Raw genomic sequence first — 65,551 nt, forward strand, 5'->3', positions numbered from 1 at the left:
AGTCACTTCACTTCTCTATGCCTCAGTTACCTCATCTGGAAAATGGGGATTAAGACTAAGACTGTGAGCCCCACGTGGGGCAACCTGATCACCTTGTAACCTTCCCTGCGTGTAGAACAGTGCCTTGCACATAGTAAGCGCCTAATAAATGCCGTCATTATTATTATTCCAGGGTTATCAGGTTGTCCCACATAGGGCTCACAGTCTTAATCCCCATTTTACAGATGAGGTCACTGAGGCACAGGGAAGTGAAGTGACTTGCCCAAAGTCACACGGCAGACAAGTGGTGGAGGCGGCATTAGAACACACGACCTCTGACTCCCAAGCAGGGCTCTTTCCACCAAGCCACGCCACTTACCTATAGATATCCGATCGATTGATTCTTTTATGTCTACGACTATTCTAGTTTCCCTAATCCATAATTTATTCTGTTTGTCTGCCTCTGTAGACTGTTAATTCCTTTTTTTAAAATGGTGTTTGTTAAGTGCTTATTATGTGCCAGACACTGCGCTAAGCACTGGAGGAGCTACAAGCTAATCAGGTCACAAGGCTTAATCCCCATTTTATTCATTCATTCAGTCGTATGTGTTGAATTTATTGAATCGTATTTATTTTACAGATGAGGTAACAGGCACAGAGAAGGTAAATTTGCGGGCAAGGATGTTTTCTACCAACACTGTCGTATTGAACTCTCCCAAGTGCTTAGTACAGTGCACTGCCCACAGCACATTTAAGTGCTCAATAAATATCATCGATTGATTGAGTGATTGATCCACACGGCAGAGGGACTGGAACAGTAAGGTCCTGAATCACTTGTGTTGATTAATAATAATAATAATAATAATAATAATAATGGCATTTATTAAGTGCTTACTATGTGCAAAGCATTATTCTAAGCGCTGGGAAGGTTACAGGGTGATCGGGTTGTCCCACGTGGGGCTCACAGTCTTAATCCCCATTTTCCAGATGAGGGAACTGAGGCACAGAGAAGTGAGGAGACCTGCCCAAAGTCACACAGCTGCCAAGTGGCTGAGCAGGGATTTGAACCCATGACCTCTGACTCCAAAGCCTATGCTCTTTCCACTGACCCACGCTGCTTCTTTGAGCGCCTTCTGGGTGCAGAGCACTGTACTGAGTGCTTGGGAGAGTACAATGGAACAATATAACAGACACATTGCCTGCTCACAATAACAATAATAGTAATCATGATGGTATTTGTTAAGCGTTTACTATGTGCAAAGCACTGTTCTAAGCGCTGGGGAGGTTACAAGGTGATCAGGTTGTCCCACGGGGCTCACAGTTTTAATCCCCACTTTACAGACGAGGTAACTGAGGCACAGAGAAGCTAAGTGACTTGCCCAAAGCCACACAGCTGACAGTTGGCAGAGATGGGATTTGAACCCATGACCTCTGACTCCAAAGCTTTCCACTGAGCCACGCTGGAGGTTAGAGTTTAGAGGGGGAGACAGACATTAATATAAACAAATAAATAACAGATATGTTCATAAAAGTGCTGTGGGGCAGGGAGTGTGGATGAATAAAGGGCATGGCCTAGTGCATTGACCTGGGAATCAGAAGGATCTGGGTTCTAATCCTGACTCTGCCACTTGTCTGCTCTGTGACCTTGGGCAAGATTAGATTGCGAACTTGTGTCTAGACTGTAAACGTCTCTAGACTGTAAGCTCCTTGTGGGCAGGGAATGTGTCTTTATTGTTCTGTCATCCTCTTCCAAGCGCTTAGTACAGTACTCTGCACACAGTAAGGGCTCAATTAATATGATTTAGTGAATGAAAGCCGCTTCACTTCTCTGTGCCTCAGTTCCTTCATTTGTAAAATGGGGATTGAGATTGTGAGCCCCACATGGGACCGGGACTGTGTCCAACCCTATTTCCTATGTCCAACTCCAATGCTTAAGAACAGTGCCTGGCACATAGTAGGTACTTTATAAATATCACAATTATTATTGCTATTATTATTAGAAGAGGAAAGGAGGGCTTAGTCAGGGAAGGCCTCTTGGAGGAGATGTGCCTTCAGTAAGGCTTTGAAGGTAGTAGTTAAATTGGACACTGGAGGGGATGAGTGTGTGTGTGTGTGTGTGTGTGTGTGTGTGTGTGTGTGTTGTGTATATATATATATATATGTTCATTTTGGGAGAAGAGGGCACAAAAGAAAAGGGAGGAAGCTGGGAGCAGAGGGGACTTGTTCCAAGCTCTTTTATTTAGAGAAACGATTTATTAGACCGAATTGGGGTTGGGGGATAATAGTAATAATGGTATTTGTTAAGCACCGACTATGTGCCAAGCACTGTTCTAAGCACTGGGATAGATACAGCCTGAGAAGCAGCATGGCTCAGTGGAAAGAGCACGGGCTTTGGAGTCAGAGGTCATGAGTTCAAACCCCAGCTCCGCCACTTGTCAGCTGAGTGACTTCGGGCAAGTCACTTCACTTCTCTATGCCTCAGTTACCTCATCTGTTAAATGAGGATTAAGGCTGTGAGCCCCCCCGTGGGACAACCTGATCACCTTGTAACCTCCCCAGCGCTTAGAACAGTGCTTTGCACATAGTAAGCGCTTAATTAATGGTATCAGTATTATTATTATGCAGGGTTATCAGGTTGTCCCACTTAGGGCTCACAGTCTCAATCCCCATGGGGATGGGGAGACGAGAGATGAATCGGGGAAGGCCTCCCGGAGGAGGTGAGATGTCAGGCGAGGCGAAGGGGGGGGGGGGGGGAGCACTGAAGGGGGCGGCCCTGCCGTGAGGGAGAGGAGCGGGTGGGGGCCGGCGGGGCGGGGCCTGGCCGGCCCGGGAGCCCGGGCTGGAGGGCTCCAGGTCCTCCATGGCTCCGGCTTGCTGGTCAGCGCCCCCCGCCCCACCTCCTCCGGACCCCTCACCTCTCTCTCCCCGACCTGACTCCGCTGGCCCCCTCCCGCTGCCCCCCGCCCCCACTCCTCCTACTGCCCCCCCCTCCCCTCTGCTGTCCCCCGGCCCATCCCCTGCCCCTGGCCACCCCCACTCCTTCCACTGACCCCCGTCCCCTCCCCTCCCGCTGAGCACTATTCCCTCCCTCTGCCCCCCGCCCCCTCCCCCCCGCTGACCCCCCCACTCCACCCGCTGACCCCCGTGCCCTCCATTCCCTCTGCCCCCCCTCCTCCCGCTGACCACTATCCCCTCCCCTCCCGCTGACCACCCCACTCTACCCGCTGATCCCCGTCCCCCCTCCCTCTGACCCCCTGCCCCCTCCCCTCCCACTGACCACCTCACTCCACCCGCTGCCCCCCGTCCCCTCCCCTCCCTCTGATCACCACCCCCTCCCTTCCCTCTGACCCCCCCACTCCTCCCGCTGACCACTCCCACTCCTCCCGCTGACCACCCACTCTACCCGCTGACCCCCACCCCCTCCCCTCCCTCTGACCCCCACCCCCTCCCCTCCCTCTGGCCCCCCCACTCCGCCTTCTGCCCCCCGCCCCCTCCCCTCCCGCTGCCCCCCATCCCCTCCCCTCCCTCTGCCCCCCGCCCCCGCCCCTCCCGCTGACGACCCCCACTCCTCCCGCTGCCCACGGCCCCCTCCCCTCCCTCTGCCCCCCGACCCCTCCCCTCCCTCTGACCCCCCCACTCCTCCCGCTGACCACTGTCCCCTCCCCTCCCTCTGCCCCCCGCCCCCCCTCCCGCTGACGACCCCCACTCCTCCCGCTGCCCCCCCTCCCCCCCCCCGTGCCCCCCGCCCCGTCCCGGTGCCCGGCGCTCCCGGGGGGGGGTGGGGGCGGGCCCCGCGCGGCGGCCGGGGCTCCCCCGGTGGGTGTCCGCCAGCCAATGGCGGGCGGCGTTGCGCGGGGCTGGGATTAGCCACGGGGCGAATGACTTTCAATCTTACTGGGATTAGCGAACAAAGAGGCTGCTCCCCGGACACCCCCGGTCACCCCCGGGACACCCCCGGGACACCCCACCCCCACGCGCGCGGGGGGGGGAGGGAAGGGAGGGGGGCGCTTTCCCCACCCCCGGCCCCCAACCCCCCCTGGGCCGGGACCCTCCTCCTCCTCCTCCTCTTTCTCCTCCTCCTCCCCCTCCTCTCCCGGATTAGGGGGACGTTCGCCCCCTCCCCTCCTCTCCCCTTCCCTGCAGACCCAGAGAGGGGGGAGGGACCAGTCCTTCTCCCTCCCCCTCCTCCCTCCCTCTCCCCCAGCCCCTTCCAGCCAGATTCAACCCAGATCCCCGGGCCTGGCGGCGGCTGGAGAATTTAGGGACCCCCGAAGGTAAGAAAAACTTTTACTGGGGGGGGGGGTCTTCTCTCCTCTCTGCAACCCCCTCCCCCCACTCCGATCCCCCCGGGGCGGGGGAAAGAAATAAGGCGGGGGACATGTGAGTGGGATTATAATTTCGAGGGAGGGGGTCACCCGGCCCGAGGGGGGAGGGATGAGGGGGGCGGGAAGCTGTCAGCGCCGGGGTTGGGGGACGCTGGGCGGGGGGCGGAATCTGCTGCAGCTGCAGTGAGGTCACGGCTGGCACCGGTGCCCAGAGGAGAGCCAGCCGACGAGGAAGAGCCCCCCAACCCCACCCCCGATCCTCCTAGCCCGGCGGCTGTGGGGGTCTTCGGGGAGTTCCCCCCGCCCCACTTTCCCCCGGCCCCATCCCAGACTTGGGGGGGGGGGTCCGGTCCACTCGGCGGTAGGGAAGGGTCTCCCTTCTGAGGCCCAGTCTGAGCCGTGGGAGGGGCCGGGGGGCGATTTGGGGTCCCCTGAGTAGCCGGGCCCTCGTGCTTGGGGGGCTAAGGTTGGGGGGAGGGATGGGTGGGTGAGAAGCGCCCCCCTCCCGGGCGCTATTGGGGGCAAGACGGATATTGGGGTCACGGTGAGGAGGGGGGTTGGGTGCGGGGTGGAGATGGGGTGGGGGAGATGGCTTGAAGCGGGGCAGATCCTGAGTCTGGGGCCCAGGCCACACCAGCTGACCTCTGACCCGTCCAAGGGCATCTTGGCTCCCCCCCCACCCCAGCTGGATCCCAGCTCCTGGGCCTTAGGGGGCAGGGGGCCAAAGGAGCCAGAACTGGGCGAGGGGAGGGGGGCTCAGGGCGCAAGGGGGGAAGGATAACCCTGAAGGGGCGGGGGGAGAGGGTCTCCCCATCCCCTGGGTTAGGGGGCCATTTTTCTGGGGGTCAGAGTGCTGTGGGAGGGGCTAAAATGGGAGTCCATGAATGGGGGGTAGGCAGTGGCCGGCCTCCTCTGACCTCCAAGACCGGAATGACCGGATGAGGTCAGGGTCAGGGGGCGGGGAGGGCCACCGCAGGCAGAGCTTGCCAGCCCACTGGCTACCGTGCAACCCAGGGCAGGGGTTTTCTAGAGGGGCCGTGGGGCAAGGGGAGAACCAGCGGGGAGCTGGTGTCTGGCTGGACCCCAACATCCGGCGTCAGGCTGGGTTGGGGAGGGAAACTGCTGCTGCTGCAACTGCAGCAAGAGGGATTTAGGGCAGAGTGATAGAGTGGCAGGCAGGCACCCTCCTTGACCGCAGGATGTGCGGCGGGTGGGACCTGTGCCGCGGACACCCTGGCGGGTGACTGTCAGGCTGGGGTGGCCGGGGTCCAGGCTGACCGGCGGTAGGGGGCTGGACCTGGACCAGCTGACCTCAGGTTGCCTCTTTGGAGCTGCGTTTCCCGGGGGCCCTGGAAAGAATCGGCGGCGGGGGAGGGGGAGAAGGGGGTGTCTGTCCACAATCCCTGCCACTCCCGGCTCAGGCTCTTGCTGATTGATTTGGCCACAAAAATGCTATTCCACCCCCTGATGCAGGATCCGGCCCCTCCTCCTGCCCCGTGGCTTCCCGTGGCCCAGTTCCTCCTCCTCCTCCTGCCCAGGTCCCATGGTTCCCCATGGCCCAGTCCTCTCTTCTCCTGTCCTTCTCCCATGGGTCCCCGTGACCCGGTCCTTCCTCCCTCCCTCCCTGCTTCCATGACCATGCCCATACGGCCCAGTCCTCCCTTCTCCCACCCCGTCACTCCCGTGGCTCCCCATGACCCGCCGTGGCCTGGCGGTGTTCGGGGCCGTCGTTGCACCCGAGGGCCCTCCGACCCAGGAGGAGGCGGCCGGCTCGGGGTCCTTCTTGGTGAGATTCCCCTTCCCCCTCTGCCCCTTCCCAGGTGCCTGTCTCCAGGCTACAGTGGAGAGCGGACGTGGTCATCTTTGGAGGATCAGGATGGCCGGGGATTGGGAAGGCAGCCCTTCTCACCGACCCCCTCTGCCCGCCTCTGGTGCCAAAGCAGAGGGTCAGAGACTGGCTGGGCAGAGGGTAGGACTAGTCCCCGCCCAGGGTGGGTCCGGCTGGCTCGGAAGGGTCAGCAGGTGGACAAACCCGGAGGTGGGGAGCCGGTGGCCATTCAAGTTGCGGTGGGGCCCTTGGCCCCGGAAGGATGGGGAAAGTCTCCCTGGCTCCCCACCTTGCTGTGTGTGCAGAGAACTGTACTAAGCACTTGGGAGAGTGCAACATAACAATAAATAGTCACATTTCCTGCCCACAAGATCTTACATTCTAGAAGGTCTCTTAGTGTGGGCCTGGTTCCAGAGGCCTGGAGTGGCGGTGGTGGAGACCCTCCTCACCTGAGCCCTCCACGGGGAGGTGTGGGAGTGTCTCGCCAGACACGGTGAGGGTCACCCAGGAGCAGCAACATTTCCCCCAGGGACTGGGAGACTGGTCAATGAGTGGACGTGAGTATGTGCGGGCCTGCCCCCGCGCACACTTGGCAACCCCCACAAATGCTCAACTGCCCCATGGAGCCGCTCCCATGCAGACATGACCAGGAATTGATCCTCCATGTAGGGTGAGGGGGCCCGTGGCCCAGGCTTTTGACCACCGCAGGGTCAGGCCCTGAAAGCCGGGAGACTCTGGGCTCCAACTCCAGCCCGAGGGATCCGGGTGGCACCGAGGCCTGTTGGCACCCATGTCTGGGGATGAAGAGGCCCTGCTGGAGGTTTTCGCTGGAGATGCCCAGAGAGCAGAAGGTGTTGGGGACACAGGGGCTCCCCTGGGGGTTCTCGCCGTTAGGGTGGAAGTGCCCAGAGAGCAGAGGGTGTTGGGGCTTGCTTCTGGTGCCTTCTCCCAAGGTGCCCACTTGGTGGTCCTGGGTAAACTCTGCCCGGTTGACACCCTTGGCAACAGGAGAAGGGATGGCAGGGGTGGGGAGCTCAGGTTTGGGGAACAGTAGAGTTAGAGTTGGCCACTGGCGAGGCGGCTGCAGGTTTGTCCCTGGCCCCTGCAGTGGGCATGGGGGATCTGTCTGATCCACCCCTGCCTTGTGACGTGAGTCAGTCTTGGGGGGGGGTGGGGGGCGGTGAAGGTGGGGTGTCCGGGGTTAGCTCCATGCTGGGCCTGTCAATGCCTCAATACTTTCCTGACTGTTTGTTTGGGGGAACAGATGATGTGTTTGGGGAGGGGAGGGAGGGACATCTGAACACCCCAAATGTGTAGGTTTTTCTCCTCAGCAATGTCTCCCCAAACAAACCCGTCTAGGTATGACATCGAACTCTTCCTGCAGGGCAAGGGGATGGGAGAACCAGGTTGGTCACGACCCCCATCCCTCACGGGGCTTGCAGTTTAAGAGGGAGGGAGGGAGGGAGGGAGAGCAGGGATATTACCCCGCTTTTACAGAGGAGGAAACAGAGGCCTAGAGAAGTTGAGTGACTTGGCGGAGGTCACACAGCAGGCCAGTGGCGGAGTTGGCTCCTGGCCCTGGTCATTGGCCACGCTGCCTTCGGAGAGGTCCGGGTCCCCAGCACCCATCTGGATTCCGGGGGCAGGGGGAGAAGGACTCCCCCATGATGTATGATGTGGCCCCGTAGGAGAGTCCCTTGAGGGAGCCCCCTGGGGCTGGAGGAAAAGCGAACCACCCTGGGCAGCGGGTCTCGATCATTCATTCATTCAATCAATCATATTTATTGAGTGCTGAAGTGTATGCAGAGCACCTTACTAAGCTCAACAATAAATGGGGTCCCAGAGCTTGCGTGGCTGGAAGGAGTTGGTGGGCGGGAGAGAACCGAAGCTGATGAGGTTTTTGGTTGGGGCGGGGGTCCCAGTGTTTTCCTTCCTTCTAGACTGTGAGCCCGCTGTTGGGTAGGGACCGTCTCTATATGTTGCCAACTTGTACTTCCCAAGCGCTTAGTACAGTGCTCTGCGCACAGTAAGCGCTCAATAAATACGATTGAATGAATAATTGAATGGCGGCGGGCAGGAGGAAGCGGCTGCTCTCTTCAAGTTTGTGCTCAGGAGGTCCTGGGGCGGGCAGGATGCTGAGGAATGGTCCTGGGAGAGGCTGGGCCCCCAAAGCCCCCCACTTTGCCGCCTGATTGCTGGGCTGCCCTGAGGGGACTCCTTACCCTTTCCGAGCCACCCCCAACTGTCCAGGGATGACAGTGGGGAGCATGGAGGCTTGGAGGGCCAGGCTCTGGCTGACCACAAGACACCACAATTCTTGAGTGGCCTCTGGTTGGGCCTGGGAGACCTGGCCCAGAGGGCAGCCTCCTTGGCATTTTGAGCAGAAGCCCAAGCCCCCCAAACCCCAGGCATGAGCCCAACAGGGGCCGTCGAGACTGGGGCTGTCGGACGTAGGGTGGACAGGGTGGTGATGGCAGTAACCGGTCACCCTGCGAATCCCCCTCTCTAGACTATAAGCTCGTGGTGGGCAAGGACTGTGTTATTGTGTCGTACTTGCCCAAGCGCTCAGTACAGTGCTCTGCACACAGGAAGCGCTCAACAAATACAATCGATTGATTGGGCCTCAAGTCCCTGTGACTATTGCCAGAGTGGCCACTTCCCACCCAGTCTCTCGTTGGGATTTTGACTAATGGAGACTTCCACTGTGTGAAGGAAATGGCTACTGGTTTCTGAATCCTGTTAATGGAATACAATAAAAAGTCTAGTTAGGTAAATCTAAATAATGACATTACAATACAGCAGCTGTTAACCGGCTCCCCCGCCCGCCCTCCTTTAATACAATCAGTGTGCAGAGGCGGTAATTGGCTAGGCCAGGCAATTTCTCAATAACCACGCTGTTTTAAAAAGGAAAACGAGACCCGGAAGCTCTGCTTGTCCCCACCGTATGAGGTGGGATATGGTTTCCTGCTTTTCTGAAGGTGGGGGGGGGCCTCAGGGGGACGGGGAGGTCTGAGGGGGTCCGCCACCTCCCCGGGCCAGGCTCTGGCCAAGGATGCCAGGAAAGGAGACATTTTTTAGGGGGATAGCTGTCGAAGGGTCAGTGTAGGGGGGACTGGCCCGTGGTTGAACTCACTGGCTCTGGATTGGGGGTTCTAGACTGTAAGCTTGTTGTGGGCAGAGAATGTGTCTGCTTATTGTTATATTCTACTCTCCCAAGCACTTACTACAGCGCTCTGCACTGTAAGATTAATAATAATAATAATAATAATAATGATGGCATTTATTAAGCACTTACTATGTGCAAAGCACTGTTCTAAGCCCTGGGGAGGTTACAGGGTGATCAGGTTGTCCCAGGAGGGGACTCACAGTTTTAATCCCCATTTTACAGATGAGGTAACTGAGGCCAAGAGAAGTTAAGTGACTTGCCCAAAGTCACCCAGCTGACAACTGGCAGAGCTGGGATTTGAACCCATGACCTCTGACTCCAAAGCCCGGGCTTTTTCCACTGAGCCACGCTGCTTCTAATAATAATAATCATGGTATTTGTTAAGCGCTTACTATGTGCCAAGCACTGTTCTAAGTGCTGGGGGGTGAGATCATCATCATCATCAATCGTATTTATTGAGCGCTTACTATGTGCAGAGCACTGTACTAAGCGCTTGGGAAGTACAAATTGGCAACACACAGAGACAGTCCCTACCCAACAGTGGGCTCACAGTCTAAAAGGGGGAGACAGAGAACAAAACCAAACATACTAACAAAATAAAATAAATAGAATAGATATGTACAAATAAATAAAATAAATAAATAGAGTAAAAAAAATATGTACAAACATATATACATATATACAGGTGCTGTGGGGAAGGGAGGGAGGTAAGATGGGGGGATGGAGAGGGGGACGAGGGGGAGAGGAAGGAAGGGGCTCAGTCTGGGAAGGCCTCCTGGAGGAGGTGAGCTCTCAGTAGGGCCTTGAAGGGAGGAAGAGAGCTAGCTTGGCGGATGGGCAGAGGGAGGGCATTCCAGGCCCGGGGGATGACGTGGGCCGGGGGTCGATGGCGGGACAGGCGAGAGTGAGGTACGGTGAGGAGATCAGCGGTGGAGGAGCGGAGGGTGCGGTGGAGGGAGCGGAGGGTGAGATTGTCCCACATGGGGCTCACAGTTTTAATACCCATTTTATAGATGAGGTAACTGAGGCACAGAAAAGATTGAATGCGTACAAATAAATATGATCAAACGAATGATTCTGTAGACCCTTAAGCCCCCCATCCCCAACTTGGATCTGGGAACAAGGTGTAAGCAAGGAACGGAGATGGGAAAGGCGAGAGTGGGGCTCAGGGAGAAGATGAGCGGGAAAGAGCGGGAGCTGGGGTGAAGTGGGAGGAGAGTGTGGTCAGGGCCCAGGGAGGCGGAGGGCAGGGAAGCCCGCTGAGGTGGGGAGAGGAAGGGCCCCCGTGGCACCGTGACGAGGGCACAAACCGGTTACGTTGGCTGGGGGTGTGGGCGGAGGACGCCTGCGTATGTGTCCCCACGGGCACACGCGCCCCTGCACACAGACACACGCGAACAAACACAGACACACAGTCCGGTCCTCTGTTGTGGGACCAGAGGGGAGCTGGAATTTCATCTCTGGTTTCTGGTGACTCCCCCTCCCCCCTTCTCCAACCCCCCCCCCCCACGCTCCTACATTTCCCTCCCTCCCCACTGCGTGTGAAATTCCACCCCGACTGGGCCTGGATCACGCTGGGCCATCAGCCTTACTGTCCGAGGAGACACGGTTGGGGGTGGGGGACAGTGGCTCTCTGTGGGCGCCCCGGTCTGGGTCTGGCCCGTGGGCGTCCGCCACAGTCCCCCACTGGTGGGGCTGTGGGAGGGGTCTCTGGCGTGGGGGCGGACGGGCCTTGGGCAGACGGGAAGGGACTGCGTCAGACCCCCAGAGACAGTCTGGATTCGGAGCAAGAGTTGGGGGAGAAGGTTTCTCAGTGATGCGCCCCACCCTGCCCAGGCAGTGGAGGAAAAGGGGTTACAGACCCCAACCCAGCCTTCATCATCATCATCATCAATCGTATTTATTGAGCGCTTACTATGTGCAGAGCACTGTACTAAGTGCTTGGGAAGTACAAATTGGCAACATATAGAGACAGTCCCTACCCAACAGTGGGCTCACAGTCTAAAAGGGGGAGACAGAGAACAAAACCAAACATACTAACAAAATAAAATAAATAGAATAGCTATGTACAAGTAAAATGAATAAATAGAGTAATAAATATGTAAAAAATATATATACATATATACAGGTGCTGTGGGGAAGGGAAGGAGGTAAAATGGGGGGGATGGAGAGGGGGACGAGGGGGAGAGGAAGGAAGGGGCTCAGTCTGGGAAGGCCTCCTGGAGGAGGTGAGCTCTCAGCAGGGAGCCTCACCTCCCCCTACCCACTTCCCCACCAGTGTCCCTCAGGAGAAAGGGAGCCAGAGTGCTGGGTGTCCTGTTGTGTCCCTCTCGGGGCTGCTCCAGTGACTCTGTGTGTGTGGTGGAGGGGGGGGGGAGCGTGCGTGTGTGAGTGCACACGCGTGTTCACTTGGCCTTCTCCATTGCAGGCTCTGGTGTGGGTAAGGGGCTGAATCCATGATGACGATGTTGATGATGTTTTAGACTGCGAGCCCACTGTTGGGTAGGGACTGTCTCTATATGTTGCCAATTTGTACTTCCCAAGCGCTTAGTACAGTGCTCTGCACATAGTAAGTGCTCAATAAATATGATTGATGATGATGATGATGATGATGATGGCATCTGTTAAGCGCTTACTATGTGCAAAGCACTGTTCTAAGCGGTGGGGAGGATACAAGGTGATTAAGTTGTCCCACGTGGGGCTCACAGTCAATCCCCATTTTACAGATGAGGTAACTGAGGCTCAGAGAAGTTAAGTGACTTGCCCAGAGTCACGCAGCAGGCATGTGGCGGAGCCGGGATTCGAACCCCTGACCTCTGACTCCAAAGCCCGGGCTCTTTCCACTGAGCCATGCTGCTTCTCTGAATCCGTGAAGCAGAAGGAGTGGACAGGAGGGAGGGGCCGGGGGCATTATCGCGTTATTGCGCTGGGACCACTAGGAAACCTGGAAGGGGCACAGGCTGCGGGCATGGGGGCGGCAGGGCCGGCCTGAAGGTGGGCACTCTGATCATGGCCAGTTCTGAATGTGGGGAAGGAGGGGAGAGGCAAAAGGGTGTCCAGTGTTCTTAAGTGTGGCCTGTGGCCACCCTCACTGGACCTAGGTGAGCCCCCCTCTCCCCCCAAGCTGAGTGACGCCCTCCATCTCCCCTCCCACAGCCCCCACAATACTAGAGAGGCAGCGGAAGATGGCCGACCGGATTCAAGCCTGACCTCTGCTCTGTGACCTTGGGCAACTCACTTAACCTCTCTGCGTCTCAATTTCCTCATCCTTGAAACAGAGTTAATAATACCCGCCTCCCCTACCTCGTAGCGTTGTTGTGAGGGAAGAAATTATGTAAGTAACGTGAGCTCCTTCCCACCAGTCACTCAATCAATGGGATTGATGATTGAGAATTTACCTGGGGTGAAACACTGTACTAGACGCTTGGGGAAAAAACTGGTGAGTTGGTAGACATGTTCCCTGCCCACAAGGAGCTCACAGTCTAGAGAGAGAAGGCAGACATTAAAATAAATTACTAGTGGGGGAACTGTACTTATGTGGGGCAGGGTGGGTGGAATGAATATCAAGTTGTTTAGGTCTGCAGATTCAATTGCTTAGCTGATGCAGAAGGGAGGGAGAAATGAGGGTCCACTCAAGGGAAGTCTCCTCTCCCACTCCCACCCAAGCCACTCACTTTGCTTCTTTTTTTATTTAATGGCATTTATTAAGTGCTTACTATGTGCAAAGCACTGTTCTAAGCACTGGGGTAGATATAATAATTAATTATAATTATAATGGCAGTTATTAAGCACTATGTGCAAAGCACTGTTCTAAGCGCTGGGGTAGATATAATAATAATAATGGCATTTATTAAGCGCTTACTATGTGCAAAGCACTGTTCTAAGCGCTGGGAGGTTAGAAGGTGATCAGGTTGTCCCACGGGGGGCTCACAGTCTTAATCCCCATTTTAATAATAATAATAATAATAATAATAATAATAATGGTGGCATTTGTTGAGCGCTTACTATGTGCAAAGCACTGTTCTAAGCGTTGGGGAGGTTACAAGGTGATCAGGTTGTCCCACGGGGGGCTCACAGTCTTAATCCCCATTTTAATAATAATAACAATAATGGTGGTATTTGTTAAGCGCTTACTATGTGCAAAGCACTTTTCTAAGTGCTGGGGAGGTTACAAGGTGATCAGGTTGTCCCATTGGGGGGGGCTCACAGTTTCAATCCCCATTTTACAGATGAGAGACCTGAGGCACAGAGAAGTTAAGTGACTTGCCCAAAGTCACACAGCTGACAGTTGGTGGAGCCGAGATTTGAACCCATGATGTCTGACTCCAAAGCCCGGGCTCTTTCCACTGAGCCACGCTGCTTCTCCTTGAGAACACCAACCTTCTCACTGCACCTCCATCTCATCTATCTCGCTGCCGACCCCTCGCCCACGTCCTGCCTCTGGCCTGGAACGCCTTCCCTCTTCATATCCGGCAGACAATCGCTCTTCCCACCTTCACGGTCTTATTCATGGTATTTGTTAAGCGCTTACTATGTGCAAGGCACTGTACTAAGCACTAGGGTAGATACAAAACAGTCAGTTGGACACAGTCCATGTCCCATATGCGGCTCAGTCTTAATCCCCATTTTCCAGATGAGGGAACTGAGGCCCAGAGAAGTGAAGTGACTTCACCAAGGTCACACAGCGGACGAGCGGCAGAGCTGGGATTAGAACACCTGTCCTTCTGACTCCCAGGCCTGTGATGATGATGATGATGATGATGGCATTTATTAAGTGCTTACTATGTGCAAAGCACTGTTCTAAGCGCTGGGGAGGTTACAGGGTGATCAGGTTGTCCCACAGGGGACTCACAGTCTTCATCCCCATTTTACAGATGAGGGAACTGAGGCACAGAGAAGTTAAGTGACTTGCCCAAAGTCACACAGCTGACAATTGACGGAGCCGGGATTTGAACTCATGACCTCTGACTCCAAAGCCCGGCCTCGTTCCAATAGGCCACACTGCTTCTCTAAGAGACCTACCTTGACTACGTCTTCATAGAGAAGCAGCGTGGCTCAGCGGAAAGAGCCCGGGCTCTTCGGTTCATCGGTTCAAATCCCGGCTCTGCCACTTGTCAGCTGTGTGACTTTGGGCAAGTCACTTCTTCTCTGGGCCTCAGTTCCCTCCTCTGTAAAACGGGGATTAAGACTGTGAGCCCCACGTGGGACAACCTGGTCACCTTGTAAATTCCCTAGCGCTTAGAACAGTGCTTTGCACATAGTAAGCGCTTAATAAATGCCATCATTATTATTATTCTCTGGGTCTCAGTTCCCTCATCTGTAAAATGGGGCTGCAGACAGGGAGCCCCCCGTGGGACAACCTGATCACCTTGTAACCTCCCCAGCGCTTAGAATGGTGCTTTGCACACAGTAAGCGCTTAATAAATGCTATCATTATCAAGCACTTAATACAGTGCTCTGCACGCAGTAAGCGCTCAATAAATACGATTGAATGAATGAATGAATTTTCCCCATACTCCCTCTCCCTTCTGCATTGCCCTAGCACTTGGATTTGCTCCCTTTATTCACCCCATCCTCAGCCCCAAAGCACTTATGTTCATATCCATAATTTATTTTTGTTAATATCCGTCTCCCCCTCTAGATTGTAAACTCCTTGTGGGAAGGGACTATGTCTTGCAGCTCTTTTATCGAGTACTCTCCCAAGTCCCTAGTACAGGGCTCCAAATAAAGTAAGCAGTGAGAAACAGCAGGGTTTAATAGAAAGAGCACGGGCTTGGGAGTCAAAGGACCTGGGTTCTAATCCCGGCTCCACCGCCTGTCAGCTGTGTGACCTTGGACAAGTCACAACTTCTCTATGCCTCAGTTCCTTCATCTGCAAAATGGGGATTCAATGTCTGTTCTCCCTCTTACTTAGACTGTGAGTTCCATGTGGAACCTGACGATCTCGTATCTACCCCCGTGCTTCGTTCAGTCCTTGTTCCATAATAAACCCTATTATTTAAAGCACACAATAAGTATGATTGATTGATTAATTATCTGTCTTCCCTATCAGCCTCTAAGCTCCCTGAGGGCAGGGATCATGCCAACTCTGTTCATCATCATCAATTGTATTTATTGAGCGCCTACTGTGTGCAGAGCACTGTACTAAGCGCTTTAGTACAATACAGTACAATTTAGTACAGTTGTTTAGTACAATACAATCTGTTGTATTGTGTTCTTCCTCTCCTTGAGTACAATCACTGCTCAGCACACTGTAAACGCTCCACAAATACCATTGGTTGGGAGCACTTAATAAAAATGCTCTGCAATAACTAGGGAATTATTCATTCATTCGATTGTGTTTATTGAGCGCTTACTGTATGCACAGCACTTTACTAAGCGCTTTAGTACAATACAGTACAATTTAGTACAATTGTTTAGTACAATATAATCTGTTGTGTTCTTCCTCTAGTTGGGTACAATCAGAGCTCAGCACACTGTAAACGCTCCATAAATACCATTGGTTGGGAGCACTTAATAAAAATGCTCTGCAATAATTAGGGAATTATTCATTCATTCGATTGTGTTTATTGAGCGCTTACTGTGTGCAGAGCACTGTACTAAGTGCTTTAGTACAATACAGTACAATTTAGTACAATTGTTTAGTACAATACAATCTGCTGTATTGTGTTCTTCCTCTCGTTGAGTACAATCAGTGCTCAGCACACTGTAAACGCTCCATAAATACCATTGGTTGGGAGCACTTAATAAAAATGCCCTGCAATAACTAGGGAATTATTCATTCATTCGATTGTATTTATTGAGTGCTTACTGTGTGCAGAGCACTGTACTAAGCGCTTGGAAAGTACAATTCACCAATACAGTCCTACCCACAGTGGGCTTCCAGTTTAGAAGGGGGGGAGACAGACATCCAAGCAAGTAAACAGGCATTAAGATAAATAGAATTATAGATAGGTACATATATACACAAGTACCGTGGGGTGGGGTGGAATTAGTCCAGGTTGTCCCCCCACCCCTGCTGCCCACGCACCTTGGCTGAGGCGCTGGGGCATGGGAGGGTCCAGGGGAGTGGGAAGGGAGAGCCCGCTGTTGGGTATGTGTTGCCGACTTGTACTTCCCAAGCGCTTAGTACAGTGCTCTGCACACAGTAAGCGCTCAATAAATATGATTATTGATGAGAGGGAGGAGCAGGAGGAGCTAAAGGGCACAGGGAAGGGGAGCTACACAGGGAAACTCCTGGCCCCCGGAAAGACTGTGACTGGGGGCTGGGAACTCCAGGGAGCCGGGCAGCTCCGGGCGCAGTGGTCCAGCGGGGGACTTGGGCAGGATTGGGGGTGTTGGCAGGATCCGTTCTGGCCTCTCCCTCCCTTCGTGGCCAGAGAGGCAGCGTGGCCTAGTGGATAGACCCTGGGCCTGGGAATCAGAAGGACCTGGGTTCTCATCCCGGCCCTGCCACTTGTCTGCTGTGTGACCTTGGGCAAGTCACTTAACTTCTCTGGGCCTCAGTTACCCCATCTGTAAAACGGGGATTGAGACCTCGAGTCCCACATGGGGCAGGGACTTTGTCCAACCCGATTTACTTGTACGTACCCCAGCGTTCAGTACAGTGTCTGGCACATAGTGAGAGATTAACGAATACCACAATTATTATTATTATTATTAAATACTGTAAAAATAGAGAGCATTGGGACACCTGTCCAGCGGGAGGGTCAGTATCCGCCGGGCCCTTGCCCCATCCCCAGTGATGTCAGGAGAAGCGGCGTGGCTCAGTGGAAAAGAGCCCGGGCTTTGGTGTCAGAGGTCATGGGTTCAAAGCCCGGCTCCGCCACTTCATCATCATCATCATCAATCGTATTTATTGAGCGCTTACTATGTGCAGAGCACTGTACTAAGCGCTTGGGAAGTACAAATTGGCAACATATAGAGACAGTCCCTACCCAACAGTGGGCTCACAGTCTAGAAGGGGGAGACAGAGAACAAAACCAAACATATTAACAAAATAAAATAAATAGGATAGATATGTACAAGTAAAATAAATAAATAACTTGTCAGCTTGTCAGCTGTGTGACTTTGGGCAAGTCACTTCACTTCTCTGGGCCTCAGGTCCCTCATCTGTAAAATGGGGATGAAGACTGTGAGCCCCACGTGGGACAACCTCATGACCTTGTATCCCCCCCAGCGCTTAGAACAGTGCTTTGCACATAGTAAGCGCTTAATAAATGCCATTATTATTATTATTATTATGTTACTCAGTAGGTCACGGGCCCCTTGGTGCTCTGACTCCAGAGCTTATGGGGCTCTGGGGTGGGGGGTCTCCTCCCCACCTTGCAGTGCTGTGCAGCGTTCCGGCTCAGCCTCCCGGCCCACAAGACTCTAGTTATGATTGGTGTCAATATTAGTCATAATAATGATGACGGCAGCTGTTGCTCAGCACATAGTTCGGCTCAAGAGCCGGGGCAGATGCAGGGGTCTTCACCTCAGACACGAGCCCCGCCCCAGCCAGGCTCCCCACCTCGGGCCGGGAGAACGGGGCTCCCATCGGAGAAGCAGCGTGGCTCAGTGCAAAGAGCACGGGCTTTGGAGTCAGAGGTCATGGGTTCAAATTCCAGCTCCGCCAATTGTCAGCTGTGTGACTTTGGGCAAGTCACTTCACTTCTCTGGGCCTCATTTACCTCATAAATGAGGTATATACGTATATATGTTTGTATGTATGTTACTCTATGTGTACATATTTATTCTATTTATTTAATTTTGTTAATATGTTTTGTTTTGTTCTCTGTCTCCCCCTTCTAGACTGTGAGCCCACTGTTGGGTAGGGACCGTCTCTATTTGTTGCCAACTTGTACTCCCCAAGCGCTTAGTCCAGTGCTCTGCACACTGTAAGCACTCAATAAATACGATTGAGTGAATGAATGAATGAAAGGGGATGAAGACTGTGAGCCCCCCCGTGGGACAACCTGATCATCATCATCATCATCAATAGTAGTTATTGAGCGCTTACTATGTGCAGAGCACTGTACTAAGCGCTTGGGAAGTACAAATTGGCAACATATAGAGACAGTCCCTACCCAACAGTGGGCTCACGGTCTAACCTGATCACCTTGTAACCTCCCCAGCGCTTAGAACAGTGCTTTGCACACAGTAAGCGTTTAATAAATGCCATCATTATTATCCCCAGGGTGCAGCCTGAGGAAACTGAGGCACGGAGCAGGTCAATAACGATCCCACAGCAGGCCACCGGGGGCAGGGCTGGGACGAGAACCCAGGCGTCCTGGCTCCCGGGCTGTGTACTAGGCCACACTGCTCTACTAGACACTCCTTTAGTTCTCTGCACACAGCCAGAGCTCAATAAATGTGATTGATCGATTGAACGGCCACCCAGGGCAGACTGGGCCCCGGGTGCCTGGAAAGGACAGGGGGGAGGGGGGAGCCGGAGAGGGATGGGAGGTGGGGCTTGGGATGGGTGTGAATGAGGGTCAGTTTCTCCAAAGCAGCCCCCCACCCCCGGATCCCCCCATCCCCCTCTCCGCGAAGCCCCTGCGGGCTCAGCAGGCGGGAAGATTTCCAGGTTGGGGAGATTAAAGGCCCCGGTCACATTGTTCAAATACCACGAGATTAGTTGCCAGGGAGACCGCAGCGGTTGCCATGGACACCGGGGGGCCCGGAATTAGGATTGCGATTTCTCATCCCTCTCACAGCGACTGGAGCTGCCGCCCGCGGCCCCTGCCCACGGCCCCCCTGCTTCTCCCCACTCCCACCCCCTGCTCACGGGCCCTTCCCGCTGCCCACCTCCCCTTCGGGGGCCTGGGTCCCTCATTGGGGCCGGGACATCTCCCCCATCCACCCCCATCTCTAGCTTGCAGCATCCATGTGGGCTGGGGGGCACCTGGGATTGGGAGCAGTGGGTGCCCCCACTCCGGCTCCCACCTCTGGCAGAGTTCATCCTTGGACCCTCTGGCTGGCCCGGGCTTGCCGAGCCCACGGCTTGGGGAATGTGGGGCAACCAGAAAAACCTCACTGCCCCACCTCCCCGGGGCGGCGGGCAGGAGACGCAGCCCCCAGCCCAGCCGGAGCTAGTCTAGTGGGCTGACGCTGTCGGGGGGAGTGGGCGACGAAGGCAAAACCACCCTCGGGGTCCCCTCCGGCCCTGTTCCGGATGCTGGTTGTGGGGATCCTGGACAGGAATTCAGATTAGCCTTCTCCTGGGGTTCGCTAGCCAACACGTAATGGCTGGCTGCCTCTGCGTGGGTGTGGATGAGCGTTTGTGTGTGTTGAGGGGGGCCTTTGAAGGGAGGCAGGGAGATGAGGATAAATCAGAGAAGGGCCCCTGGAGACGGTGGCTATAGTCAGGGGCCCTCAGGGAGGACAGGGTTGTGCTCCGGAGGGAATTCCATTTTGGGGGAGACAGGCAGGAGGCATTATCCTGGGAGGAGCAAGGAGCGCGAGCTTGGAGCAGCGGGAGAGGAGAGTTGATTCGTAGGAGGGGGTGATGGGGTGGGCAGCCTCGAAAGTGACGGTCAGGAGCGGCCTGGTGGCTCGGAGGGACTCGGGGCGGGGGTCTGGGCCCGGAGGAGCCTCCGGCTTCAGCGGCGGGGGCCGGGGCTCACACCTGTCTCCTTCCCCCTCCTTGTTTTCTAGGTGGACATGGCTCTGCCTGGGCGCCCCTGGGATGGGTCAGGCAACAGCTCCGGGCCGGAAGCCTGGACCCCAGAATTCTCCCGCAAGGATGAGATTGTCACCAGCCTGGTGTCGGCCTTAGACTCCATGGTGAGTGGAGTGGGGTGGGGTGGGGCAGCCAGTTGTCTGGGTGGTGGCAACTGGACAAACTGGGTGGGATCACTGGGTTGGGGAGGGGGACCCTCCCCTCTCCCCCCCCCCCCCCCCACCACACACACTGGCCTTCTCAAGTGGAAAAGGGGTCAGGTACCTGTGAGCAGTGGAGGTGGGCAGGACCAGATGCTTGGGTCAGTGAGCTTGCACAGCAGTGTTGATTTCCATTGCACAAGCTCCCTGATGGGTGCCCCAGGGGTACCCCTTCTGCCCCCTTTCAGGGTGTTTCCGGATGTTCCTCTCCCTTACATGTCCTGGGGTACCCACGAGGTAGTCTGGGTGATTGGCACATAGTTCATTCTTGGTGGTATTTATTCAGGACTCACTCAGTTCCGAACACCGGGGTAAGTCCTGGGGTGGATACGAGATCGTCAGGTCGGGTACGGTCCCTGTCCCTCACCTGGGAGAGCTGAGTTCCCCTCCCATTTTACGGAGGAGGAACAGGCCCAGAGAGGTTGAGTGACTTCCCCGAGGTCCCTCAGTAGACTGGGGGCAGGGCCAGGACCAAAACCCAGGTCTTCTGACTTCTGTTGTCTCCCTGCCCTGCCCCCAACCCTGCTCTCCCTGCTAGGCCACACTGCCGACAGGCACAGGGGAGGTGGGCAGACGACCTGGGCATGCTCTCAGTACCTCCCAGGACCCCTGCCCAGCTCAATTGAGGCCAGGGTCTGTTTGGTCCTCCCCTGCCCCCGCCACCCCTCCACCAGGGCAACCGAGAGGACCAAGGGGAGGTGAACAGATGACAGAATGACTGACACAGGGACCCCTCAGAGCCCCCGACCCCTCCGGGGTGAGCCCGACCTTCATCAAGGGAGCAGCAGGGTGAGGGCGTGGGGTGACGGAGAGACCATTTCTCCTGCCCCTCAGTGCTCGGCCCTGTCCAAACTGAACGCGGAGGTGGCCTGCATCGCCGTCCACGACGAGAGCACCTTCCTGGTGGGCTCGGAGAAGGGCCGGGTCTTTCTCAACACACGGAAGGAGCTGCAGGCCGACTTCCTGAGGTTCTGCCGTGAGTGCCCGCCCCACCCTGCCCACCTGTTCACCTGTCTGCCTGCCCGCCTGAGCCCGTATCTGCCTGTTACGATCCCCCATTAATTTGGGGTCCCTCTGGGGTATGGGTCAGCAGCTGCTCCCCGTTTTGGAAGATCTGCGGGGAGAGGAGGACTGGACTCCTGCCTCCCCTCCTGGTCCCCTCACTTCCTCTCCTTCCACCTCCTCTCCTCCCATCCTCCTTACTCTCTCCCTGACATGTCTGCCGGCCCTGTCTTAGAGACCTCGACCAGCGAGGGAGCGGGGGACGGGGGCTGCTCTTTCTCATTCTGTCCCTGCAGAAAGGAGATTAGCCAGGGCCGGGGGTGGGACGTGAAGCGTGGTAGGGGCAGCCTGGTTGCCCTGGTTTATGTTGGGGGGGTCTTTGATCAAGAAAGAGAGGGTACTGGGGAGGGGGCTGGGGTTAGGCCCAGGGAAGGAGCAGCTGCATTAGCTGAAGCCCCTTCAGCCTCCCCCCACAACCCCAGGCTCCCCTGACCCCTACTACAGGCTGTCTGTTGGCGGCTATATATAGTTGAGCAGGTTTATTTTGGGGCTGAGACTGTGACCTGTTCCCCACTCTCTCCTTGTGCTGTGCTGCCGCTGGGGAGAGCCCCCCCATCCACCCTACCCCTGTGCTGTACTGGGGCTGGGGGAGCCTCCCCTCCCACCCCCGCCGCCACCCCGGCCACCAGTGGGACCTCAGGAAAAGCTGAGGTGGAAGGGGTCATGAGGGACAAGGGTTCAGGCTGACATTCAGTGATTCAGCCGTATTTCTTGAGCGCTTACTGTCTGCAGAGCACTGTATTAAGTCCTCGGGAGAGTACGCTACAACAAACAGACATTCCCCGCCCGCCCCCAGAACAGATAATAATAATAATGGCATTTATTAAGCACTTACTATGTGCAAAGCACTGTTCTGAGCGCTGGGGAGGTTACAAGGTGATCAGGTTGTCCCACAAGGGGCTCACAGTCTTAATCCCCATTTTACAGATGAGGTAACTGAGGCCCAGAGAAGTTGTGACTTGCCCAAAGTCATCATCATCATCATCAATCGTATTTATTGAGCGCTTACTGTGTGCAGAGCACTGTACTAAGTGCTTGGGAAGTACAAGTTGGCAACATATAGACAGAGTCCCTACCCAACAGTGGGCTCACGTCTAGAAGGGGGAGACAGAGAACAAAACCAAACATACTAACAAAATAAAATAAATAGAATAGATATGTACAAGTAAAATAAATAAATAAATAAATAAATGAGTAATAAATATGTACAAGCATATATACAGGTCGCACAGCTGACAATTGGCAGAGCCAGGATTTGAACCTATAACCTCTGACTCCAAAGCCCGTGCTCTTTCCAGTGAGCCACGCTGCTTCTCAGCAGATGTGGTGGGGTTACAGGTGCTGTTGCCTTCACAATTGGGGTCACGATTCTATTGCTGAATTGTACTTTCCAAGCGCTTAGTACAGTGCTCTGCACACAGTAAGCGCTCAGTAAATACAATTAAATGAATGAATGTAACCAGGCTTCTGGTTGGGTTTGGAGCCGTTCTGGGTGCCGCGTGTCCGTGGGTGAGGTGCTTGACATCTTTGGGCCTGGGTGGGGGTGGGAGATAGTGCCAGGGGCAAGCTGTGCCCCAGCCCCTCCCGCTTGGTATCCACAGGAGGGCACCGGCGCCCGGAGCCGGAACTGGGCATCCCCAGGAAGGGCCGGGACCGCGCTCGGGGTGACGCCCGGGCCCCTGCCGACCCCGGCTCTGATGTCTTCCTGCTGCGGAAGATGGTGGAGGAGGTGTTTGACGTCTTGTACAGTAAGGACTCCTTCACCTGACCCAGGGTCGGGTGGGCCCTTGCAGGCCGCTAGTTGTCTGCGAGGCTGCTTGAGCTCTGGGCCTGTGGGCCTGCTGACCTCTGATTATCAATCCGGGGGCAGGATGGGGGGTGGGGGGCTCCTGCTGCCCACGGAAGGGGCAGCCCCATTCCCTTATTCAGCTTCTGTCCATAAGCGGCCCAGCCAGGATTCCCCCCGCACCACATGGGAAAGGTGGATTTTTCCAACCCCTCCTCTGGCCCCGCAATCCCCTCTCCCTCTGGAGAAGGGAAGACTCCCCCCATCTCTGGGCTCTGTTTGCTTGGACCCCTTATGAGGGCTACAGCTGCCCCCCTGGGCCCTGCTTGTGTGGGTCGGGGGTCCGGTGTTGGCGGGGGGCCCACCTGTTGGGTCATGGGACAGAAGTCTCTTTGGCAAAGCTGGGTCGGGTGGGGTGGGCGGTGCTGACTGTCACGGGGACTCCCTGCTTTGGGCTCTCACTGCCTCGGCCTTCCCCCCGGCCCACCCCGTGCCGTGCCCGCGCCCCCAGGTGAAGCCCTGGGCCAGACCTCGGTGGTCCCGCTGCCCTACGAGAAGCTGCTGAAGGAGCCGGGGCTGCTGGGCGTGCAGGGACTCCCGGACGGCCTGGCCTTCCGCCGGCCCGCAGACTACGACCTCACTGCCCTGCTGGCCATCCTGGAGCAGAGCCATCGCATCCGCTTCCGCCTGCGCAGGTGTGCCCCGGGGGCGGGGCGGGGGCATGCTTTTCTCTTTCCCCAACTGCACCTGCCCCCCTGTCCCTTTGTCTTGCCATCTCGCTGTCCTGGGTAGGGGTGGGATTGTCTCTTGCCGTGTCTCTGTGTGACTCTAACTCCCTCTCTGTCTTGGTGTCTCTGTTTCTCTGTCTCTCTGGCTGTGCGTCTGGTCTCCCTGGACCTCTCCTTGTCTCTGCTCTGTCTGTCTGGGACTCTCTCGCTCTCGCTCTTTCTCTATCTCTCTGGGTGTCTCTGTCTCTGTCTCCCCCTTTCCATCAGGCCAGCCGAGGACACCAGCCGGGAGTCCGAGGTCAGCGGCGTGGAGCCGAGCAGCGTCTCGGGGGCTCCTAGGGGCTCCCAAGGCCCCGGCCCCAACGCCCCCAAACTGCCTGCCCTGGACCTCCCTGTCCCCCCGGTCACCTCAGCCGCTCCGGCCCCCGTGGCCGTGGCGGGTTTCCTGTATGGTGTCACGCTGCCCAGCCAGAGAGCCCTGGACCTGAAGGCCGAGGGGCCGGTCAGCGTGCCTGGCCCCAACCCGGCCAGCGACCTCGCCTTGCCGCGCCCACCCACCGAGCAGAAGGCCCCACCCACCCAGGAGTTCGCCGACTGCTGTGGTAACGCTTTTGCCTGCAGGGCCCTTGGGGAGGAGGCCCCAGGGTTTGGGGACGTGATGGGTAGGGGGAGATCCAGCGTCCGGTCCTGGCTTCACCCCCGGCCTGCAGCTGGGTGACCTTGGCCAAGCTACACAATCTCTGTGCAGAGATGCTTCGGTGTAGGGTGGTGGATGGGAAAGCAGATGGGCGAAACCTCCCATTCTCTGCGAGTCGGTGTCCCCCCTGCCCTTGCAGTGATGACACCCTCAGGAATTTCCCATGCGTTCAGAGCCATGCGTGCGTTACTCGGGCCCCTGTGTTCTGAGATCACGGCCCGGGACCGTGGCCCCCACGGGGCTTTGATCCTATGAACCCCAACACTCTCTGCCACCGCCTCACCCCGTGCCGGCGACGGGCAAGGGTCGGCTCCCCGTTTTCCAGATGAGGAAACTGAGAGTTCGCAGAGAAGCAGCGTGGCCTAGTGACAAGAGCACGGGCCTGGCAGACAGAGAATGTGGGTTCTAATCCCGACTCTGCCGGTTGTCTGCTGTGTGACCTTGGGCAAGTCACTTAACTTCTCTGTGTCTCGTTACTTCATCTGTAAAATGACAATTGAAACTGTGAGCCTCGTATGGGACAGGGACTGTGTCCAACCTGATCAGCTCGGATCTACCTCAGAGCTTAGAACTGTGCTTGGCACATAGTAAGCACTTAACAAATACCACCGTTATTAATAATAATAACCATTATTATTATTAGCAGCAGTGACAGACTGGGGGTGGAGCAGGGATTAGAACGCCGCTCTCCTGGCTCCCGGACCGTGCCGCCCTCCTCGGTCCCCGTGGTTAATGTGGCTTCCCTCCCCGCGTCTCCCCCACTTCCAGGACAGAAAGCCGGCGGGCCACTCATCCAGAACGTGCACACGTCCAAGCGGGTCTTGTTCTCCATCGTCCACGACAAGACCGGTAGGAGTGGCCGGCCGGCCCGGCGGAGGGGTCCAGCCCCTGGGGCCAGACTGACGGGGGACGGGCAAGGGAGCTGGGGGCCGGGAAACCCCGGAGTGACTAACGGTGCCAACCCCGGAGTGGCTATCGGTGCCATCCTTGTCTCGATAGAGAAATGGGACAGCTTCATCAGGGAGACTGAGGACATCAACACCTTGAGGGAATGCGTCCAGATCCTCTTCAATAGTCGCTACGGTCAGTGGCTGGGGTGGCCATCCTGCGACCATCACCTGTCCGGGAAAGGGCCCCGGTGGGGAGGGCGATGTGTGCCAGGCGGTGGCCATCCCCGGGATCATGGAGGGGCGGAGACATGGCAGCTTTTGAGATCCTCCCCCGGTCCTCGGCCTGCACAGCGGAAGCCCTGGGCCTGGACCACATGGTTCCAGTGCCGTACCGGAAGATCGCCTGTGACCCCGAGGCCGTGGAGATCGTCGGGATTCCCGACAAGATCCCGTTCAAGCGCCCCTGCACCTACGGTGTGCCCAAGCTCAAACGCATCCTGGAGGAGCGGCATGGGGTCCACTTCGTCATCAAGAGGTGCCCGGGCTGGGGAGACCAGGGTGGGACCGGGGGGGTGCTGACCCTATGTAGAGCACTGGTCTGGGCGCTTCTTCTTCAGGGAACCTGGTGTTTGCAGGACGCCCTGCTGGATCACTAGGGGGATTCAGTCAGAGGTGGAGAGGGGAGATTCAGGAGTGTGGGATGGTCCAGGCTGGGTCACTGGCGGAGAGTCCGGGAGAGGTTTGGTCCACGTGGTCACTGAGGGAGAGCTAGGGATGGGGGAGCAGTAGCCCTCTGATAGTGGTGTCTAGGTCAGCCAGGAGGCCAGTCCTGTTGCCCAAAGTCAAGTGTGGCAGCCCCCGAAGTGCTGAGGTCTTCTCTCTCTCTCCTTCCCCTCTCCCTCCCCTTCTTCTCTCTCCCTCCCCTTCCTCTCTCTCCCATCTCTCCCGCCCCCCAGGATGTTCGATGAACGGATCTTTACAGGTTTGTAAAGAGGGCTGGGGGTCCTGGGCTGGGGGAAACCAAGGATTTGGAGTCCCAGGCCACAGGCCTTGGGGTGCCTAGGGTGAATTGGGGAGACAGGAGGGGTTCCCCTGCTCTAGATGCCCAGGAGACCTCTTGGTGACTCCCCTATGGGCTGCCCCTGAACCCCTCCCCCACCCCAAGCCGGAGTTACTCCCATGACTCTGGACAGCAGGAATGGAGGAGTCAGGATCTAGGGGAGGGCCCCAGGGGGCCTGGGGGAGGCTGTCTCCCTTGAGGCCCCCCCACCCCTGGACCCGCCACAGGAAGCAAATTCTCCAAAGACCCCACCAAGGCGGAGCCGGCCAGCCCTTCGGACGAGTGCCCAGCCGACAGTCAGAGGTCAGCCAGCCTGGGGCATACTGGCCGGTGAGTCTGTCCCAACCCGCCCGCCTGGAGCCGTGGGTGACCCCGGTGGGGTGGAGGTGGGGGTGGGGGCTGTCTGCCCAGGCCCGTGGGAACGGAGGCCCCATATGCCTCTGCACAGCTGACAGGGGAGCGGGGTGTCCACAGAGGGTCAGGGCTTCCCTTCCCCGGGGTCCAACCTTCCCCTCGGGCACCCTTCCCCCAGCCCCCCACCATCCTGGGAGCCTGGGCCCGGAGCCGAGGCCAGGCCGGTGGCCCCCTCTGATCCGCGTTGGGGGTTGCCCGGACCCTCCCCACGGTCCCTCACCTCGCCCGGGTCTGTTCGGATCCCGCAGGTTGGAGCAGTGTGGTGTCACGGCAGACTGTGAGCCCGGTAACCCAGCGCCCGGAGGCTGAGGGTGGGGGCAGGGCAGAGGGCCCGGGCCCGGGGTGTGGGAGTGTCCCCCTGAATCCCCAGACAAGCAGGCTGATGCAGGGCCCACTCTGAGCCAAACAGTGTGCTGAGCACTGGGGCATCTGCAGGGCAATCCGATTGGATGACGTCCCCATCCCACATGGGGCTCCCAGTATTAGGGAGTGACATCGAGCCTCTTATCCCCATTTTACAGAGGGAGAAAGTGAGGTCCAAAGAGGTTAAGCAACTTGCCCAAGACCGCACAGTAGGCAGGGGTGGAGTTGGGGTCAGAAGCCAGCTCTCCTGAGCCCGTGACCCCCTGCTCCAGTCTCTTTCCACCATGCTGTCCTGCTTCCCCGTTGGGAAGGATCCTTTCTTTCCCCCCTTGTGTTTCTGGGGACCCTGTCAGCTCCTCCTCCCGGGATGAATGGGCCTGAGGGGCTGGGGGTGGGGCACGGTGGATATTCTCCGGTTTGGTCCTGGCCTGGGAAGGGGGGCGGGTGGGAGGTGGGGTCCTAACTTCCCTGGGTTCCCATGTCCCAGGCAGACCCACCACCCTGTCCATCCCGCTGCTAGGTTCTCCCCCACATGCTCCCTGGTGGGCAGGACAGAGCCAGCACTCCGGGTCCCGATGTCTCCAGCGTGTTCAGCGGCCCCCTCAGTGTCTGGGGATGGGGGGTGGGCAGGGGAGCAGTGGTTCTCTTTGTCCATCCTTCCGTCCCCTGGTCCGGCCAGGGGCTGCAGTGAGCCCCCTCCCCTCTACTTTCTCCCCGTCCCTGCCCCAGGGCCCTCCGGGGAGCTGAGCATCCTGCGAACCATCAAGGTGGAACCGGACGATCCAGACGACATCATCCAGGTCACAGTTCCAGGTGGGCGGATTGCCAGGTTGTGTCCGCCAGGGTCAGCTGCGTGTGGGCGGCAGGGTCAGCCAGTCTGCGTCCAGCGGGGGTGGGGCAGGAATGAGAGGATGATGCCTCGTAGCCAGGCATGGGGGCTTCTCACCCGTCGCCCGGAGGGCTGGGGATTCCGGGGGCCGGGAGACCTTGGGATCTGGACCAGAACAGATGTGGGAAGTGGTGCAGGGGGCAGGTCACCCCATCTTTGCCTCCAAAGCTGGCGGGTCTCTTGCCGTTCTCTTGCCCCCAGACCCATCTCCGACCTCCGGTGAAGTCCCCTGCATGCTCAGCGGCCCCCTGGCAACAGACGAGTCCGGCTTCAGGCAGGACACGTTGGCAGGTAAGAGCTCGGAGGGTGCCGGGAGGGGACCCTCCCCCGCTTCCTGCCTCCCAGCACAAGCTGGGTCCCCATGGGTGAGCTGCTCTGGGCCACAGGCAGGGTGATTTGTTAAGCGCTTACTAGGTTTCAAGCACTGTGCTAAGCGCTGGGGTAGATACATGAAAATCAGATCAGACACAGTCCTTGATCCAGACAGGATTCACAGTCTAAGGAAGAGGGAGAACAGGGATTTAACCCTCATTCTACAGATGACGAAATGGGGGCCCAGGGCAACCCAGTGACTTGCTCCAGGCCAGCAGTGGAGCTGGATTAGAACCCAGGTCCCCTGTTGCCCAGGCCCGGGTCCTTTCCCCTCTGCCATGCGGCCTCCCTGTCTTTTCAGCCAGATTCCCCTCCACCTACCCTCACAGTACCCCCTCGGGGTTAGGGCAGGGGTAATAATAATAATAATGATAATTCCAGTATTTGTTAAGCACTTACTATCTGCCAGGTACTGTACTAAGTGCTGGGGTAGATACGAGATAGTTGGGTTGGACACAATCCCTGTCCCACATGGGGCTCACAGTCTTAACCCCCATTTTACAGGTGAGGAAACAGGCACAGGATGGAACAGCGATGGTTGTCCCCATTTCCTAGAAGGGCCAGCAGAGGCCCAGGGATTTTCCCCAGCAGCAGGCTTGGAACAGAGGTCTCCAGACTCCCATGCCTACGCTATCTCCACTGAGTTGCCCTGCCTCCTTGCCCCACCCGTGGAGGGCATCCTGTCCTCCGCTCCTCAGTCTGGGCTGGGCTGACTGCGAGCAGTTTTGGGGGGGGTCCCCTAGGCAGAACCCCTTCCTTGTCCCCCACCACGGCTGTGCCTGCTGCCCTGCAGGACTAGGGAGGGTGCCCCAGGCCACCCCCCGACAACGGGACCCTCTGGGGCTCCCCACCCAGAGAATGGCATGGGGACAGGCAGGGCAGCTATGATGGGCCCCCCGCCGCTCCAACCCCTGAGGAGCTCACGGTCCCGTCAAAGTCTGGGCCCGCAGCTGGACCCCTGGGGGCGGGCGGAGGGGCCTGGCCCGGAGGCTAGGGGTTGGGGGTCAGGTGGAAGGGGCCGGACTGACCCGGGGTCTGGCTCCTAGACCCTGTCCCTCCCGGATCTGCCCCGGCCGACCGAGCTTCCTCCCCTCCAGGTTCGGACAAAGGGCCTAGCGTGGAAGCGCGGCCTCAGGACAAGCCGGTGGACGGTGAGAGGGCTGGGAAGTTGGGTACCAGGGGGAGCATCCTCCGGGAGTCCCAGAGGGCTGACCTCCAGATGACTCCACTCCCCCGGGGCTGAGGGTGGGGGCCAGGAGGTGACCCCAGCCCCCAGACACCCCATCCAACGAGCTCTTGAAGGGCCGGAGGCAGGGGGGAGGGGGCTCGTTCTGATCCTGGGCCGGTTCTGCTCCAGACAGCATCGGCGATGTCATCCGCCACTTGAGGAAGCAGGTGGAGGAGCTGTTCAACACATGCTATGGTGAGCCTCCGCCCCCACCCTTCCCCTCCTCTCCACCCACTAAGTAGCCCCCCTGCCCCTCCTGCCCTCCTCCTCAGGAGCTCGCCATCCCTTCCGTGGTGGATAGAGCACAGGCCCGGAAGTCAGCAGGCTGTGGATTCTAATTCCGGCTCCACCACTTGTATGCTGTGTAACCTTGGGCAAGGCTGTGCCACTTGGGCAGTTCACTTCTGTGCCTCGATTACCTCAGCTGTAAAATGAGGATTGAGACTTTGAGTCCCACGTGCGACAGGGACTGTGTCCAGCCCAATTTACTCGTATCCACCCCAGCGCTTAGTACAGTGCCTGGCACGTAGTAAGCACTTTACACCTATCGCAATTATTATTTTTATTATTATCATTCACCCGTGCTCCCGGAGAGGCGGAAGGTCAGCCTGGCATGATGTGCCGAAAGGAGCGGGCATCTTCCTCTTGCCCTCTGCCCCAGTGGCCCCTTCACCCCCACAGCTGGCACCCAGGCACACCGACCCCATCGTCCCCACAGAGCCACCCCTTCTTCCCCTTCCTTTATGCCCCTCCCTGTGGGGCGGGCACGGGACCCCCGAGTCCAGGCGGGTTCCAGCCCCACATCCTCCCTGTCTGTCGCCACGGTTGTGACCCGCCACAGCGAAAGCCCTGGGGCTTCCGGAGCCGGCCAAGGTTCCCTACTCCAAGTTCCTGCTGCACCCAGAGGAGCTGTTCGTCGTCGGGCTGCCCGATGGCATCGCTTTGCGCCGCCCCACCTGCTTCGGGGCCGCCAAGCTGCGCCGCATCCTCCAGGCCGCCCACGGCCTGCGCTTCGTCATCAAGCGGTGAGGGCCGGGGGCTGGGGGGGCCGGGAGCCAGCCTGCATTTACCAAATACCACAATTATTATTTTTATTATCTGGTATCTATCCCGGCACTTAGCCTGATGCTAGAGGAGCCTCGTGGCCTAATGGAAAGAGCCTGGGCCCAAGAGTCAGAGGACCTGGGTTCTATTCCCGGCTCTGCTACTTGTCTGCTGGGTGACCTTGGGCAAGTCACCAGCTGCTGCCCAGCCACCAATCACTCAGTGCTATTTCTTGCACGCCTCCTCTGGGCAGAGCACACTGTACTGGTCATCTGCACCCGGGGCAGGAACCGTATCCCATCCGATTATCTGATTCGAGAAGCAGCATGGCCTCATGGATAGAGCCCAGGCCTGGGAGTAAGGAGGACTTGGGTTCTAGTCCCGGTTCTGCCATTTGCCTGCTGTGAGAACTTGGGCGAGTCATTTCACTCCTCTGTACCTCAGTTATCTCATCTGTAAAATGGGGATTAGGACTGAGCCCCATGTGGGACAGGAACTGTGTCCGACCCAATTTGCTTGTATCCATTCCAGCACTTAGTACAAGGTCTGGCACATAGTAAGTAAGCGTTTACCAAATACCACAATTATTATTATTATTATCATCTGGTATCTATCCCGGCACTCAGCATGATGCCAGAGGAGCCCCGTGGCCTAATGGAAAGAGCCTGGGCCTAAGAGTCAAAGGACCTGGGTTCTATTCCCGGCTCTGCTACTTGTCTGCTGGGTGACCTTGGGCAAGTCACTTCACTTCTCTGTCCCTCAATTGCCTCAACCAAAAAAAATGAGGATTCAATACATGTCCTTAGAGTCTGAGCCCAGTGAGACAGGGACTATATCCAGCCTGATTAACCTGTATCTACCCTAGCCCTTCGAGTAGTGCTTGACACACAGAAAGTGCTTAACAAATAGAAGAATTAGGATAAGAATACAGTGCCAGGCCCATAGTAAGCACTTAAGAAATCTCATTAAAAAAATTAATGCTGGGCATTTGGTAGGTCCTTAACAAGAACATTATTCTTGTGATTACCATCATTATTATTATTAGTTTAAATGTAACCATTCTTAATATCCTTATCATTATTGTCTTATTACTTAGAAGAGAGCCCTGGCTGGGGTGGAGGGAGTGGGAGGGCCAGGGGTGGGTGGGCAAGGGGGTGGTGAGGCCCAGCAGGTGGACTGTCGGTGTTTTCCAGACCGGAGCTGCTCGTGGAGGGTGGAGTGAAGGAGGTGGCCACTGCCAGCCCACCGGCCCTCGGTAAGGATTGGAGGTGACCGATAGCCAGGGGCTGACTGTCTTCGACCGGCTCCGACCGCTCCCTCAACTTATTTCTTTCTGGCTCGCCCCAGTAGTCCCAGTCCCGACTCAAGACTTAATGAGCACTCACAGTTTGCAGAACACTATGCCGGTACCCGCTGTGTGCTGGGCACCCGCTGTACGCAGAGCGTTTTGTTGGGTATATGGGAGAGTACAATAGTTAGAGCCCCGGCCCTACAGACTTTCCGGGTGAAAGAGGAGGTAGCCCCAAGTTGCCCGACATTCAGTAGGAATACACGTCAGGGCGTAGATCCTTGAGAGAGAAACCAGAGGCTGACCATCCAGGTCTCCCGGGGCCAAGCCCGACCGATGGGGCGACAGGAGTCGGTGTCAGCGGCAAGAGGACATCCCTCTAATCCCAGCTCCACAACTTATCTGCTGTGTCACCTTGAGCAAGTCGCTTCGCTTCTCTGTGCCTCAGTGACCTCGTCTGTAAATTGAGGATTGAGACTGTGCGCCCTATGTGGGACAGGGACTGTGTCCAATCCGATTATCTTGTATCTACCCCAGCGCTTAGTACAGTGCCCGGCACAGAGTAAGCATTTAAAAAATGCCACCCAAAAAAAGGGGATGGCCTCCTGGAGGTGGTGGCCTCCAAGACTGCTTTGTGGATGGGGCGAGCGGAGCCTTGCCTGCGTCTGTCTCTCTGTCGGCCTCCTCCTACGTTGAGCTGACTCTTGCTCCGCTGTTTTGCGTTTCAGCAGTGGAGAGAGACACCGTGGACGCGCTGGCGGATGAACCCCTAAAGAGATCGGGGTTCCAAGGTAAGGGGTGCGGGAGGGGCCCCCCAGGGCCAAGGGCATCCAGACCCCCTGGCCAAAAGCCCCCGAGCTCTCAGCTGGCCAGAGGCTGGTCCCGCTGGGGAAGGTCGGCCGGCCTTGGGGCCACCGGACTGGACCTCTCTGACGGCAGCTCCGGGGCCTTATTTGGGATCACTGGGTCCAGGATCCTTGTTCCCTTATGACTCCAGACCCCAGACTTAAATCCATGAGTGGTCCTTTTAGGACTGTTTTCAGCCCACTTTCCTGGCCACCACCTGCCCGGGGATCGGACTGCTCCCAAGAATCCCCAGATCTCACTCTAACTGTTGTTTCCTCACCACCCTGCCCTCCAGTCAATTAATCCGTGTTATTTATCGAGCTCTTTTGTGCTCAGAGCTCTGTATTGAACACTTGGGAGGGTGTAATATAATAGAGTTGATAGACCTGGTCCCTGTCCCCAGGGAGCAGAAGGTCTGGAGTGCATTGAGCTGGACTGGGAGCTTGGCCTGAGAGCTATTCTTGGTTCCTGCGCTCAAGGAGCTTCTCTTCTAGCATGGGAGGCAGCAACATGCTTTGTTTTCCAATCATGGCAACTGGAGGGAAAAGCAGGATAGAACAGTGCTTTGCACATAGTAAGCGCTTAATAAATGCCATCAGTATTATTATTATTATTATAACAGGAAGTTGCATAAGTGTCCAGAGTTGACAGAGCTCAGTCAATAATGGTTAATCAATCAATCGATGCCATTTATTGCACCCTTCCTGTGTGCAGAGCACTGTACAGAGCACTAGGGAGAATACATTGGAATAAAATTACTGATTAGTACAAAGGTGCTTAGTGGGGGATGCTGGACTGACACATGGGGGTGTTGGGAGTGAATTGAGGAAGGCTTCTTGAAGGAGGTGGGATTGTAGGAGGGTTTGTAAACCCATCGGGGACAGGGAATGTGTGAGTCACATCCGATCGGTCAGCCAATGCCCCTGACCCCTCCTCTCCTCAGAGAATTTTGACGCCAGGCTGTCGCGGATCGACATCGCCAACACGCTAAGGGAACAGGTCCAGGACCTCTTCAACAAGAAATATGGTGAGGGCCGGAGGGAGGGAGAGAGGGAGGAGCGGAGGGAGAGAAAGAAAGGCCCCGGGAGTGGCCCCACCTGCGGCGGGTAGCCAGCCTTCGATTGGGCACTGGATTGGGTCCCGGGAAGACACTGCTGGGAATCAAGTCTGTGTTCCCTGCCCTCAAGGAGTGTACGTTTCAAGGGGCTGGCAGGTAGTCAGGCAGACGGATGGGGAGATAGGCAATGAGCCGGAGCAGGGAGGAGTTTTGGCTGTAATCCCCAGCCTCCAAGACTTTGGCATAGCCTCCTTGCCGAGCTAGCTGGGGACGTTTCCCCGGACGGGTTTCTGCCGTTAGCTCCTGGGCTTCCCCGACCCTCCTCCAGCTTGCCTCAGGGCCCATGGCCTGTCTCTGGTCCTAAGGGGAGGGTCGGTGGCTCGGATGGAGTTAGACTTGGTCCCACTCACTGAGGGGGTGTCCCTGGCCCTGTGCTCCCCTTTCCACACCCCTCCACAGGCAGCCGCGTCTGCCCCACGACACAGGTGCATAGAAGCACACGTGTATATACCAGTGCATGCAGAAACACCACACACGCGCACAAACTCAGCACCCAACGCTCACCCCTGTGAACACACACCCAACCTACATACACACACACGCGTGTGAATGTTGCCCCAGTCTCTCTGCACCCTCTGGTCATTCTGACAGAGGGCTACTCTACCGATCTACTCTATCTCCACCCTTCAGACCAGGTGGTGTGCTGTGTCTCCCCATCCCAGGATGCTCAGACAGCAGGGATCCTCTGTCTTCCCATCCCTTGGTGCTCAGATAGTGGCGTGCTCTGCCCCCCGACCCCCAGTCACTCAATTGGCAGGATGCTCTCTCTCTCTTCCCGGGAACTCAGGTGGGTTGGGTGCTCTGTCTCCCCAGGGGAGGCTCTGGGGATCAAGTACCCGGTCCAGGTCCCCTATAAGCGCATCAAGACCAACCCCGGCTCGGTGCTCATCGAGGGACTCCCGCCTGGGATCCCATTCCGGAAGCCCTGCACCTTCGGCTCCCAGAACCTGGAGCGCATCCTCGCTGTGGCTGACCGCATCAAGTTCACCGTCACCCGGTGCCGTGAGGGGGGCGACGACGGGGGAGGGGGCTCGCAGGGAGGCACCGGGGCAGGGGTTTGGGGAGGGAGGGGGTAACGGACCCCATCGGCTCCACCCGAGGCTCCCCGGTACTAACCGCTGGGCTGGCGGCCATCCTGACCCCTCCCCTGCTGGTTCTCTTCCAGACCCTTCCAAGGACTCATTCCCAAGCCTGGTAAGCACAGCCCCGAGCGTGGGGGTTGGCAGTGGTGGGCCCGGGGGGAGGTGCCCAGCCTCAGAGAGATGCTTCCTCATCACAAGGGGACAGGGGATTGGGGTGGCAGAGCCCGTGCCCGTTCCTCCTTGAGCCGACCACTCTCAGTCCCCATCCACCGGGTCAGATGACTCACTGAGCCATTGGCTGCACATCCCTGTTATCCACAGACTCCTAGTGTCTGTGTCTTCTGCTGCAGATAATCAAGGTTGGGCATGTTTCCATGCCCTGGGTGTTGGGCAGGGGTGGCTCCCTTCACTTTTCTGATGTGTTTTGGGGGTTCCTTCGTGGGGAGAGCTCAGACCCCTATAGAAAAGGCCTGTGCTTTCCAATAACCCCCTGCTCCCCTTCCCCTTCCCTCCGTCCTCTCCTCCACCCCCTTCCTCTCTACTCCCCCCCCCTTCTTTCCACTACATTCCCCACTGCCCTCTTGTCCCCTCACCCCCTCTGTCTACCCAAGACCATGTCGCCCCCACCCCCAGTCCCTGCCTCTACTATGCCTCTGCTGTCCCTCACTCTCCCACCTCCGACCCCCCAGCTCCCCTCTGTTGCCCCTCAATCCCCACCCCTACCGCCCCTCAGCCTCCACCTCTGCTGTCTTCCCACTTCCCCCCACAAGCCCCTGTCTCTGCCACCCTGTTCCTCTCCAGTTCTCTCGGCCGTGTTCTCTCTAGCTCAGAATAGACCGGCCCTTCTGGGGCAGCTAAAGATAGCTCGACCACCCCCCCCACCCCCCGCTGCGTCCCCGTCCCCACCGTCTCCACTGCCCGGCTCACTTTCTTTAGTTAATTGGAGCCCCCCATCTCCGTTCTTAATTAGCTCTTGATAGCAATCCCCCCCCGCCCCCTCCCACCATGTGTGGGGTATACCAGGGTCTTGGTCAGAGAAGACGGTTCCCCCAGCCCACCATTTTGCCCCCGCCCCACCCAGCCCAGCCTCCACGCCCTTGCCTTTGTTCCCAGATCCTGGTCCTCGGGGGGGCAGGACTGTGGTTGGTCCTGGGGGAAGGTTCCGGTCCACGAGGCAGGGGTGCACCTGTCTCGGGTCACCGCATCCAGCGGCCTCACGGTGCCCGGGCCGGGCTGAGCCCCCCACCCCCAGGTTTCCTCTCATTCCCTTCCAGACGAGGATGACGCCAACAGGCTCGGGGAGAAGGTCATCCTCAGGGAGCAGGTCAAAGAGCTGTTCAACGAAAAATACGGTGAGGAGGGGGCCGGGGAAGGATGCTTTTGCGGAGCACCGGACCGGGCACCCGCCCAGCATGCCCAAGCCCCGGGTGACCCCCTGACTTCCGCTCTCCCCCGGCGCGTCTCCGCAGGGGAGGCCCTGGGCCTGAAGCGCCCGGTTCTGGTCCCCTACAAGCTGATCCGGGACAACCCCGACGCAGTGGAGGTCTCCGGGCTCCCCGACGACATCCCCTTCCGCAATCCCAACACCTACGACATCCGCCGGCTGGAGCAGATCCTCCAGGCCCGCGAGCGCGTCCACATTGTCATCATCAGCCAGCTCCAGTGAGGCCGCCCAGTCCTCCGGGACCCCTGGGACCCTACCGCCTCCCCCAGGCCCCTGCGGACCCGCCCCCTCTTCCCAGACCCTGCTAATCCCCCTCAGACCCCCGACCCCCGGGGACCCTGCCACCCTCCCCACTCTGGACTACCCCAGTACCTCACTGCCCTCACACACACACACCAGACTACACACTCATTCGCACACTCCCTCCTCACACACAAACATACACAAGTGTGGGTGCGCATGCGCATTTGGAGCACAGCTGGAGGGGGGTGAGGCTGGAGAGGGAAACGATTGGGTCTGGGGGAACAGAAGCATCCTTGGCTCCTGGCAGAGACATCCCCCTCCAGCCCCGACACACATATGCAACTTGGTCTAATTCCTCTGTGTTCTTCCTCAGGTCTTTTGCCGAATTCTGCAACGAGGCTAAGCCACAAGGTGAGTAGAGGGGTATCAACCAACCTCCCCCCACCCCCGTCCTACACACACACCCCCCACCCCGGGGAGAGGCTCGGCACCAGGGGCTGTTGAGGCCTAGGGGTGGGGATAAAGGCGCGGGACCCCTGGTCCAGCCCGGGCATGGCTACCTCTTGTGGAGGTTTCCAGTGTTTTCAAGGGGTCTCGGTCAATCGGTCAGTTTATCGATCGATGGTACTTATTGAGCGCTTACTGTGTGCAGAGCACCGTTCCAAGCACGCACTGTTCCAAGCACTTGGGAGAGGATACAGTGCTACAGAGTTGGTAGATATGATTCCTGCCCTCCCCTCCTGTCTTCTCCTATTCTCATCCCGACCCCTGGCAGCAGAGTCAGGCGAGGTCACATTCCCCACTTCTATAGGAGGAGACCGAGGCAGGCCCAGACAGGTCAAGCAACTTGCCCGAGGTCCCTCAGTAGGGCAGGGGCAGAACCGGAACTGGAACCTAGACCTGCCAGCTCTCAGACCCCTGTTTCTGCCCACCAGACCTCCCCTCTGAGTGGGGTCGAGGGGTCAAGGGTTTTAGTCCTGGCTGGGATTGGGAGGTGTGGGAAGACGGGGGCTGGGAGTACCGTCCCACCCACCTTTCTCCCCCCAAGCCGCCCTCACCTCCGTGCCTCCTTTTCTCCTTTCAGCAAAAGACAGCGGTGTTCCCAGGCGAAAGAGGAAGAGGGTTTCAGAAGGGAATTCAGTGTCATCTTCCTCTTCCTCCTCCTCCTCCTCGTCCTCCTCTTCTTCGTCTTCTTCCTCGTCCTCTTCTTCATCCAACATGGAGTCCGCAGTGACCACCAATCAGATCTCTCTCGTGGTAAATCCCACACGCCTTCTAGCAGAGATCCTGGCCGAGGGTCCGGTGGGGAGGGTCTGGACCGGAGCTGTTAGGGCAGTGTAGATGCCCTCACCTCCCAGCCACGTGCAGGGCAAGGCAGGGAGGGACGGAGGCCTTCCCCTCTCCCACCTCCCCCCTAGACCACCCTCCCAGGGTTCCCCTGAGACTGAAAGTTTGTTTGACTAGAGAAAGAGAAGAAAGTTTCCAACCGCGGATCCAAGAAGGGGGCCGCATTTGAACCTGTTGGTAGAGTTCTGTGCCGTCAAGCCTACCTCCCTCACAACCCTCCCCTGCAAGGTTGGCGGCTGCAGACATTTATCACAGCCTTGCAGACAGTTGGAGAAAACTACCAGCCTGCCCTGGGGGTGAGGCCTCCTGGCCCTCTTCCCTGGGGCTGGGGTTTCTGGGAGGGGGCAGGGAGAACGTCAGAGGCACCAGGAGCCTGGCGGGAGGACACAGACACCCTCAGGGGTTGGATCACCCATTTTTATTTGGCTTTTTTCCTGCCCGCAGCCCGCTTTCTATGACGGCCTGCGTCGCGTCTTTCCTTTGTATGGCCTCCATCCCCCGACGTGGATTCTGAACAGTGTTTGAGGGAACTTCTTAGGCTCTAACCCATATGCCTTTTTCTCTCCCTCTTTCTCTCCGACCCCTCCCCTCCTATCTCTCCCCTCTTCTCCCTATCTCTCCCCCTTCCTATCTCTCCCCCCTCCTCCCTATCTCACCCCACCCACTCCCCGACTCCCCCCCGCCCTTCCCCATCTCTCTGCCCTCCCATCTCTCCCTGCCCCCTCCCCGTTTCTCTCCGTCTCTCCCCAGCAGTGGCCAATGTACATGCTGGACTATGGGGGCCTGACGACTCCAGGACCAGTGAACTACTAGGGTGCCCCCACCCCACCCCGCTCAGGGGAAAAAGACTCGGCTGTGTAATTTATGTAAAAATGTATATTCCGCTATATGGACTGATATAATGCCTTTTAGTTTTTCCAATGATTTTTACACTATATTCCAGCCACCATGGCCTTTTTAAATAAAAAAAAAAAGTGTTGCCTTGCTCTTAAACACTCCCGCTCCTGTTTCAGGGACCCAAGCCGGGAGCAGGTAAAAGAAAGTGAGGCCTCTCCCCCCCCATACCTCACAAAGACATACACACACCCTACACTCTCTTTCTCTTTCCCTCTCTTTGGTTCTTACTTTCTCTCTCTTGCTGTCTTTAGCTGTTTCTCTCTTTCACTCTCTTCCTGTCTCTGTCTCTCGACTCTCTTTCTCTCTTTCCCTCTTTTCCCAGCCCTCCCTCCATCCGGAACAACCCCACCTCCCCTCTTTCCCTCCCACCTCAGCTCCTGGTTCAGCCTCCGGTTAAGCCCCCAGCGGCGCCCAAGACACTTCATGCCTCCCCCCTCCTCCCCTGAGCCGGTGCACCAGCTGGACATCCCCAATTGAAACAGCGTGAAGGAAGGAGCCTTTCTGAGGCCAAGGTGGGCCCAGGGATGGAGGAACACGAGGCCTTGGCTGCAAGGACAACAGGATTTCATCTGCCGTGTACAGGGTGCTGTACCGGGCGCCTACTGTGTGCAGGGCACTGTACTGGACGCCAGTTGGGTGCAGAGCCCTACACCAGGTGCCTACTGTGTGCAAGGTGCTGAATGGGCACCTGGTATGAGGGCTCTGTACTGGGTGGCACCTACGGGTAAGTTGCCAATAGAACCCCTGGAAAGATTTTTTGTGGAAATCTGTCCTGTCCCCTCCTCCCCCGACTTGCCCCAGAGCCATGGCATCCCCCGTTGGGTCCCCCTACGTACAGCAGGTCAGTGGGGATGGATCCGTGCCGAGACCAAGGGCCGCTCGGGACTGCGATGTGGCCCTGCCTCACTGGCTCATCGGTGGGCGGGGACCCCAGGGGTCCCGGCCCGGCCCGGCCCCCAGCATCCCCGGGCCCTGTCTGCTGCCTCACTGAGGTTTCTGTGTCCCGAGCTGAGGGCCGGACAGGAGCCGGGGGTCTGACGGAACTGGGGGCCGGACTGGGGTCGGGGGTCGGACCGGAATCGAGATGTCGGTTCCTGAACGAGAGTCCTTTCAGCAGTCAGGTGACGGCACACCAAGAGGTGCTGTGTTATGCAACTCGAAATGTCGATTGTTGTTGGATGTGTAAACACCTGGTGAGGAGTGGCAAACACTTCACAACATGGGACGTGCCAGCTGGGGAGGTGTGGCAGAATCTGTGTAACACACACACACACACATAAACACACACACACACACACACACACACACACACACACACACACAGTCACCACCACCGCCACACACCCTCGGCCGCTGTCCGGTCTCTGCTTCTTCCATTCATTCTATCATCATCAATCGTATTTATTGAGCACTTACTGTGTGCAGAGCACTGTACTAAGCGCTTACTATGTGCCAAGCACTGTTCTAAGCGCTGGGGAGGTTACAAGGTGATCAGGTTGTCCCACGGGGGGCTCACAATTTTAATCCCCATTTTACAGATGAGGTAACTGAGGCGCAGAGAAGTTAAGTGACTTGCCCAAAGTCACACAGCTGACAGTTGGCAGAGCTGGGATTTGAACCCATGACCTCTGACTCCAAAGCCCAGGCTCTTTCCACTGAGCCACAGCAGCTTCTCCGTATTCTATCGTATTTATTGAGCGCTTACCGTGTGCAGAGCACCGTGGTACCACACAAGGCCCAGGTCATTCATTCACTTGTATTTATTGAGCACTCTCTGCGTGCAGAGCACTGTACTAAGCACTTGGGAGAGCACAATATAACAATAAACAGGCACATTCCCTGCCCACAATGAGCTCTCAGACTAGACGGGGAGACTGACGATTAATATAAACAAGTGACAGATAGGTACATAAGTGCTGTGGGGCTGGGAGAGGGGATGAATAAAGGGAGCAAATCAAGGTGACGCAGAAGGGAGTGGGAGTGAGAGAGAGCGGGTTCCAACACCCGATTCCCCCTCCCAGGCCCAAATTGGCTCATCATCATCATCATCATCATCAATCGTATTTATTGAGCGCTTACTATGTGCAGAGCACTGTACTAAGCGCTTGGGAAGTGCAAATTGGCAACATATAGAGACAGTCCCTACCCAACAGTGGGCTCACAGTCTAAAAGGGGGAGACAGAGAACAAAACCAAACATACTAACAAAATAAAATAAATAGAATAGATATGCACAAACAAAATAAATAAATAAATAAATAGAGTAATAAATATGTACAAACATATATCCACATATAGAAGTCTTCCCGGATTAACTTCCATTCATTCAGTCGTATTTATTGAGCACTTACTGTGTGCGGAACACTGTATTAAGCACTTGGGAGAGAACAATATAACAATAAACAGACACATTCCCTGCCCACAGCAAGCCAGGCCCTTCACACGTGGCCCTAGGGAACATCTCAAAAGGTACTCCACCACCCCACCCTCTAACTTGGGGAATCCTCATTTTCCTATTCCCTTTTTCCTCCTAGCTCTATACCATTGTGGGTCTGTCTCCCTCGGTTGTAGATGCTTTGAGAACAGGGCTTCTATCACCTCCTTTATTTTATTATTAATAATAATAGCATTTATTAAGCGCTTACTATGTGCCAAGCACTGTTCTAGAGTAGACAGAGAGGCCCAGAAGGAGTCCCAGATGAATCCGAGGCCAGAGAGAGGTTCAAAGAGCGGCGGGGGGAAGCAGGGGCAGAGGCCGCAAGCAGGGCTGGCTCCCGTTGGCTGCACTAAAGCAGGGAAAAATTAGCCATTCCCTCAATCAATCAATCAATCAATTGTATTTATTGAGCGCTTACTGTGTGCAGAGCACTGTACTAAGCGCTTGGGAAGTACAAGTTGGCAACATATACAGTCCCTACCCAACAGTGGGCTCACAGTCTAAAAGTCTCCTGTTTGTATGATGTCATTACGTTCGGCGCGTAGAACAGTGCCGGGCACATAGTAAGCGCTTAACAAATACCGTCGTTCAATTCAGCTGTGAGCACAGCGGGAGGATTTTACTCTCCCAGGTGTCCAGTCCAGTGTTTGACCAGGCCGAGCACTCTGCCCACAGTGGGCACCCAGACCGGCGTTCTGCACCCGTACTAGTGATAATGCTATTTGTTAAGCACTTACTATGGGCCAAGCACTGTTCAAAGCACTGAGAGAGATAAAGGTAAACAGGTTCGACACAGTAGACATCCGATGTAGTGCTCTGCTTACATTAGTTGCAGGTAAAGTGCTCTGCAAGCATCAGTCACCTAGTACAGTGCTCTGCACTCAGCAGATGCCCAATACAATACTCTGCACACAGTAGGCACCCAATACAGCACTTTGCACACAATAGGCGCCCAATAAATGATCCATGGATTAGAGTGTGTTTCCATGGCCAGGTAGAGGAGCCAAGCAGATGGAGTCCACGGTCTGGGCTCCACATAATAAGAATTTGGGGATTTGTTAAGTGCTTACTATGTGCCAAGCACTGTGTTAAGCGCTTGGGCTGGGGTAGGTACAAGATTATCAGATCCCACTTGGGGCTAACAGTCTGAGGAAGAGGGAGAACAGGAATGATTTCCCAATCAAGTCGGAGAAGCAGCGTGGCTCAGTGAAAAGAGCCCGGGCTTTGGAGTCAGAGGTCATGGCTTCAAATCCCGGCTCCGCCAATTGTCAGCTGTGTGACTTTGGGCAAGTCACTTCACTTCTCTGTGCCTCAGTGACCTCATCTGTAAAATGGGGATTACGACTGTGAGCCCCCCCCGTGTGACAACCTGATCACCTTGTTAGCTCCCCAGTGCTTAGAACACTGCTTTGCACATAGTAAGCGCTTACTAAATGCCATCATCATTAGTAGTAGTATGATTTTGCAGATGAGGGAACTGAGGCGCACAGAAGTGAAGTGACTTGTCCAAGGTCATAAAACGGACAAGTGTCAGAGTCGGGGTTCGAACCCATGACCTTCCGACTCCCAAGCCTGGGATCTTCCCAACAGGCTACACTCCACATCTCAAGTCCCATTTGGGAAATCCAGGCAGGGTCCACACTTTCCCCTTCCCTCCTCCACGCCGGGGTGGAGCCCCCATTGAACAGACCCTCCCTTTCACCTGGACCGGTTCGGGCCGGATCCAGGCCCCAGCTGTCGCCTGCATCCATCAATAAATTGTATTTATTGAGCGCTTACTGTGTGCAGAGCACTGTACTAAGCGCTTGGGAAGTACAAGTTGGTAACATATAGAGACAGTAGGCCTCTGTGTGTGTGTGTGTGTGTGTGTGTGTGTGTGTGTGTGCGTGCGCACATTGCACAATATGATTGAACGTGTCTGGGGCCCTAGGCTAAGCCCAGAGGCAGGGGATTGGTCGCGTGCGTTCCCCCAGAATAGGAGTGGGGCCAAGCCTGGTCCCATCTTGCTGGTCCTGTGCCTCTGGCTGGGAGAGACAGGGTTATTTTATTCCCATTTCACAGGCAGTGAAACTGAGGCCCAGACCAGAAAATGACTATCCTGGGGCCACCTGCTCTCCCCGTCTCTGACTCTGTGTTTCTGTCTGCTCTGTCTCAAATTTCCCTCCTCTCTCTCTCGCTGCCTTGTAAAAAAAAAAAAAAAATATATATATATATATATATAGTACTTGTTAAGTGCTTACTATGTGCCAAGCACTGTTCTAAGCCCTGGGGTAGTTACAAGTTAATCAGTTTGGACACAGTTCCGGTCCCACATGGGGCTCACCCTCTTATTGCCATTTTACGGATGACATAACTGAGGCCCAGAGAAGTGAAGTGACTTTCCCAAGGTCACACAGCAGACAAATGGTGGAGCTGGGATTAGAACCCAGGTCCTTCTGACTCCCATTCATTCATTCATTCAGTTGTATTTATTGAGCGCTTACTGTGTGCAGAGCAAGTGTGCACAGTAAGTGTGTGCACAGTAAGTGACTCCCAGGCCCGGGCAGCGTGGCTCAGTGGAAAGAGCACAGGCTTGGGAGTCAGAGGTCATGGGTTCAAATCCCGGCTCTGCCACTTGTCAGCTGTGTGACCTTGGGCAAGCCACTTAACTTCTCTGTGCCTCAGTTACCTCATCTGTAAAATGGGGATTAAGACTGTGAGCCCCAAGTGGGACAACCTGATCACTTTGTATCCCCCCCCAGTGCTTTGCACATAGTAAGTGTTTTACAAATACCACCATTATTATTATTATTATTATTACTAAGCCAAGCTGCTTGTATTTATCTCTCTTCTCTCTGCACCAGCACCTCCAACCCCATCCCCTCTCTCCTTATCGAAATCCCTGCCCCCTCCCTTTTTCCCTCCCTGACCGCCATCTTCAACCATTTCCTCTCCGATGGCTTCTTCCCTAGTGCTTTGAAACAGGCTCCCTTGACCTCACGCTCCCTCCGGCAATCTACCTCCCTCCTGCCATTCCTCTCCAAACAACTCCTTGAGCGCGTTATCTACACCCGCTGCCTCCACTTCCTCTGCTCCAATTCTCTCCTTGACCCCCCTCCAATCTGGCTTCCTCTCTCTTCCATTCATGGTAACCACCCTCTTTAAGGTCACTAATGACCTCATTCTTGCCGAGTCCAACGGCCTCCATCCTAATCCTCCTTGACCGCTCAGCTGCATTCGGCACTGTGGACCACCCCCTTCTCCCAGAAACGTTATCCAACCTCAGCTTCCCTGACACTGTCCTCACCTAGTTCTCCTCCTGTCTCTCTGGCCTCTCATTCTCAGTCCCTTTCGCGGGCTCCTCCTCTGCCTCCCACCCCCTAACTCTGGGTGTCCCTCAAGGCTCAGTTCTGAGTCCCCTTCTATTCTCCATCTACACCCACTCCCTTGGAGAATTCACTCATTCCCATAATTTAACTGCCCTCTCCTCTTGGATGATTCCCAAATTTACATCTTCAGCCATGATCTCTCCCTTTCTCTGCAGATTCACATTTCCTTCTACCTTCAGGACACCTCTACTTGGATGTCCCATTGACACCCCAGTCTAAACATGTCTAGTGCTAAGCGCTTAGCACAGTGCTAAGCGCTTAGTACAGTGCTCTGCACACAGTAAGTGCTCAATAAATACGATTGATGATGATGTCCTGAACAGAGCTCCCTTATCTCACCACCAAAGCCCTGAACTCCTCATGTCTTTGCCATCACTGAAGACAACACCACTCTTCTCCTGGTTTCACAATCAATCAATTAGTCAATCAAATTTATTGAGCAATTGCTGTGTGCAGAACACTGTACTAAACACGTGGGAGAGTAAAATTTAACGCTATAACAGGCACATTCCCTGCGCACAATGAGCTTAAAGTCTAGAGGGGGAGACAGACAATATAAATAAATAAATTACAGATATGGACTTAAATGCTGAGGAGCTGGGAGGGGGGATGAATAAAGGGAGCAAGTCAGGGTGAGGCAGAAGGGAGTGAAAGAAAATGAAAAGAGGGTTTCAACAGAAAAAGCCTCTTGGAGGAGAGGTATTGTTAACAAGGCTTTGAAAATGGGGAAAGTAATTGTCAGAGATGAAGAAGGAGGGTGTTCCAGGCCAGGGGGAGGATGTGGGCAAGAGGTTGGCGGTGAGATAGTTAAGATAGAGGTACGGTAAGTAGGTTCGCATTAGAGGGGGGAAGTGCGCAGTCTGGGCTGTAGGAGAGTAGCGAGGTGAGGTAGGAGGGGGCAAGGTGTTGGAGTGCTTTAAAGCCAATGGTGAGAAGTTCCTGTTTGATGTGGAGGTGGATGAGCAACCATTGGAGGTTCTTGAGGAGTGGGGAAACGTGGCCTGAATGTTTTTGTAGAAAAATGATCCGGGCAGCAGAGTGAAGTGTGGATTGGAGTGGGGAGAGACAGGAGGCTGGAAGATCAACAAGGAGGCTGATGCAGTAATCAAGGTGGAGTAGGATAAGTGCGTGGTTTAGCGTGGTAGCCAGTTTGGATGGACAAGAAAGGTCAATTAAAAAAAAAGTTGAACCGAGAGGATTTACTGCTAGATTGAATCCGTGGGTCGAATGGGAGAGGATAATGCCAAGGTTTTGGGCTTGTGAGACAGGAAGGATGGTGGTTCTGTCTACAGACTCGATTAGCTTTGCTCTTCCTCCTCTCCCGGCCCCACAGCACATATGTATATATCTGTAATTTTATTTATTTGTATCGATGTCATCTCCCCCTCCACCCCACCCCTACCCCCCAGACTATGAACTCCTTGTGGGCAGGGATTGTCACTGTTTATTGTTGTATTGTACATTCCCAAGAGCTTACTTCAGTGCTCTGCGCACAGTAAGCCCTTCATTAATACGACTGACTGAATGAATGAATACAGTGATAGGAAAGCCAGGGGGAGGACAAGGTTTAGGTGGGAGGATAAAGAGCTCTGTTTTAGATATATTATGTTTGGGGCGACGGCAGGATATCTAGAGAAGTCCTGAAGGCAGGAGGAGATGTGAAACTGCAGAGAGGGAGAAAGATCAGGGTTAGAGATGTAGATTTGGGAGTCATCTGCATAGAGGTGGTAATCTTGACATTACCCTTGCATCGCCCTCATTAAATCCACATATTCAATGTCACCCAATCCTATCTATTCTACCTTTACAGCACTGCTAAAATCCACCCTTTCGTCTCCATCCAAACTGTAACTATGCTGATCCAAACGCTCCTCGTATCCCTCCTTGATATTGCATCAACCTCCTCGCTGACCTCTTTACCTCCTGTCTCACTCCCCACTGCAGTCCATACTTCACTCCGCTGCGAGGATCATTTTTCTAAAAAATACGTTCACTTCACGTCTCCTCACTCCTGAGGAACCTCCAATGACTGCCCATCCACCTCCACATCAAACAAGAACCCTTACTCCTTAAATCACTCAATCAGCTCACCCTTCCTACCTTACCCCTCTGATTGCTTACTATAGCAACTCAGCCCGTTCTCTTCCTTCCTCTAAAGCCGACCTACTCACTGTACCTCAATCTCCTCTATCTCTCCGCCAACCCCTCGCCCACGTCCTGCCTCCGGCCTGGAACTCCCCCGTCATATCTGACAAACGATCACTCTCCCCACCTTCAAAGCCCTGTTATAATCACGTCTCCTCCAACTCCAAAAGGCCTTCTCCGACTAAGCCCTCATCCCCCCTACTGCCTCTCCCTTCTGCGTCGCCTATGCACTTGGTTCTGTTCCCTTTAAGCACTCGATATTCTCCCCATCCTCAGCTCCACAACACTTAAGTACAAACCTGTAATTAGTCAATTGTCTTTATCGAGTGGTTACTGTGCGCACAGCGCTCTACTAAGAGCTTGGGGGAGTACAGTATAACAGAGTTGGCAAGCCTGTTCCCTGCCCACATCGAGCTCACAGTCTAGAGGGGGAGACAGGCATTAATAGAAATAAATGAATTACAGCTACGTACATAAATGCTGTGGCGCTGAGGGAGGGGAGAATAAAGGATGCAAATTCAAGTGCAAGAGCAATGCAGAAGGAAGTGGGAGAAGAGGAAATGAGGTCTTAGTTGGGGAAGGCCTCTTGGAGGAGATGTGTTTTTAATAAGGCTTTGAAGATGGGGAGAGTGATCGTCTGTCGGAAATGAAGGGGGAGGGATTTACCGGCCGGAGGCGGGACGTGGGCGAAAGGATGGCGTTGAGATAGACGAGATTGAGGGACAGTGAGTACAGAGGAACAAAGTGTGCAGGCTGGGTTGTAGTTTAATGTCTGTCTCCCCTCCTCATGGACAGGGAATGTGTCTACCAACTCTTGTACTGTACCCTCCGAACAATTAGTACAGTGCTCTGCCCACAGTAAGCGCTCAATAAATACCATTGATTGATTGATTCCTCTGTCTCTCTTTTCTATCACCCAGTTTCTCCTTGCCACCATTCTGTCTCTCTTCTCTGCCTCTATTTCTGCCTCATCACTCAGCCTCTCCTCTCTGTCTGTCTCCATCTCTGCTCTGTGTCTCTGCCCTGCACCCGATGGGCCCCGCCCGGTACACAACGCTGTGCCACTAGCCAAACCGGCCGCCTCGGAGCAGCAGGAGTCACAAGCCATGTTTCCCCCTTCCTCAAGAACCTCCAGCCGTTGCCCATCCACCTCCGCATCAAACAGAAACTCCTCATTGTCAGCTTTCAAGCACTCAATCACCTTGGCCCCCTCCTACCTCACCTCGCTATTCTCTTACTACAACCCAGCCCGCACACTGCGCTCCTCCAATCCCAACCTACTCACTGTACCTCAATCTCATCTATCTCGCCGCCGACCTCTCGCCCACATCCTGCCTCTGGCCTGGAACGCCCTCCCTCTTCATATCCGACAGACAATTACTCTTCCCACCTTCAAAGCCCTACTGAAAACACATCTCCTCCAAGGGACGTTCCCCGACTAAGCCCTCTCTTCCTTTCCTTCCACTCCCTTCTGCGTCACCCGACTTATTCCCTTTATTCATCCCCCCTCCCAGCCTCTCAGCACTTCTATCCATATCTGTAATTTTATTTATTGATATCAATGTCTGTCTCCCCCTCCAGACTGCAAGCTCATTGTGGGCAGGGAATGTGTCTGTTCAATTGTTATAGTAGAGTGCTCTGCATGCAGTAAGCACTCCTTATGTGCTCACCCAAACCCTGACTTTCCCATCACCGTAGAAGGCACCACCATTCCTCTTGTCTCACAAGCCTGTAACTTGGGCGTTATCCTGGATTCCTCTTTCTCTCATTCCATCCACATATTCAATCCATCACTAAGTCCTCTTGGTTCGACCCCCACAGTGTCACTAAAAATTCACCCTTTCCTCTCCATCCATACTGCTACCTCGTTAATCCAATCAGCCTATCCCGTCTTGATTATTGTAGCAGCCTCCTTGCTGACCTCCCAGCCTCCTGTCTCTCCCCACTCCAGTCCAGACTTCACTCTGCTGCCCAGATCATTTTTCTACAGAAACGTTCAGGCCACATTTCCCCACTCCTCAAGAACATCCGGAGCTTGCCCATCCACCTCCACATCAGACAAAGACTCCTTACCAAAGGCTTTAAGCACTCAATCACCTTGCCCCCTCCTCCCTCACCTCGCTACTCTTCTACTATTACCCAACCCACACACTTCATTCCTGTAATGCCAACTTTCCCACCGTCTCTCGATCTCATCTATCTCACCGCCGACCTGTCTCCCACATCCTGCCTCTGGCCTGGAACACCCTCCCTCTTCATATCTGACAGAAAATCCCACCCCCCACCTTCAAAGCCTTATTGAGGGCACATCCCCTCCAAGAGGCCTTCCCTGACTAAGCCCTCTTTTCCTTTTCTTCCATTCCCCTCTGCATCCCTCAACTAGCTCCCTTTATTCACCACCCACCCACCCTCAGCCCCATAGGATTTATGTAAATATCTGTAATTTATTTATTTACATTAATGTCTGTCTCTCCCTCTAGACTGTAAGCTCGATGTTGGCAGGGAAAGTGTCTGTTGTACTTCCAAGTGCCTAGTCCAGTGCTGTACATGTAAGCACTCAATAAATAATAATGTTGGCATTTGTTAAGCACTTACTATGTGCAAAGCACTGTTCTAAGCGCTGAGCAGTGTTCTAAGCACTGGGCACTGTTCTAAGTGCTAAAAACGATTGACTGACTAATAATAATAATTATGGTACTTGTTAAGCACTTACTATGTGCCAAGCCCTGTTCTAAGCACTGGGGTAGATAATAATAATAATTATTATAATAGCACTTATTAAGTGCTTACTGTGTGCAAAGCAGTGTTCTAAGCACTGGAGAGGTTACAAGGTGATCAGGTTGTCCCACGGGGGGCTCGCAGTCTTAATCCCCATTTTACAGATGAGGGAACTGAGGCCCAGAGAAGTGAATTGACTTGCCCAAAGTCACACAGCTGACAAGTGGCGGAGTCGGGAGTCGAACCCACGACCTCTGACTCCAAAGCCCGGGCTCTTGCCACTAAGCCACGCCGCTTCTCACGTTACAAGTTAATCAGGTTTTGGACACAGTCCCTGTCCCACACGGAGCTCGCCATCTCAATCCCCATTTTACAGACGAGGGAACTGAGGCCTGGAGAAGTTGAGTGACTTGCCCAAGATCACACAGCGGAGACGTGGCGGAGCCGGGATTAGAACCCAGGTCCTTCTGACTTCCAGGCATGTGCTGTATCCACTAAGCCATGCTCCGTCTCAGACGGACCGACATGCCCACGTCCTCACGCTGGAGAGCTCCCCAGAACCGTGGTCCCTGGGTGGGGGGGTGACCACGGGGAGAAAGAAACCCCAAATCGCAAACCGACGGAGGAAACCACAGAGGAAGCCCGGGCCCCACCCCTGGCTGCCCGCCCCCCTGCCACAGCGTGGTCGGACGTGACGATTCCACAGAGGTAAACCTCTCTCCCCTCACGCCGGGGGAGGCGGAGAGCGGCTTTTGTCCCGGAGTCGGCCTTTGTGTATTTCGGTTCTCCCCGACATTCGCGCGGTGGCCTGCGGCTCCCCACAGTCTCCCTTGTCACCATCCGACGGGACACGGAACGCCCCATGTTCAGTGGAAAAGGAACAAGAGCAGAGATGCAGCGGAGGCAGAAACCGCACGGCCTAGTGGAAAGAGCCCCGGCCTGAGAGTCAGAGGACAGGGGGTTCTAATCACTGCTCTGACACATCTTCTGGTGACCTTGGGCAAATCGCTTCACTTCTCTGTGCCTCAGTTCCCTCATCTGTAAAATGGGGGTTAAGACTGTGAGCCCCATGTGGGACAGGGACTGTGTCCAACCTGATTAGCTTGTATCTACCCTTGTGCTTAGAACAGTGCTTGGCACATAATAAGCGCTTAACAAATACCACAGTTATGATTATCATCATTGTTATTATTATTAGCAGAAAAGGCCCCGGAGTCAGGAGTTCCAGGCCCGGCTCTACTGCTGTCCTGCTGAGTCAGTTGGTCAGTCAATTGTATTTATTGAGTGCTGTGTGCGGAGCACTGAATTAAGCGCTTGGAAGAGTCTAATACCGCCATAAACAGACACATTCCCTGCCCACAATGAGCTTACAGACTAGAAGGGGAGACAGACATGAATGTAAATGAATAAAATTGCAGATAAGGACATAAGTGCTGTGGGGCTGGGAATGGGAATGAATAAAGGGAGCCAGTCAGGGCAATATAGAAGGGAGTGGGAGAGGGAAAGGAGGGCTTAATCAGGGAAGGCCTCTTGGAGGAGATGCACCTTCAATAAGGCTTTGAAAGGAGGAGAGGAATTGTCTGTCAGATAGTTCTGCTGGGTGATTTGGGCAAGCCACCAAATCGCTCTAGGCCTCAGTATCTGCATCTGTTAAACGCGGATAAAATACTCATTCTCTCTCCCTCTTAGACTGTGAGTCTTGAGTGGGACAGGCTTGTTACCCAACCTGAATATCTTGAATCTATCCTAGCGCCGAGGACAATGCTCTGTAATAATAATAATGACGGTATTTGTTAAGCGCTTACTATGTGCAAATCGCTGTTCTAAGTGCTGGGGGGATACAAGGTGACCAGGTTGTCAAGTATCTTTTAAGCTTTTACTATGCACCAAGCACTGTTCTAAGCACTGGGGTAGATACAATGTAATCAGGTTGTCCCACATGGGGCTCACAGTCTTAATCCCCATTTTACAGGTGAGGGAACTGAGGCACAGAAAGGTTAAGTGACTTGCCCAAGGTCCCACCGCAGACAAGTGGCAGAGCCGGGATTAGAACCCATGACCTCTGACTCCCAAGCCCGTGCTCTTTCCACTAGGCTACCCCTAACCCCCTCAATTCTCACACAGGCATACCCACAAAAAATAAATAGATAAAAATCCAACACGGTCAGCACTTCATAATTTCCATCGTCATCAGGATGGGGATCAGAGTGAACAAACAATCAATCAATCAATCTAATTTATTCAATGCTTACTGTGTGCACAGCACTGAACTGAGTGCTCGGGAGAGGAAAATATAAGGGAATCGAGAGGCGCGTTCCCTGACCACAGGAACTAGCTGCCTAGAGGGGGAGAGAGACGTTAATAGAAGTTAAGGATATGGACATAAGTGCCATGCGGCCGAAGGAGGGTGAATAAAGGGAATCAATCCAAATGCAAGGGTGGCATAGAAAGGAGTAGAAGAGGAAATTAGGGGTTAGTTGGAGAAGGCTTCTTGGAGGAGAGGAGATTTCAATCAGACTCTGAAGGTGGGGAGAGCGATCATCTGTCGGATGTGAAGACGGAGGGTGTTTGAGGCCAGAGGCAGGACATGGGTGAGAGGTTGACGGTGAGATAGATGAGATAACAGTAAAAGGGAGCGTCACTCAGTTGGTATTTATCGAGCATTTACTGTGTGCAGAGCACTGTAATAGCCTGGGAAAGTACGATGTAACAATATAACACACATTCCCTTCCCATAACGAACTTATAGTCTAGAGGAGGAGACTATTGTCTGTCGGATGGAGGTACAATGAGAAGGTTAGCATTAGAGTGAAATGCGTGGGCTGGATTGTGGTAGGAGAATAGAGAGGGGAAGTAGGATGGGGTGAGGAGATTCAGTCCTTTAATGCGTATGGTGAGGAGTTTCAGTTTGATGCAGAGGTGGATTCATTCATTCAATCGTATTTATTGAGCACTTACGGTGTGCAGAGCACTGTACTAAGCGCTTGGGAAGTACAAGTTATTTCTCAAGGAGTGGGGAAGCGTGTCCCGAGCGTTTCTGTAGAAAGATGATCCGGGCAGCAGAGTGAAGTATGGACCGGAGTGGGGAGAGACAGGAGGCTGGGAGGTCAGCAAGGAGATTGTTACGGTAATCAAGGTGGGATAGGATAAGTGATTGGATTAACGTGGTCGCCGTTTGGATGGAGAGAAGAGGACGGATTTTAGCGATGTTGTGAAGGTCGAACCGACAGGATGTGGTGATGGATTGAATATGTGAGTTGAATGAGAGAGAGAGGAGTCAAGGATAAAGCCAAGGTTACGGGCTTGTGAGACAGAAAGGGTGATGGTGCCGTCTACAGTGATGGGAAAGTCGGGGTGGGTTGGGGGGGGGTCAGGGTTTGTATGGGAAGATAAGGAGTTCTGTTTTTGACATGTTCAATTTGAGGTGATGGCAGGACATCCTAATAGAGTTGTCTTATAGGAAGGAGGAAATGCCAGCTACCGAGAGGGAGCGCGATCGGGGCTGAAGATGTAGATTTGGCTGTGGTAGTTGAATCACGTAAACGAATGAGTTCTCCAAGGGAGTGGGTGTAGATGGAGACTGGAAGGGGATCCAAAACTGAACCCTGAGGTACACCTTTCATTTAGAGAGTGGGAGAAAGAGACTCAGAATGAGCAGCCAGAGAGAGGAGGAGAACCAGGAGAGGACAGTGTCGGTGAAGCTGAGGTTGGCGTTCAATTGTATTTATTGAGTGCTTAAGTGTGCAGAGCAGTATACTAAGTACTTGGGAGAGGACAATCTAAAAATTAAGAAACACATTCCCTGCCATGCTGCCATGCTGCTTCTCTTATTGTGTGTGGATGTTTTTTGCCCTTTTTTGCTTTTAGTACAGTGCCTGGCACATATTAAGCGTTTGACAAATGCCACAATTATTATTATCAGTGTCCATTTCCCACCTGGATACTTTTTCTCAGTCTCTGCATGCAGCATGCACTCAATAAATACTATTGCTACTGTCTGGACAGGGCCCGAAGCTAGACAGGAAACCTCTCGAGGGCAGGGTACTTGGCCGCTCCTCATCTCTCGATCTCCCTCCCCCCTAGCCTCTAAGCTGGTGTGGGCCAGGGACATTGTGTGACATCGGGCAAGTCACTTCTCCTTGCCTCAGTTTCCTCATCTCTAAAATGAGGATTTGAAACCTATCCTCCCTCCTACTTAGACTGCGAGCCCCATGTGGGATCGGGACTGTGTCCGACCTGATTAACTAGTATCTACCCCAGCGCTTAGAACAGCGTTTGACACGTAGTAAACACTTCCTAAATGTTATTACTGTCGTTATTATTATGCCACCCCGCCCCCACCTACTGGCTGCTCTCTTGCTCCTCTGTGAGCAACCCACATATTCATTCAACCCACATATTCAATCCATCACTAAATCCTGTCGGTTCGACCTTCACAGCATCGCTAAAATCCACCCTTTCCTCTGCATCCGAACTGCTGCCACGTTAATCCAATCGCTTATCCTAGCCCCCCTTGATTACTCTATCAGCCTCCTTGCTGACCTCCCACCTTCTTGTCTCTCCCCAATCCAGGCCATATTTCACTCTGGTGCCCAGACCATTTTTCTACAAAAAACAGTCAGGCCATGTTTCCCCTCTCCTCAAAAATCTCCAGGGGTTGCCCAGCCACCTCCTCATCAAACAGAAACTCCTTATCATCACTCAATCACCTTGTCCCCTCCTACCTCACCTCACTACCCTCTTACTACAACGCAGCCTGCACACTTCACTCCTCTAGCACTAACCTTCTCATTGTACCTCAATCGTGTCAACCAACCTCTCGCCCTCGCCTTGCCTCTGGCCTGGAAGGTCCTCCCTCCTCATATCTGACAGACAATTCCTCTCCTCCTCTTCAAAGCCTTACTGAAGGCCCACCTCCTCCCAGAAGCCTTCCCTGACTAAGCCCTTCTTTCCTCTTCTCCCACTCCCTTCTGTGTCACCCTGACTCACTCCCTTTATCCATGCTCCCACCCAGCTCCACGGCGCTTATAATAATAATAATAATGGCATTTGTTAAACGCTTTTATGTACAAAGCACTGTTCTAAGCGCTGGGGAGTTTACAAGGTGATCAGGTTGTCCCACGAGGGGCTCACAGTCTTAATCCCCATTTTACAGATGAAGGAACTGAGGCACAGAGAGGTGAAGTGACTTGCCCAAAGTCACACAGCTGACAAGCGGCGGAGCCGGGATTTGAACCGATGACCTCCGACTCCAAAGCCCAGGCTCTTTCCACTGAGCCACACTTAGGTCCACTTCTGTAATTTTGTTTATTTCTATTAATAATAATAATAATAATAATAATAATAATAATAATGTTGGCATTTGTGAAGCGCTTACTATGTGCAAAGCACTGTTCTAAGTGCTGGGGAGGATACATAGTGATCAGGTTGTCCCATGTGGGGACATCAGAGAAGCAGCGTGGCTCAGTGAAAAGAGCACGGGCTTTGGAGTCAGAGGTCATGGGTTCGAATCCCGGCTCCGCCACATGTCTGCTGTGTAACCTTGGGCAAGTCACTTAACTTCTCTGAGCCTCAGTTACCTCATCTGTAAAATGGGGATTAAGACTGTGAGCCCCACGTGGGACAACCTGATCACTTTCTATCCCCCAAGCGCTTAGAACATAGTAAGCGCTTAACAAATGCCAACATTATTATTATTATTATTATTATTATTATTATTATTATTATTATTATGTGGGGCTCACAGTCTTAATCCCCATTTTACAGATGAGGTAACTGAGGCTCAGAGAAGTTAAGTAACTTGCCCAAGGTCACACAGCAGACACGCGGCGGAGCCAGGATTCGAACCCATGACCTCCGACTCCAAAGCCCATGCTCTTTCCACTGAGCCACGCTGCTTCTCTATTAATGTCCGTCTCCCCCTCTAGACTGTAAGCTCATCGTGGGCCGGGAATATGTCTATCGTTATATCGTACTCTCTCAAGTGCTTAGTCCAGTGCTCTGCATCCAGTAAATGCTCAATAAATCCGATTGACTAACTGAGTGAAGCCACCGGCGGCCCGGCAAGAACACAACCGGCAGGAATGGACTCCTCAGCGTGGGTCCTCAGAACTGGAGTTTTCTGCACGGCCGCTCCTGTGCCCGCTGGTGGGATCTGCTGCCGAGATAGTCATCACACCGCCATCCAACTTTATTGAACGCCCACTATGTGCAGAGCATTGTGCTGGGAGCCTACTGTGTGCAGAGTGCTTTTAGGCTCTTGGGAGTTGACAATAAACATAAAAAGACTTGCTCCCTTCCCTCAAGGAGCTACTGGTTTAATGGAGGACCGATCGACCGGTGGTATTTATTGAGCACTTACTGTGCGCCGAGCACTGTACTAAGAGCTTGGGAGAGTGCAATATAACAGAGTTGGTAGGCCCATTCATTCATTCAATCGTATTTATTGAGCGCTTACTAGGTGCAGAGCACTTTACTAAGCGCTTGGTTTTGTTCTCTGTCTCCCCCTTTTAGACTGTGAGCCCACTGTTGGGGAGGGACTGTCTCTATATGTTGCCAACTTGTACTTCCCAAGCGCTTAGTACAGTGCTCTGCACACAGTAAGCGCTCAATAAATACGATTGATTGATTGCTACAAGTTGGCAACATATCATCATCATCATCAATCGCATTTATTGAGCGCTTACTGTGTGCAGAGCACTTTACTAAGCGCTTGGGAAGTACAAGTTGGCAACATATAGAGACGGTCCCTACCCAACAACGGGCTACCCACAAGAAGCTGACAGTCTAGAGGGGGAGACAGACATTAAAATCGATATGGATCTGTCTGTAAGAGATGTGGTGCTGGGGGTACGGTGAATAATGGGTACAAATCCAAGTGCAAGGGGAACATGGAGTGGGGCAGAAGTAGGGGAAATGAGGGCTGATTCAGGGAAGCCCTCTTGGAGGAGTTGGGGTTTTAATAAGACTTGCTCGGGGGTCACCTAATTAGACTTTTTTTAATGGCATTTGTTAAGTGCTTGCTAAGTGCCAGGCACTTTATTAAGCGCTAGGGTAGATACAGTCATATCAGGTTGGACACCGTTCCTGCCCCACATGGGGCTCAGAATCTTATTCATTCATTCAATCGTATTTATTGAGCGCTTACTGTGTGCAGAGCACTGGGAATAGGGACCATACGGCGACGAGAGCCAGGTGTCGCTCTCCTTGGACGGCAGCTCTGCCACCAGTGCTAAGCGCTCAGTACAGTGCTCTGCACACAGTAAGCGCTCAATAAATATGATTGATTGATTGTACTATGTGCTTGGGAAGTACAAGTTGGCTATATATAGAGACAGTCCCTACCCAACAACGGGCTCACAGTCTAGCAGGGGGAGACAGACAACAAAACAAAACATGTGAACAGGTGTCAAGTCGTCAGAATAAATAGAAATAAAGCTAGATGCACATCATTAACAAAATAAAATAAATAGAATCGTAAATATGTATAAGTAAAATATAGAGTGATAAATCTGTACAAACATATATACAGGTGCTGTGGGGAGGGGAAGGAGGTAGGGCGGGGGAATGGGGAGGGGGAGAGGAAGGAGGGGGCTCAGTCTGGGAAGGCCTCCTGGAGGAGGTGAGCTCTTATTCCCCTTTGACAGAATTTAAGTGATTTCCCCAAGGTCTCAGAGCAGACAAGTGGCAGAGCTGGGATTAGAACCTGGGTCCTTCTGACTCTCAGACCCAGATTCTATCCACTGGGCCTCCCTGCTTCTCTGGGGGAGGCTGGCAGACACATCCATAGACTGCCTTCAGTGAGGATGGGATGGCTGTACCCAGGGGAAACAGAGCCTGCCTGATGACTGGACTGACCGCAAGTAGCCTTCTTGGCTACCAATCAATCTGTGCATCAGGCAGAAACTCCTCACCCTGGGCTTCAAGGCTGTCCATCACCTTGCCCCCTCCTCCGTCACCTCCCTTCTGTCCTTCTCCAGCCCAGCCCGCACCCTCCGCTCCTCTGCCAGTAATCTCCTCACCATGCCTCGTTCTCGCCTGTCCCGCTGTCGACCCCCAGTCCACATCATCCCCCGGGCCTGGAATGCCCTCCGTCCCAACATCCACCAAGCTGGCTCTCTTCCTCCCTTCAAGGCCCTGCTGAGAGCTCACCTCCTCCAGGAGGCCTTCCCACACTGAGCCCCTTCCTTCCTCTCCCCCTCATCCCCCTCTCCATACCCCCATCTTACCTCCTTCCCTTCCCCACAGCACCTGTATATATGTATATATGTTTGTACATATTTATTACTCTATTTATTTATTTTACTTGTACATAGCTATTCTATTTATTTTATTTTGTTAATATGTTTGGTTTTATTCTCTGTCTCCCCCTTCTACACTGTGAGCCCACTGTTGGGTAGGGACTGTCTCTATATGTTGCCAACTTGTACTTCCCAAGCACTTAGTATGGTGCTCTGCACATAGTAAGCGCTCAATAAATACGATTGAATGAATGAGTGAATGAATTTATTACTCTATTTTACTTGTACATATTTACTATTCTATTTATTTTATCTTGTTAATATGTTTTGTTTTGTTGTCTGTCTCCCCCTTCTAGACTGTGAGCCCACTGTTGGGTAGGGACTGTCTCTATATGTTGCCAACTTGGACTTCCCAAGCGCTTAGTATGGTGCTCTGCACATAGTAAGCGCTCAATAAATACGATTGAATGAATGAGTGAATGAATTTATTACTCTATTTTACTTGTACATATTTACTATTCTATTTATTTTATCTTGTTAATATGTTTTGTTTTGTTGTCTGTCTCCCCTTTCTAGACTGTGAGCCCGAGTTGGGTAGGGACCGTCTCTAGATGTTGCCAATTTGGACTTCCCAAGCGCTTAGTACGGTGCTCTGCACATAGTAAGCGCTCAGTAAATACGATTGAATGAATGAATGAATGAAGTCCTTGGAAGAATACAGTAGAGCTAGTAAACAGTATCCCTGCCCTTGAGGAGCTGACAGCCTACTATGTGCAGAGCGCTGTACTGAGCGCTTGGGAGGGCACAACAGAGTTGGAAGACCAGGATTCCTGTCCTCGACGAGCTGACAGTCTACTATGTGCAGAGCACTCTACTGAGCACTTGGGAGGGCATAACAGAGTTGGAAGACCAGGGTCCCTGCCCTTGAGGAGTTTATTCATTCAGTCATATCTATTGAGCGCTTACTGTGTGCAGAGCACTGTACTAAGCGCTTGGAAAGTACAATTTGGCAACAGACAGAGACAACACCTACCCGACAATGGGCTCAGTCTAGAAGTGGGAGAGAGACAACAAAACAAAACAAGTAGACAGGCCTCAATACACTCTACTGCATGCAAAAGCACTGTACTGAGCACTTATAATAATAATAATGATAGCATTTATTAAGCACTTACTATGTGCAAAGCACTGTTCTAAGTGCTGGGAAGGTTACAAGGTGATGAGGTTGTCCCACTGGGGGCTCTCAGTCTTAATCCCCATTTTACAGATGAGGTAACTGAGGCCCAGAGAAGTGAAGTGACTTGCCCAAAGTCACACAGCTGACAAGTGGCGGAGTTGGGATTTGAACCCATGACCTCTGACTCCAAAGCCCGTGCTCTTTCCACTGAGCCACTCTGGTACAATAATAATAATAATGGCATTTATTAAGCGCTTACTGTGTGCAAGGCACTGTTCTAAGTGCTGGGGAGGTTACAAGGTGATCAGGTTGTTCCATGGGGGGCTCACAGTCTTAATCCCCATTTTACAGAGGAGGGAACTGAGGCCCAGAGAAGTGAAGTGAGTCAAAGTTCAGGGGTTCAAATCCCGGCTCCGCCACTTGTCAGCTGGGTGACTTTGGGCAAGTCACTTAGCTTCTCTGTGTGCCGCAGTTGCCTCACTGGTAAAATGGGGATTAAGACTGTGAGCCGCCTGTGGGACAACCTGATCACCTTGTAACCTCCCCAGCGCTTATAACAGTGCTTCGCACATAGTATGCGTCTAATAAATGCCATTATTAGAACAATTGCAGATGGAGGTGGGGCGTTCTCCATCCCCCCATCTTACCTCCTTCCCTTCCCCACAGCACCTGTATATATGTATATATGTTTGTACATATTTATTACTCTATTTATTTATTTATTTTACTTGGACATATCTATTCTACTTTTTTTTTTTTTTTGTTAGTATGTTTGGTTTTGTTCTCCGTCTCCCCTTTTAGACTGTGAGCCCACTGTTGGGTAGGGACTGTCTCTATATGTTGCCAATTTGTACTTCCCAAGCGCTTAGTACAGTGCTCTGCACATAGTAAGTGCTCAATATATACGACTGATGATGATGATGATGGGAGAGATGTGTCCGTGGACTTGCTATAGATTGGAGATGACTCGGCAGCGTAAGACAAGACAAAAATGCCTCAAGCAATGGGATAGCACTGGGGTACTCAAGATAATCTGGTTGGACACAGTCCCTGACCCAAGAGGAGCTCGCGGGCTAGCACCTGTATACCTCTTTGTACAGACTTATTAATCTATTTATTTTACTTGTACATATTTACTATTAGATTTATTTTGTTAAAGATGTGCATCTAGCTTTACTTCTATTTATTCTGATGACTTGACACCTGTCCACCTGTTTTGTTTTGTTGTCTGTCTCCCCCTTCTAGACTGTGAGCCCGTTGTTGGGTAGGGACCGTCTCTATATGTTGCCAACTTGTAATCAATCAATCAATCAATCGTATTTATTGAGCGCTTACTGTGTGCAGAGCACTGGACTAAGCGCTTGGGAAGTACAAGTTGGCAACATATAGAGACGGTCCCTACCCAACAGTGGGCTCACAGTCTAGAAGGGGGAGACAGAGAACAAAACCAAACATACTAACAAAATAAAATAAATAGAATAGATATGTACAAGTAAAATAGAGTAATAAATATGTACAAACATATATACATATATACAGGCGCTGTGGGGAAGGGAAGGAGCTAAGATGGGGGGCTTGTAAGAACTTGTGCTTCCCAAGCGCTTAGTCCAGTGCTCTGCACACAGTAAGTGCTCAATAAATACGATCGAATGAATGAATGAAGAGGTATGTTATCCCATTTTACGGATGAAGTAACTGAGACACAAGAGAAATGAAATTATAATAATAATGATATTTATTAAGCGCTTACTATGTGCAAAGCACTGTTCTGAGCGCTGGGGAGGTTACAAGGTGATCAGGTTGTCCCACGGGGGGGGCTCACAGTCTTAATCCCCATTTTACAGGTGAGGGAACTGAGGCGCAGAGAAGTTAAGTGACAAGCCCAAAGTCACACAGCTGACAATTGGCGGAGCTGGACTTGCTCAGGGTCACACGGCAAGCAAGTGGCTGAATGTGGATTTGGAACCCAGGTCCCATGACTCCCCAGGCCTCGCCGCTGCTAGCCGGCAATGCAATAGTTGTCAGGGACTGGGAAAATTTCTTTATTTTTGTGTGATTGTGTAGGGGGAGGGTAGGGGGGCGGCAGATTCTGATGATGATGACGATGATAATGATAATGGCATTTATTAAGCGCTTACTATGTGCAAAGCACTGTTCTAAGCGCTGGGGAGGTTACAAGGTGATCAGGTTGTCCCACGGGGGGGGGGGGGCTCACAGTCTTAATCCCTATTTTACAGGTGAGCTAACTGAGGCACTGAGAATCAATCAATCAATCAATCAATCGTATTTATTGAGTGCTTATTGTGTGCAGGGCACTGTACTAAGCGCTTGGGAAGTACAAAGAGAAGTTAAGTGACTTGCCCAAAGTCACACAGCTGACAAGTGGCAGAGCTGGGATTTGAACCCATGACTTCTGACTCCAAAGACCGTGCTCTTTCCACTGAGCCACTCTCTGTGTACCCCTTAAGCACTTTGATACTCACCCCCTCCACGGCACTTATGTAAATAGTCTCAAACGCTAATATTTCCCCTATCCTTTATTTTTTCATGTCTGTCTTCCCCTTTAGACTGTAAGGTCTTTGTGGGCAGGGATCCTACCAACTCTGTTGTGCTTTCCCACTATTCTGCATACATTAAGCACGAAATAAATACCACTGTTTTTTTTTTAATGGTATCTATTAAGCGTTATGTGCAAAGCACTGTTCTAAGCGCTGACTGATTAGGTCCTAAAACTGGAGAAGAAAGCTGGTTTCCTCAGGCACGGCCCGATAAAAATCCCATTGCCTACATTTAAATTCCATGTTCCCGAATCTTCCCCATGTTCCCGGGTTTCACGGTACATGTTGTCGTGTTAAACCCGTTTCCCCCGGGTTTTGCATCCCATTCCCCAGGCTGCACCCTAAGGACGGCATTTATTCGGGGCTTTCCATGTCCCCATTCCCCCCCACCCGCCTTACCTCCTTCCCCTCCCCACAGCACCTGTATATATGTATATATGTTTGTACGTATTTATTACTCTATTTTATTTGTACATATTTATTCTATTTTGTTAATATGTTTTGTCTTCTTGTCTGTCTCCCCCTTCTAGACTGTGAGCCTGCTGTTGGGTAGGGACTGTCTCTCTATGTGGCCAAATTGTACTTCCCAAGCGCTTAGTCCAGCGCTCTGCACACGGTAAGCGCTCAATAAATATGGTTGAATGAATGAATGCGTTAATATGTTTTGTTCTGTTGTCTGTCTCCCCCTTCTAGATTGTGAGCCCACTGTTGGGTAGGGACCGTCTCTCTATGTTGCCAACTTGGACTTCCCAAGCGCTTAGTCCAGCGCTCTGCACACAGTAAGCGCTCAATAAATACGGCTGAATGAATGTATAGCATTAATATGTTTTGTTCTCTGTCTCCCCCTTCTAGACTGTGAGCCCACTGTTGGGTAGGGACCGTCTCTTTATGTGGCCAACTTGGACTTCCCAAGCACTTAGTACAGCGCTCTGCACACGGTAAGTGCTCAATAAATACGGTTGAATGAATGAATGCGTTAATATGTTTTGTTCTGTGTCTCCCCCTTCTAGACCGTGAGCCTGCTGTTGGGTAGGGACCATCTCTCTATGTGGCCAACTTGTACTTCCCAAGCGCTATGCACATGGTAAGCGCTTAATAAATATGGTTGAATGAATGAATAGTGTTAATATGTTTTGTTCTGTCTCCCCCTTCTAGACTGTGAGCCCGCTGTTGGGTAGGGACCGTCTCTCTATGGGGCCAACTTGGACTTCCCAAGCGCTCTGCACACGGTAGGCGCTCAATAAATACGGTTGAATGAATGAATACCGTTAATCTGTTTTGTTCTCTGTCTCCCCCTTCTAGACTGTGAGCCCACTGTTGGGTAGGGACCGTCTCTAGATGTGGCCAACTTGTACTTACCAAGCGCTCTGCACACGGTAAGCGCTCAATAAATACGGCTGAATGAACGAATAGCGTTAATATGTTTTGTTCTCTGTCTCCCCCTTCTAAACTGTGAGCCCACTGTTGGGTAGGGACCGTCTCTCTATGTGGCCAACTTGTATGTCCCAAGTGCTCTGCACACGGTAAGCGCTCAATAAATACGGTTGAATGAATAGCGTTAATATGTTTTGTTCTCTGTCTCCCCCTTCTAGACTGTGAGCCCACTGTTGGGTAGGGACCGTCTCTCCATGGGGCCAACTTGGACTTCCCAAGCGCTCTGCACATGGTAAGCGCTCAATAAATACGGCTGAATGAATAGCCTTAATATGTTTTGTTCTCTGTCTCCCCCTTCTAGACTGTGAGCCCGCTGTTGGGTAGGGACTGTCTATGTGGCCAACTTGGACTTCCCAAGCGCTCTGCACACGGTAAGCGCTCAATAAATACGGCTGAATGAACGAATAGCGTTAATATGTTTTGTTCTCTGTCTCCCCCTTCTAAACTGTGAGCCCACTGTTGGGTAGGGACCGTCTCTCTATGTGGCCAACTTGGACTTCCCAAGCGCTCTGCACACGGTAGGCGCTCAATAAATACGGTTGAATGAATGAATACCGTTAATATGTTTTGTTCTCTGTCTCCCCCTTTTAAACTGTGAGCCCACTGTTGGGTAGAGACTGTCTCTATATGTGGCCAACTTGGACTTCCCAAGCGCTCTGCACACGGTAGGCGCTCAATAAACACGGTTGAATGAATGAATAGCATTAATATGTTTTGTTCTCTGTCTCCCCCTTTTAAACTGTGAGCCCACTGTTGGGTAGGGACCGTCTCTCTATGGGGCCAACCTGGACTTCCCAAGCGCTCTGCACACTGTAGGTGCTCAATAAATACGGTTGAATGAATGAATACCGTTAATATGTTTTGTTCTCTGTCTCCCCCTTCTAGACCGTGAGCCCGCTGTTGGGCAGGGACCGTCCCTATATGTTGCAAACTTGGGCTTCCCAAGCGCTTAGTACAGTGCTCTGTACACAGTAAGCGCTCAATAAGTACGATTGATGATGATGATGGTAAGCGCTCAATAAATACGGCTGAATGAATGAATAGCCTTAATTTGTTTTGTTCTCTGTCTCCCCCTTCTAGACTGTGGGCCCGCCGTTGGGTAGGGACCGTCTCTCTATGGGGCCAACTTGGACTTCCCAAGCGCTCTGCACACGGTAGGCGCTCAATAAATACGGTTAAATGAATGAATACCTTTAGTATGTTTTGTTCTCCGTCTCCCCCTTTTAAACCGTGAGCCCACTGTCGGGTAGGGACCGTCTCTATATGTTGCAAACTTGTGCTTCCCAAGCGTTTAATACAGTGCTCTGCACACAGTAAGCGCTCAATAAATACGATTGATGATGATGGTAAGCGCTCAATAAATACGGCTGAATGAATGAATAGCCTTAATATGTTTTGTTCTCTGTCTCCCCCTTCTAGACTGTGGGCCCGCTGTTGGGTAGGGACCGTCTCTCTATGGGGCCAACTTGGACTTCCCAAGCGCTCTGCACACGGTAGGCGCTCAATAAATACGGTTGAAAGAATGAATAGCATTAATATGTTTTGTTCTCTGTCTCCCCCTTCTAGACTGTGAGCCCACTGTTGGGTAGGGACCATCTGTGTGGCCAACTTGGACTTCCCAAGCGCTCTGCACATGGTAAGCGCTCAATAAATACGGCTGAATGAATGAATAGCGTTAATATGTTTTGTTCTCTATCTTCCCCTTCTAGACTGTGAGCCCACTGTTGGGTAGGGACCGTCTCTATATGTTGCCAACCTGGACTTCCCAAGCGCTCTGCACACGGTAAGCGCTCAATAAATACGGTTGAATGAATGAATACCGTTAATATGTTTTGTTCTCTGTCTCCCCCTTTTAAACTGTGAGTCCACTCTTGGGTAGGGACCATCTATGTGGCCAACTTGGACGTCCCAAGCGCTCTGCACACGGTAAGCGCTCAATAAATACGTTTGAATGAATGAATAGCGTTAATGTGTTTTGTTCTCTGTCTCCCCCTTCTAGACCGTGAGCCCGCTGTTGGGCAGGGACCGTCCCTAGATGTTGCCAACTTGTACTTCCCAAGCGCTTAGTACAGTGCTCTGTACACAGTAAGCGCTCAATAAGTACGATTGATGATGATGATGGTAAGCGCTCAATAAATACAGTTGAATGAATGAATAGCGTTAATATGTTTTGTTCTGTCTCCCCCTTCTAGACTGTGGGCCCACTGTTGGGTAGGGACCGTCTCTCCATGGGGCCAACTTGGACTTCCCAAGCGCTCTGCACACGGTAAGTGCTCAATAAATCATCAATCGTATTTACTGAGTGCTTACTGTGTGCAGATCACTGTACTAAGCAAAACGGCTGAATGAATGAATAGCGTTAATATGTTTTGTTCTCTGTCTCCCCCTTCTAGACTGTGGGCCCGCCGTTGGGTAGGGACCGTCTCTCTATGGGGCCAACTTGGACTTCCCAAGCGCTCTGCACACGGTAGGCGCTCAATAAATACGGTTGAATGAATGAATACCGTTAATATGTTT

General features: G+C 53.7%; 1 protein-coding gene across 7 annotated transcripts; it reads left to right on the forward strand.

The window, feature by feature from the left end:
* The first annotated feature begins 4,126 nt into the window (after positions 1–4,126).
* On the forward strand, positions 4,127–39,054 carry GTF2IRD1 (GTF2I repeat domain containing 1). 7 transcript variants are annotated; one of them, XM_038759223.1, is made up of 27 exons: positions 4,127–4,253; positions 19,937–20,065; positions 20,996–21,137; positions 22,825–22,971; positions 23,521–23,704; positions 24,005–24,339; positions 25,203–25,283; positions 25,434–25,517; positions 25,676–25,859; positions 26,281–26,306; positions 26,612–26,714; positions 27,047–27,084; positions 27,891–27,974; positions 28,252–28,341; positions 29,469–29,573; positions 29,780–29,845; positions 30,492–30,675; positions 31,888–31,949; positions 32,711–32,773; positions 33,772–33,855; positions 34,759–34,942; positions 35,111–35,139; positions 36,302–36,379; positions 36,497–36,689; positions 37,088–37,125; positions 37,799–37,971; positions 38,812–39,054. In XM_038759223.1, exons 2-27 carry the CDS (start codon positions 19,943–19,945, stop codon positions 38,872–38,874), a joined length of 2,943 nt encoding a protein of 980 aa, XP_038615151.1. In that variant the 5' UTR covers positions 4,127–4,253; positions 19,937–19,942; the 3' UTR covers positions 38,875–39,054. The 7 variants fall into 7 exon arrangements, with proteins under 7 accessions (XP_038615151.1, XP_038615154.1, XP_038615158.1 ...); XM_038759226.1 differs by having other exon boundaries at positions 32,714–32,773; XM_038759230.1 differs by having other exon boundaries at positions 29,520–29,573.
* The last annotated feature ends 26,497 nt before the right edge of the window (positions 39,055–65,551 follow it).

This window comes from Tachyglossus aculeatus, chromosome 17 (assembly GCF_015852505.1).
Source record: "Tachyglossus aculeatus isolate mTacAcu1 chromosome 17, mTacAcu1.pri, whole genome shotgun sequence".
Lineage (NCBI taxonomy): Eukaryota > Metazoa > Chordata > Mammalia > Monotremata > Tachyglossidae > Tachyglossus > Tachyglossus aculeatus.

What these genes read in the sequence shown, in the direction of transcription:
- GTF2IRD1 (XM_038759223.1), top strand. Translation starts at nt 19,943, where the DNA reads ATGGCTCTGCCTGGGCGCCCCTGGGATGGGTCAGGCAACAGCTCCGGG. An exon ending in CAGGCAGGACACGTTGGCAG is followed by an intron (nt 28,342 to 29,468) that starts GTAAGAGCTCGG and finishes TCTGGCTCCTAG; the next exon opens with ACCCTGTCCCTCCCGGATCT. An exon ending in GTCATCATCAGCCAGCTCCA is followed by an intron (nt 36,690 to 37,087) that starts GTGAGGCCGCCC and finishes GTTCTTCCTCAG; the next exon opens with GTCTTTTGCCGAATTCTGCA.